This window comes from Cryptomeria japonica, chromosome 2 (assembly GCF_030272615.1).
Source record: "Cryptomeria japonica chromosome 2, Sugi_1.0, whole genome shotgun sequence".
NCBI classification, from domain to species: domain Eukaryota; kingdom Viridiplantae; phylum Streptophyta; class Pinopsida; order Cupressales; family Cupressaceae; genus Cryptomeria; species Cryptomeria japonica.
This window is the reverse complement of record NC_081406.1, coordinates 99176403-99248491: the sequence shown is the minus strand read 5'-3', so window position 1 is coordinate 99248491 and position 72089 is coordinate 99176403. Positions and strand designations below refer to the sequence as shown.

At 35.5% G+C, this 72089-nt stretch overlaps 2 protein-coding genes across 3 annotated transcripts; one reads left to right on the top strand and one right to left on the bottom strand.

Moving 5' to 3' along the window:
* Nucleotides 1-36971: 36971 nt before the first annotated feature.
* Nucleotides 36972-40296, bottom strand: LOC131035165 (probable protein phosphatase 2C member 13, mitochondrial). 2 transcript variants are annotated; one of them, XM_059216866.1, is made up of 5 exons: nucleotides 40203-40296; nucleotides 39343-39378; nucleotides 37984-38070; nucleotides 37400-37474; nucleotides 36972-37298 (listed from the first exon to the last, which is right to left on the bottom strand). In XM_059216866.1, exons 2-5 carry the CDS (start codon nucleotides 39364-39366, stop codon nucleotides 37158-37160), a joined length of 327 nt encoding a protein of 108 aa, XP_059072849.1. In that variant the 5' UTR covers nucleotides 39367-39378; nucleotides 40203-40296; the 3' UTR covers nucleotides 36972-37157. The 2 variants fall into 2 exon arrangements, with proteins under 2 accessions (XP_059072849.1, XP_059072848.1); XM_059216865.1 differs by lacking the exon at nucleotides 40203-40296 and adding an exon at nucleotides 39562-39836.
* Nucleotides 40297-56667: 16371 nt separating this feature from the next.
* On the top strand, nucleotides 56668-67363 carry LOC131035185 (large ribosomal subunit protein uL6m). The gene is made up of 2 exons (XM_057966833.2): nucleotides 56668-56890; nucleotides 66717-67363. The coding sequence occupies exon 2, from the start codon at nucleotides 66826-66828 to the stop codon at nucleotides 67135-67137; it is 312 nt and encodes a 103-aa protein (XP_057822816.1). The 5' UTR covers nucleotides 56668-56890; nucleotides 66717-66825; the 3' UTR covers nucleotides 67138-67363.
* The last annotated feature ends 4726 nt before the right edge of the window (nucleotides 67364-72089 follow it).

Below are 72089 nucleotides of genomic sequence, written 5' to 3'. Positions count from 1 at the left end.
TGTTGTACCGACAGATGAGGTAATTCAGAATGAAGGAAGCTATATGTTTGTCGGTCACTATAGTCAATGAAACTATCGCAATCCATTTAGTAAAGTATTCAGTGGTTGTGATGATGAACTTGTGTCCATTTGACAAGGAAGGATGAATCTTTCCTACTAGGTCGAGTCCCCATTGACAGAAAGGCCAAGATGTAGTGAATGGTTGCGACTCTTGCGCTGGTGCATGCATGAGTTTACCATGAATTTGGCACTTATGGCATTTCAGAGAAAACTGATAGGACTCTTTCTCCATTGTAGGCCAGTAATATCCCATCTTTAGTAGTTTCTTGGCAAGAGTAGGACCACTTGAATGCATACCACAAATACCTTCGTGAAGCTCATGTAAGGCAGAGTCAGATTCGTTACAATTGAGGCATCGAAGAAGAGTAACATCAAGACCTCGGTGATAAAGTGTATCAGCATTTAAGGTATAGCGGGTTGCTTGTCGGATAAAGATTCATTTTTGGTTACAAGATAGGTCTGGTGGGAGGGTATTGTCTTTGAGGTAGGCATAAATATTCCCGTATAGGGGTGAATCAAAACCTTTAAGGGCACAGATGAGTTGGGATTTTGCATTGTCATAGGTGGGGGAAAATAATTGCTCCACTAGGAATTCATAGCGATTCTGTTTATCTGGAATTTGTAGAAGTGAGGCGATAGTGGCCATTGTGTCGACAACTTTGTTGTTTAGCCTTAGAATCTGTTTAGATGTGATGTGTACAAAGTATTTTGTAAAATCATCCACCATGCATTTGTATAGCATCATCTTATCATCTTTCGTCTGATAGTCATCATTGATCTGATTGATAACCAATTGAGAGTCCCCATAGACTTTAAATTCTGTGATTTTCCATTCCACAACTACTTTGATACCTGTCACTATAGCTTCATACTCAACAATTTTATTGGTGCATGGGAACAATAGTCTGTAGGATCGCGGAATTGTGTGTCCTTCTAGAGTGATGAACAAGATGCCAACACCTGATCCATGTTATGTGTAAGATCCATCAAAGTATAGGGTCCATTTCTTTGGCACAACAGTGAGTACATCCGTATTTGAAAATTCCACTTGTAGTGGGTGTTTGTCTGGTAGAGGTGCTTCTGGCAATTAATCTGCAATTGCTTGTCCTTTGATAGCTCGTCATTTTGTGTATTGAATGTTGAACTCACTTAGGATCATGAGCCATTTTGCTAACCTCCCTGTGAGAGTGGCTTTGCTGAGTAGATATTTTAGTGGGTCAATCTTTGCCACTAGCTTGATAGTATGAGCTAATATATAGTGCCATAGCTTTTGGGAAGCGAACACTATAGCTAAGAAAGCCTTTTTGATGAGAGTGTAATTGAGTTCATAGCCATTCCATGTCCTGCTAAAGTAATAAATGGCTCTTTCCTTTCCTGTTGAGTCCTCATGTGCTAGTAATGCCCCCAGTGACACTTACATTGTTGATATGTAGAGGATGAGTGGCTTTCCCGCTATTGGTGGTACTAAAACAAGTAGATTCATGAGATATTGCTTCAATTGATGGAATGATTCTATACACTTGTCCTCCCATCTGAAAGGTACATTTTTACAAAGTAGATGGTTGAATAGGAGACATTTGTTTGCTAATTGAGCGATGAACCTTCTGATAGATTGTAGCCTGCCTTGAAGAGATCATAGCTAACTAATGTTCCCAGGAGGTGGCATTTCCATGATAGCTTGAACCTTTGTTGGATCCACCTCGATGCCTTTTTTTGATACAATGTAGCCCAAGAGTTTTTCGGATGTGACTCCGAAAACACACTTTTTAGGATTCAATCTGACATTGAATTACTCTAGTCTTTGAAAGATTTTATCAAGAATGTCCATGTGTTATGCTCTTGTGAATGATTTGGCTTGCAAATCATCCATATAATCCTCCATAAAAGTATGCATCATGTCATGGAATATAGCTGTCATTGCTCTCTGATAGGTTGCACCAGTATTTTTCAAGCCAAAAGGCATGATGTTCTAGCAGTATGTACCCCATAGACATGTGAATGTAGTGTTATCATGATCTTCTGGAGCTATCTTGATTTGGTTCTAGCCAAAAAAACCATCCATGAGGGATAGCATTGTGTGCCCTTCCGTTAGATCAACAATGGTATTGATGCTTGGTAAAGGAAAGTCATCCTTCGAACAAGCTTTGTTGAGATCCCTGAAGTCTGTACAAATCCTGATGCTTTTATCTGGTTTAGAGACTGGCACAATGTTAGAAATCCACTCTGCATAATCAATGGGTTAGATGAATCCTACATCAAGTAACTTCTTCAGCTCTGCTTTGACCAATATGGCGACATGTGGGTTCATCTTCCTTAATTTGTGTTTGATAGGTTTAGCTCCAAGAGCAATTGACAAGTGATGCATGATGAGATTTGGATCTATCCCTGGCATGTCTACATAATACCAAGAAAAGTTGATTTGCTTCTCCTTGAAGAATTTGACAAAGTCAGGTTTTTCTTTTTTCGTTAGTGATTCCGCCAGATGTATAGTTCTAGCTGCTGCTTCGATGTTGATATTCATTGATTGAGTTAGCTCAATCATGATTGGTGATCTCTCCTAGTAATGTTTAGGAAGAGTGTCAAGTATCCCATCTTCATGTGCCTCAAAGAGGTTTTCACCATTAGATGCATCATTTTTACTTTTTTATGATCTAATACTGCCATTAGATGGTTTTCACCATTAGATCGATTGTTGATTTTGTTCATTTTGCGACTGAGAGACTTAGCACTCCCCTGATTGCAGATATTGTTATGTGATTCACTGGTGGAGCATATTTGCGGGTTAACAAAGTAGAGGTATTGAACAATGGCCTCATCATTTTGGAATATTGGTATGTTGTTCTCATGTTCTTCCCAATCTATAAGGTTAGGATATATGAGAGGTTGGGAGTCATTTGGTGGATCAAGATCAATCGTTGTGAGGGTCATGATAGAGATATTGTCATAGTTATCCCTAGCATGGGTGATATCTATAACACTCTCAAGGTTTTCGATGGTACTCTTGTCGATATTGCCTCTTTCGTATTGAAGTTGTTCATTCTCACTAGCCTCATAGATATGTTGTAGGCCGAATTCAAACGATCTAAAGCTCGAGCCTTGTCCCTCATAAGGAATGGGTGTGTATGCATGGATGGTATCCACCTCAATATCTTTAGTAATATCAAAACAAGTGTCCCATTCATACTCATTGGAATCTGTTTCAGAATCATTGTCCAAGGTTACCCCACTGAACCAGATAGGAATGTTGTATGGTGAAAAGAGCTCACTGATAATTGATACCAGTTGGGTAGCTTGTTCTAATTTAGGATCTGTATTTTTTGGTACTCTTTGGATTTGCTCATACATGATTTCCCTTCTTTGAGTAGCAAGCTCCCCAGGTTATGGCTCGCATTCGGTTTGATCGTTTGCTTGTACATGATGTACTTTTTTATAAGAAGCCTCCTCTCTTTGGATAGTGAGTTCTTCTTATCGCTTCTCATTTTCTTCATGCTCTTGTTCTTTTCTTGACTTTTTTGCTTCTTGGTGTAGCAACCCTTGCCATGAGTCATCATTATGTGTTATCTTTTCTCTCCATTGGGTTTTTTTATGGTGATCTCGCTTTTGCACAGGTTGGACATGTTGGCCCTACCCAAGTCATGTTTTATCTTTTGCAACTTGTGAATGGGGTTGTATGGGTTCTAGGATGACCTCTTGAAGCTTCCCAATAGGTCCTTTTCCTTGGTATCCCATGTGTTGCATGATTCTAAACCCATTGCCATATTAGTATGTGGGAATGACCACTTCTAGGGAAGCAACTCTAATTTCTTCCTCATCCTTGTATAGCCAGTTGAGGATGTCTTTGTCATCTGATTCTTCAGCCAGTGTGCCCATTTGGATAAAGTTTCCATCAAACTTCTTGACGGGTTGTGCTTCCTCATGTCTTAATGTAGAAGGTTGTCCATGAGATTTTGGCAAATTTGGTAACTTAGATAGACACAGGGGTTCAAAAGAGTATTCCCCCATACCTTGGTCCTTTATCTTCATCTTTTGCTCAAAATTCATGGATAGGGACTTGAAATTTTCTTTATGGTTGGATGATGAGGAAGCTTGGGCCTCCATGTTGTGTGAAACCAGGACACTTTGAGTTGCCCCCATAGCATTGCAGTATTGAAAGGGGTTAGTATCTGTTGATATTGAAATTTCTTGTCCATTGTAAGGGAAATTGAGACATTGATGGTATGTGGTGTTGTTCTCAAAAAATGAGCAACCCAAGTTCACCTGCAATTTGTCTATGAAATAGCCAATTTCAATCTATGAAGAACTTCAAGACTTGGACAACATAACAAGGATCTAAATCCTTCTACTCTTCAGGCTCTGAAAAAACCTAGGTGGGTATACCTTTGATGCATTGAATCAGACCCATTACATACAAAACAACATCAACAAAAGCAGATAAATCTCAAAAGGCTCAACAACAAGGAGGTTACTACAGATGGACTAGATCAACACTGACATCTCAACTAAATTGGAGCATGAGATAGGTGGAACCAACTATAGAACAAAAAACAAAATATATTTTGATTTGATTTTAAAATTGGTATTCTAACAATCCTTCAACATTACAAAAGACCAGTGCCTTATCCTGGTCATAGAGTCATGCATAAAACTGGAAGAGAAATCTCAGATGCAAGCTACTTTCAACATTAAATTTTCATGTATTAATGCATTACATTAATACAATTCTCTGCTCTGTCACAAAATCATACTTATATATCCAATATACACATTCAAAATCATTAATGTTGGGTTTCAGGATTTAAATCCTTCCTAGAAGAATACCCAAAAGTCAAACATTACACTCTCAGAGAAAAACTGAAAGAGACAAATCCAAATTATCCTTGATAAGATGAAACTGTATAAATCTAAATGCCATTTTGGAGACAATTTTGTGGAAACTCACACATGCCTTGCATATGTGTAAACCTATAAACTGAAACAAAACCTACAATGGAGACAACACTGGAAACCCAAAAGAAACACACTGTCATTTGCAAAAAATGAAAAATGCCATCACTAGAACCTGCAATTTCAGATTTCTCCCTTGGAGAAAATTTCCAAAAAACTGGGAACCCTCACAAAAGATAAGGAATGAGAATATGAAGAAGATGGAAAAGATCAGATCTGCATCACAAATTGCCAAGTGTCCTATTTCCCCAACTGAAAAATATATTTGCATCATGCCAGTTGAAAATGCTCTCAAAATATATGATATTTGTTGAAATTGATTGCAAAAATGAATTCCCCATTCTAAGAGCTTTCCAACGATATATAATACTTGCATATTTGGGTAAAAAATACCCCTCTAGTGAATTAATCCCGGATGCAGACAAATCATTTAAATTTTTGAATTTTTACTATAGTCTGAAACTATACATTTACTTTTGATTTTTACCTCTGCACCCTGCCATGTGTCAGCCTCTGGTTCACTCGAAATCCACCTGGGCACCACCCAACCTCCCACCTCACTGCCACCTCAACATAGTCGGACCCACCACCAGACCTTAGCTCTTCTTTGTCGTTGAGTTGCGATGGATAATCATTGTACAACTTTACATTGCGGTATAGCGACAGATGTCAGATCATCTCCAAATTGCTTGGCCTTTAATTCGCCCTACTGTCACAAAATTTGGGTGCCTCGAGATGCATGCCCATGCGTGGGGTCCACTGGGTCGACAAGCAGCCTCTTGTCAAAAGCCTTTAAGCTTTGACACTATAGATGTGTGTGACTTTGTATTTAAATACCAAATATTCCCTCTTCACTGTCAATGTGGGACAAACACTCTATGCATGGTGATTGCATCTGCTTGAAAATTTATGGAGTCTCTCCTCTTTCTTTGGCATCCGTGGGCTGACAAAGATCGTTGGAGTTTGGTTTCACCTGCCAACATGCATATGTTGGAGTTTTTTAACCCTCACGCCATCTGCCATTACACTTGCTGGAAGTTTCAAATGGCCTTTTCATGCCACACAAAGGACATTGAGCGCTTTGCATGCCAATGCATTTGGTAAAAAGGTTTTAAACCCTTTTCACATGATCCAACATTACACATCTGTAGGGAGGAAGTTGACACTATGCCAATTGCATTGGTTTGAAGATTTTAATGTCTTTTATCTACCACGCCATAGTAGAGAGGAGGTCACGGGTTATACACCTGCCCATCATTTAACTGAAAGTTTTTAAACCTTCACCAATTTTTTCCACCTCAACACCATCTGTAGGCAACAATTGATAAAGGTTATGGAGTTTGGTTTTACACATGCCAATTTCATTTGCGTGAAGTCTTCAATGCCTTTTGAATTTGTTGCAGATCAGCAAAAAGGAATTGTAGTTATAGTTCTACCCCCGCCATAGAAAACTTCATCTCACTCCCCCTGGGAGGTAGAACAATTTGAGCAAGTAGCTCCCTTTGATGCAAGGTTTGTTCTTGCCACTCCATGTTTGCACAAAGATATATTGTAGGGATGCTTGCCTGGGAAAGATGCATGATCTGATCTTAAATGAGTGACACAAGAGGAGAAACTACAAGAGTTACATCGGGATAAAAAATAGCCGGTAGCTTATAAGTGAGGCTTTTTCCATCAGTAGTAGGAATCAAAACAAATACATCATGTCCACTCATTGTTGCGTTAATCACTTTTCTTTGATTTGGTCGAAAAGAATGATTGCCAAAAACTTTTCTATTGTTTACCTCTATCTCTCGGGTCCAAGGGAAGTCTTTTTTGATCCACTTCTTATCACCAGACCCTTCAGTGTAGTTCACTTCAGTGAACTTGGGTATGTATTGTTCTCTCCCAATATTCTATAACCAGCTTCTTTGATTATCAAAAAGCTCATGTGAAGCACCAGTCAGGTCAGGCCCCAAAAGTGGGTCCGGCTAAAAAAAAAAATCGTTTTCATGCCACGGACCCTCAAAAAGATTTCAAGCATCTTGAACATGCCATATGGAGTTAATTTGCACCATTATCCAATCATTAAGATTCAACCTGCAACTTTCAAGTGCTTGTGTTACATTTTCACATTTAAACCCAAAGATGCATTTTAAAAACTGGTCAGAACACCTTTTTGTACCTCACTCACTGGAAGACATACTGTCTGATATACTGGCATTCACTCTGCAAAACCATTTCTCATGATGAATCCCAGGTGAAGAAATATTAATTGTTGAAGTTGATTAAATGTCTCTGTCAGCAAATGAACCTGATAAAATCAATGTGCAGGGACCACAAACTGCCTTTACTAAAAATATCAAATGATCTCCGTAGATCCCCAAATATGGGGCATAGATACCTTGAAGTACAGGGAAGACCATGGGATGTTCAGTTTGACCAAGAAGTTGATAGAGTGCAAATGGTGAGCTCATGAAAATAGCCACTTTAACAGATGTAACAATGAAAGTGCAGAAAACTGAACAAAATGCCTTAAGAAATCATCTTGAAAAATTGATCAAATGGATTGGTAGGAGCTTCAAATTAGAAACATAGCTTTTCTTTCATACTATTAGTACCCTAGAAGAAGTATTTTGACATGAAACTCATCGGGGCACTTATTACACATATGGAAAGTGAGGCTCTAACTAGCTGTTGAAACAGGGACTTATGCAAACAATACAAACTACAAATGGATTGAGCTTGCCAAACTGAGCAAAAGGATTAATAGAGACTTGAAATTTGGCATGTGGACTCACCTATATGCATAAAATTCAGAGGTATACTCCTCTTAACATGACAATCAACTGGTCATGAAATGCAAAGCCTCAAAGTAGGGCACTTAATAAAATCTGAATTTGTGCGTAGAACAACTTTCAGTCCACCCCTTGAAATGGGTACTTGATAAACTGATCTAAACTGAAATCTAAAAGTTGTAGAACACTGCATAGGCTAAATGAAAGGTGTACAATAAGATTCCAAAGCCTTATCTCTTGCTAATCAACTGGCTCCATTTTACCCTTCTTCCAAATAGGCCTATCGAGTTGACTCATTAGGCGGTCCTTTAAAAGTGCAGATGCAAAATTTTGAAATGGGCCTCTCAAATTACTCAAATTTTGTGAGTCCCAACACGTGGAAGGTACCACTTGCATTTCATGGATCCAAGGATGATCCAACAGTATGTTGTATGTCAAGTCTATGTCCAAGACTTGGCACAATGTGTCTCTTTGCACAGGTCCTACCTGAATGGGTAGTACCACTGTTCCTTCGGATGATGTTTCTTCATCATCATAAGCTTTGATAGTGATCTTCTTTTTAGGATCAATAGCTTGCTTGGAGAAGCCCAATGCATGGATAAGCTTTAAGGTACATAAATTGAGACCAACTCCTCCATCTATTAGTACTCTTTTCACCCGATGTTTGTAGACTAGGACTTCAATATGGAGCGGGGTGTTGTACGGATGACTCAAAGAAACGTCATCGTGTTTTGAAAAGGATATGTTATGTGGCACAATCATATGTGTCACCATGGCTTGGAACAAATTGATATTCAGATTGTTTTGAATTGTTGTTTCTGCAAGAGATTTCTCCAAGATATCCTTATGCTTTGGCGAGAGTTTAAGCCACTCAAGTATTGATATCTGAGTGGGTGTCTGTTGCAGTTGGTCGGCCAAGTTATATTGAGTCTTGGGGATAGTTGTTTCTTTAGATGTACTCCCCTTCAAGACGTATTTATGAGCCCTCCTTGTCACATTTACTAGCGCATGTTCTTGTTTAACCTTGATCTTTATGATATTTACTTGATTGTCGCATGTCGATATGTGATTTATGACATTTTTGTGTATGTGATTGATCCAGGCTCCTTTGTTGTTGTTTGACATTGATGGTCCTCCCTTGTCGTAATTAGGAAGAGGATTTTTGAAAGCCTCATGATCACCATTGGTTTTATGATCATTGACCATTATGTCTCCCTTATCTATCATATCTTGAACTAGGTTTTTCAAACTCATGCAATTGTTTGTTCTATGCCCCTTGTTTCGATGATAATCACAATAATGCGAGTCATTCCACCATGGTGGTTTGAGTTGGGGTTCAAAATTGCTTATGACTGGCGATGTGATAATTTTGTTTGCCAATAGTTCTCGAAATGCACATTCCAGGGTTTGTCTCATTGGTGTATATGTTCTTCGATATGGGGGAGGTGGAGTGTTAGTGTTACCCCCTTGGTTGTTGTTCTTCCCCTGATTGTTGTTGTTATTCCCTTGGTATTTATTATTTCCTTGGTTGTTGTTGTTGTTGTTGTTTCCTTGGTTGGGTGTGTGTTGATAATTGTTGGTGCCTTTATTGGCACGTCTTTGATCATTGTTGGATGGTGTGTTACCTGATAAAGTTAGCATTGGTTGTTTAGACTTTACATTGTTGGCATCGACTACACCGTCATTAACAACATTTTTGTTTCTAGTCCAAAATTTGGACTTATCTGAGTTGTTGTTATTATATTGATTGTTATAGGTGTTATTGCTTGATGAACTAACACCTTCCTTAGAGAATTTTAAGGTCCCCTTCTTGATTGAGGCTTCCTCTACTTGGATACCATTCTCTATCAATTTTGTAAAAGTAGGTAGACATTGTAGTTTGAGTTGATAACTCATTTCATTGTTCAAATTGTCTATGAATATTTCTATCTTTTCCTTTTTAGGCACATCTCGTGGGTACCTTGAGACCATACATCTCCATCATTGTAAGAATAGCATGAATGTTTTGTTGTTCTCTTGCTTTTTATTGCACATGTCAAGCATGGTAACCTCATGTTGGATATTGTAGGAGTATTGTCTAATGAATTTATTCACCAACTCATCGAATGATCTAATGGGAGGTGTGAGTTTTGACAACCACTCCATTGTTTTCCCTCCCAAACTTCTTGGGAATAGATGCATCAGGTATGTATCATTATGAGACAACTATAGGTTAATAGTACAAAATTCCCTAATGTGATCACACGGATCACTCTTACCATTGTATTTGTCATACTTTGGTATATCTGAATTTGGTGGGAAAGGTATCATGTTTAGCCTCCTATCAAAAGGGTAAGGACAAGTGTCCTCCAAAGAATATCTCATTGTAGACCCTTGTTGCAGATCTTGCATTTGTCAGGGAGTGCTTGAAGTTGTTATGTAATGTTAGTTAAGGGAACATTCTCTTCATTGGACCTTTGATGATGGGCATCTCCTTGTTCACTAACATTGTCATAATTACGGGTATCATCTCAGTTGCGGGTGTTATCTTGATCATGGGTGTCCTCTCCCCTCAAATTCCCTTGATTTGGAGTATTATATGTATAAGTCCTTTCCCTTGTTCGTGAGATTCTTTCATTAATATTCCTTAAATTTCCTTTGTCAAAATCTTGAGGAATTCTGACTCCTTTACTAGTTAACATGAGGAGATATTTTTGTTTATCTACATCTATAAGCCTTTCCATGAGTTTTTGGAAAGTGACATTCTCTTGACATTGTTGGACAAGATCCTTGGCAATCTATTCTTCTTCCATGTTCGTATTAAAAGGATTGGACTCCACTTGACTCGTACTTGATTCTACTTGTGGATCATTTCCTTTCTTTTTTGAGATCAAATGACAACAGGCTTCAATAGATTTCTATAGTAGTGAATTCCTTCTCTTCTAACGGGGTTCTTGGTGGAGTTGATGGCTCAGGTTGAGCTTCGTGGTAGGTGATGCAATTTCTTGGAAACAAAGCGGGATTGATCCTTCCCCCACTATTAAGGCGTTGATTGAATGCTATTTTCTAAATGTAATCTCTACTTCTCAAAGGTTCCTTGTCAAACTCGTTAGATTTTACTTGGAGATATAATTGCATATGATGCAATAAAACATAATGTGATTTAAAGAGTTGAACATTGATGTAAAGAAATTTACTCCTCTTGATAAGTGCCTCAGGACTAGGTTGTCTCTTCTTCAACTTAGTCTTTTGACAAAGACTTCTTCTTCTCAAAATATGGGGAGTGGTCCTACAAATGATCAAAGAACGTTGATGTTGATGATTGATATGGATACTTTGTTTTAAATACTCAAGCTTACTAAGTTGAATAGATGATTTGTTCGATAGGCCCTTGTGACAAAGTGCGTCAAATGATATGGATAAAGTCTCCTAATATGGAAACTTGATTTGACTAACTTGAATACCTAGCTAAGTATTGTTGTTGAGATAGTTGGGTGATAAACTCTTGATCTCTTGGTTTTGATACTCCTCTATGTTGATTGGATGAAAATATTACCTAAAGATAGTTGAAACGTTGATGACCACCTCCAAAGGTGCTTGGTTGGATTTGAAAACTTTGTTGGCATTATTGGCAAGAAGTTGTCATTGATGTCAACTGGTTTGGCAAGGTCACTAGTAAGTAAGAAGTGGTGACCGGTATAAGAAAAGTAAGACATATGATGTCAATCCATATGTGAGTAATCTGAGAGAAGGAAGGTTACCCGTACACATGAATTGTATCATCTATCGATAAAGTAGGCTTAATGGTAAGGTATAAACCAATATGAAGGCTAGCTATTTGTTTGTGATGAAGAGGCAAAATGTAATTTGAATCACAACAACAGCCGGTGAACAGAATAGAAAGAATGGCATGAAGACATACCAGAAGGCAAGATGAATTGTCAGGAGGATGTGTTGTAGGTAAGAGTGATTGTTCAGTTTTTTGGTTATACTGATAAGGTAAATTGTACCAGTAGTCAATCTTAGTCAACGAAGAATGTCAAACCGACATAGAAAACCAAGCAGAGGTGGATGTCGACAAACATGACAGCTAGAAGCCAGGTGGTGATATTGCACAGGTCGGTGAAGTGTGCATCGACATAACAAGTCAACGAGCAGGTCAACTTTTATGAAGAACCCGCAAGTCATAAAGGATGCCAGAGGATTGCGGCTCGAGGAAGACAAGCTGGCAAGTGACTAAACTGATCCTGTAAGAAGATTTGATCTTTGTACCCATTTGCTAAAGGAAACAGTCAAGCCATTAATGGCGTATAATAGAGAAAATCATAAAAGCATGGTGCAAACCTCCAGATTTAGAAAATGCACATTGGAATGTGAGGCATTTGTGGTGTTGATTGATGACATGAAGATCATCTCCCTAGAAAAGCAGATTGAATCAAATTAGATATGGATCGAGTTGGTGAAGGCAAAACCTAACATGACACTGTTTGAATGCGATTTTTGGTGGAAACCTTAGAGGATAAATATGTGAGCTCAAGACAGAAATCAAGGATGCTTGATGTGAAGAAGGAGAGTGAAGAGAGCTTGAGAAAAGAGAAAGATCATATTTTTTAGAATTTATTCTAAGAAAGTTGCAGAGTGAGTTAGCAGGCAAACCAGTGAGAGGGTTTAACTGGCAGAGATAGAGTATCGGTAAACTATTGAAGGTCTAACAGTTAAGCTAACCGGTGAGGTGTGATTGATCAAGAAGGCATCCAAGTGTGACATAGTGTGTTGTGAGGTTGAGAGAGAAACAAGAGAGGCCAAGAATCAGAGAGTATAATGTGATAACCAACAGTGTGAGATCCAGTGAAGAAGAGAAGATTGTTAACCAACAAAAATCTATTTGATCAAATGTTGCATAACTCATTTGCAACCTGATGCTATAACTGTATCAAAATTGCATTTCATTATACATCACCAAGTTGGAGCTTGGTGCAAGGGTTGGTGCTCCTTGGGTTGGTGCCATAAATCTTTGTAATTCATTGTTTCACTTGTGAGGCTGGATTGGAGCAGTAGACTCCAACAACATTTCTCATCAAGGTTTTTTCCATATTGGGTTTTCCTCGTACATTTGGTGTTGTGGGTTGCATTTGTGTGTTTATCTCTTTTGATATCCACATTTGTCTAATTGGTTTGATTGTTTAGTTCTTAGGATAATAACCGGTATTCTAAGGTTGTTGTAAAAAGAAAAAGAATTTAGGAACCACTGATTCACCCCCTCTCAGTGGTACATTGTGTACAACAAACTTCTCTCACCTATGTCTTCTCCTTGTTTTTGAACTGATTTTTGAGTTTGATTTTGGATGTTTTTGCAAGATATTTTATCATTTATGACAAGAATATATAGCAAGCTTGAAAACAATTGCTATCCTAATGCTAAACATTTAGTGTATGTTCTTTTGAGGATGTTTTCAAATCCCCGATGTTTTCACTGGTTTGGACCACAATAAATACACATCAAATAGACTCTTTATTCAAAGGTCATTAACAATATCATAGCCCAATAGTCTCGATACTCTGTCAGCTCAAACAACATTGTCACCCCCTAGAAGGCGCCCATTTTTTTGCCTTTTTCCAGAAATTAACCCAAAGTGAATTGCTTCACAATCGGGTAGTTCCTAGTGAGTAATCTTGGGGGTGGCTTCTTCCCCACCCTTGAACTATGATATTGACAATGTTTGGCAACAGACTCGGCTCAAAGTCTCTATTGGTATGGCTTTTAGTAAAGGATTATGTTCGGAGATACCCTTTGAAGTCGCGCAAGCGCGATTCAGGCCTATAGCCCAAAAAGGTACCAAAAAAGATGTAGTCACGTAAGCATGATTGAGACCTCAAGGCCCCACAAAGTGCTCGATATGAGATAACTCAAATATGATCCATCCCCCGAGATTTAAAAGGCGATTTGATTATAGTGAGTTAGAATACTTGGCTTTAGTCATACTCACTTGGGTCCTTTTCTTCTCACTAGCCCCCTCAAGGTGTTCATGAAGACAGACCCTCTAAAGGTTGTAAAATACTTGAAGTAAAATAAAGCAATGAAAAAAAGAGTGGGTTTGGCTTTTTGATCACCCAATTAAGGGGAGAGCATATACCTACCACTTAAGACAAAGAACTCAAAAGTTTGTTTTATCATTCAAGTCAATTGTTTGCTATCCTCTAATTGGAGATGTTGCTCCAAACAAGCACAATGTGGATTGTTCTTTTTAATCTTGCAAGTAAATGTTGGTTGTGAATTTTAACCTTTGCAAGAAAGTAGAAAGTTTGTCTTGTTCTTTTTAGAACCCAAATTGAAATGTGAACTTTAACTTGCAAAAGAAATGTTTGAAGTTTGCTGTAAATTTTATCCTTGCAAGTGTGGTTCTTTTAATTTCCCAAATGAAAAGATGTGGTTCTTTTTAGAGCACCAATTGAAGATTGTGAGGTTCTTTTTACCTTGAAAAAAAAATGAGTTCAATTTTAACCAACTTTAGGAAAAAAAGCTAGAAAAACTAAAATCAAATCCTAATTTACTCCAAACTTGCATCAAATTGATAAAACCTGCAAGAAGAAAAAATTAGTGAAATGTCAAATCTCTTGGTGGGCTTGCACAAGCCTAATTTCAAATCTCAGTTACAATTTTTTTTTCACTCCTGAACCTGAAATGCTCTGAAATTTGACTGTCTGAAATTGGGAAGATCCTCCAAAAACTAGATTTTGCATTATAACTCTTTAAGGTCCGAAACCCCTCTCAAACATCCTGACAATATATATGGAATATAACTTATACTTAAATTATTATATTCCATATATATTATCCTTCCACAAGCCTAATTTCAAACTTGGGTTACAATTTTACGCCTCTATCTCAGATGCACAAAAACAAAGATCGGATGCGCTATTTCTATTCATATGTGCAAAAATATATGTCAAATGCACTAAAATAACTCTCGGATGCGCTGAAATAACTATCAGATGTGCAACATGAATGATTAGATGTGCTAAAAGAAATTTCAAATACGCAACAAGAATGATTAGATGCACTACAGGAATGATCATATGCGCTAAAAGAATGATCAGATGCGCAAGAACAAAGGTTATATGTGCTAAATTGTGGTTGAAAATTTTGGGCATGAATCCTGCGGAAAAATATTAAAAAATTTGAATTTCAGGGGTCAAGCCCCACAGTTGGTGCCAATTAATGTATGTTGGAAATGTGGTCTTCCACCTGCAAGAGGGAAAACACTTCAAACACACCAATGAATCATTGCATTAGATGTTATAAATCAAAACACATGAATAGATTAAAAACTATAAAATCACCTCATTGTCCTCTATCTCTAAAGATCTCTAAGATTCAAGGTGGTCCTCACTTGGAAGAGCACTTGATCCTTAAGATGACAACCTAGAGAATGAGTTATATGAAAAATGCTACTAGAATCAAAATAGATGCAACTAGGATTCTAGTGAGTGCTAAGAGATGAAGATAAATATGAAGGATGCAAGCTAGGTGATCAGGAGGCAAAGTATATTCCAAATTGAAAGCTAAGTATGCTATGTGAGTTAATTAAACTAAGATGAGAATGAAAAACTTATAAAAGAAGTGAAATTAAGCTAGGATGGAAGATTAAAATACAACTAAATGAAGCTAAACTATGTGCTATGGATGCTTGAGGATGATGTTGATTGTTGGTGATGACAAAGAGAGCTCCTTTACCTACAATGTGACTATAATTTTGATGCACAAAAGACTTAATGAATTGAAGAAAGAATTGGCTCTATTTATAGGGAAAATAGAGAAATGGATGGTTGAGATTGAGTAATCTCAACAAGGGCTAGGATTGAAAGTTATCAATCCATGGGATAGATTCAATCCAATCCCAAGTTGACAAATGTCACCTTGAGATGGTTTGAGAGGATGCTAAGCAAGCAATTAGGGATAACCTCAAGGAGTGACATCATTGGATAATGTCATTAACCAAGGAGGCATGCTATTACCCAAGAGGTAAACTCTTGTGCAACATGGTAAATGATTAAGGGACAACCATCATGGCTAAGGGGTGTGGGCTTGTAAGAGGCATTAAATGTCTTTTGAAGACTTTGGAGGCTAACTTGCTGAAAGAGAAAAACCATTATTGGTTTATGTAAGAGCGTTGCATGCTTGGAAGACTCGACAAGTTAACTTGTTGAGATAGATAAAGTCTTAAATGCATTTGGAAGACTTTCTTCCAAATTTGGAGAAGTGACTCCCCCAAATTTAGGGAAATGACATGATTAGGATGGGATTAGAAGGCTTCTAGAAGAATGATTAGGGGAATATAGGAGAATGTAAGTGGGTGAGGAAAATAAGTATTTTTAGTTAAATTAAATTGATCTAATTTAGCCAAAAGGGATGCAACTTGCATTTGTAGGATTTTGCAAGTGGGGGAACTATTCACAAATAAATAATGATTTATTTATTTGCAAAGGGGATTTTCAATTAAATTTGAATTTAATCAAAAGGAGGAAAATGAATTTAATCAAATAAAATAAGTGTAGTCACACAAATCTGTCCAACTTAATTAAATAAATATTCGCTATTTATTTGATTAAAAATCCACTAGTCATTAGTTAATTAAATTAACATTTAATTAATTTATTCCCAAACATTCTTCTATTAATTAAATAAATTATTCAATTTATTTTAATTCATTCATTAAATCAAATTCACAATCAATTAAATAAATAAAATCTATTTATTTAATTAAAATCCTCTTTTCCTCTTTTAAATAAATTAAATAAAAACATGTATTTAAATCATTATCCGCCCCTCCCCCCCGCCCCCCCCACTTGCATTTTCCTACAAATGCAACTTGCACACATTTATTGAAATAAATGAATTTTTATTTTAAATAAAATCCTATTTTCCCTCACCCACCAAATCCACTTGCAAAATCTAATCCCCTTCTAGATTCTTCTAGCCCCTTCCTAATTAGCCTAATCCATCCCCTAATTATTGTCACATTCCTAAGCAAAATGAAGTCACTTCTCAAAGACTTCAAAAGTCTTTGAAAAACATTTAATGCTTTGTGTGTTCAACAAATTAACCCCCAAAGTCTTCAAAAACCACTAATGGCTCTTACATGACCATTTATGGCTCTTACATAACCATTTATGGTTATTTCAAACTTGTCTCCCCAAACATTTATTGTTTTGACCATATTTATCCTTTTTACATTTGCACAAGAGTTTATCCATTGGATAAAAGCTTTATTCTTTGACTAAAAACTTTATTCATTCAACTAACCTTGACTTTAACTCCCAAGGTCATATCAAGCATTTAATGCTTATTCCCTCCCCTCTCAACCTATCTCACATTGACACTTGTCATCCTGGGATTGGGTTGAAAGCCCTCACATGGATTTGAAATCATTCAATCCTGACCCTTGTTGAGATTATTCAATATCAACCATCCATTGCTCCATTTTCCCTATAAATAGAGCCCATTTCTTCATAATCCAGATCCTGAAAACTTGTATGCATTTAACCTATAGGCATTTTAGAGAGCATTTAGCATAGCAAACTAAAATCTTGTTATTTTGGGTTAAAATCAATCATTTTAATATCATCTAGTATTTTAGCTTTTCATTTTACATTTAGAGCAAAATACTCAAATCTCAATCCTCCATAAGCATCCATAGTGCAAAAAGTTGCTGAGAGCTACACTATTTTGGAACTTGGAGAGGAGAGGAACAAAGGAGAAGAAGCTAAGAGCATGTTAGGAGGTATTTGGAGATGCCTCATCATATTTGCATCTTTAGTTAAATATACTTTCATGTTTTTAGTATCTCTTTTGATATGCCTGTTTAGATTAGTTTTTGATTGATTAACACTAACGGTTTCTTGTGTGTGTGTTATTTATCTCAGACTAACCTTGTCCATTTTGCAGAGCATCATTTAGTGAACCTGACGTGAATAGTACTTCATGCGTCTTGCATCCCACTTTTTCATAGTCATGTCTAAACTTGGGGGCAATACCTCTGAATCTAGTTGATGGAAGTGGATTCTATATTACTAGTGATTCATTGGCAAAAAAAAAAAAGCATTCAAAAAACTGTTCCACAAAAATCCAAAAACATTAAAAAAAAAACTGTTCCACAAAAGTCCAAAAACATCGAAAAACCATCAAAAATCAAACAAAAACACGGCAACACCTTGTAAATACTCATCTGCACAAATACAAAACAAACATTGACATAATACTCACATGATGACCATTTACCAATCAAACCACACAATCAACATCAACAAATCGGAAATTGTCTTTCAAACAAGGATGCATCCTTCCTTACCAAAACAAAGACAAAAGTGACGTTTTCTTTGACAAGAAAATTATGTTAAGCTATCAAATACTTGGTTGATTTGTGAGTACAATCATTCGTTTATCTGTATTGGGATCTTTTAGCATTGTTTTGTATCATTTGTGCATTATTTCCGATGAAGTTCTAGGGCATGTACTAATGGTGTCGACGTGGGAAGTTCACCAAGCTACGTGATCTTATGCCAAATGCAGTCATAGATCATTACGGCTTGCTGAATACAGCATATACCTCGACCATATGAGCATGAACCATTACCAAGGATCCTTATTCTTTATTCTTTATGTATATACTGTTTGTTTGCAGGTACAATGCTCTTCCTTTGGTTCCTCCTACCTCATCCAAACTGGATAAAGGTTTTTATCTCTTAGTATGGTATGCACTTGTCTCATGATATGATTAGCCTAAGATCAAGGATGACGATCCAAGTCATGCATGAATGGAGATAATCCTTGTCTGTTCTGCAAGCAATACTCTGGTCGACTTGACCCTTATATCAAGTCGTTGGTATTAACTTTCTATATAAAATCCATGTGTGGAATACTCGGGTCATCTTGAATCATTATGTTAAGATGCTTGTATTCTCTTCCAACATTTTAAAGCTCAATGATGAAAATAGAGCACTATGGATCATCATTTCATCTCATCTATTTATATCTTGCATTCCGTTGCATATCACCCATCCAGTCATTTATTCATATGTAGGCTTTATATACAAAAGTGACCATTAAAGCTGGTCTTGGATACAATCACGACCAAGTACTCTGATACATCATCAATGCATCATGCAAAGTCTTAAAAACCTTGCATTCCTCATGGTCATATCATCATCGCATTTAGTTTCATCTTGCATTAAGTACATTCATGTCTTTTTTAACTTTACATTGCATATAGTTCATTTTTGACATTAGTTTTCATTGCACATTTGCATCATTACATCAATCATAAATAATTAGATTCATTTGTGGGATCAAATTGTCTTTGATTGTTTTAAATCTTTTGCTAGGCATTCATTTAGTATCAATTATCCATTCTCATTTCATTATCCTTTTCTCATTTATTATTGCATACATTCATTTATAGTTAAAAGGTGCATTCATTCATTATTAAGTATCTTATTATGCTCATTTTAGGATTCATTCGCATTGCATTCATTATCCTCTTTTTTAATTGCATTAAGGTGCAGTTATTAAAAACCATAAGTTATAGTATCATCACATTATCATTTTTACTTAAAATCATATTTAAAGCATTTAGAATCATAAATCCATTTGTTTCCAAACATTGGTTCATACCATTTTATATATATCCATTTTACATATGCATTCATTTAGGCATTATCATATAAACATTTGTACTTTACATTTTGTTTATCCATATTACATTCATATAAAAACATCTAGATGCATATCCATACATAAATATCATTCATTCAACCATTGCATTAACATCATCGTATAAATCATCTCATCATTATATTGCAATAGGAAACACCAAAATCTTGTTCATAAATAATCACAAGCATACATCATTATCATGGCATCACATACATAAAGCATTACATCAAAAATCAAACAAATCATACATATATAAACCTGCATTCATATGTCAGTATCCCACATCATACATCATCATAAAAACACATGCATTTAAGAAACATCTCATCAAATGCATACATGTACACATATCCATCTAAGCAATAACTCATCATCCTGCATAAACATCCATATAAATCAGCTACATATCATCAAAATATGGGATCTCCTCATATATATCATCTCATATATCAGAGTACAATGAAGTCTACAAAATCGGCTACCAAGAGCCATCCAAGATACAGTCCAAAAAATAAACAATGATACAAATACATATATGCAAAAATGCTCTCTCAAATGCCACTCTGGCCAGATGTTGTACCACTATCGCCACCTGCTCCACCACTGGTACCCGCACCACCTGATCCATCTCTCTGTGGAGGCCTCATCGAACCACCACTCACTCCTGCATCCCCTGATCTCTCCCTCCATAAAGGACCCATCACACCCCCACTACTCTGCACCCTCTATGATCGCTCTGATCTGGCATGCCGCATCTGAGAATAGCTAAGAGCTCGCTGACTAACTAGCACCACCTGCTCATATAAACCCCGCCAGTAGTCTATCTCTGCCTGTGCTCGTCGCATCTCCCTCATCACCTCCCCCGTAGGCCCCTGTGCTCCTACTCCCATCCAGACTCTCTCCTGCAGCTCTGCCAATCTCTCCGCTGCACTATCCCTCTCCTGCAGCACCACCGCCAGCTCTGACTCCCATGCAAATAGCTGCACATCCCTAGCCGCCACCTCCGCCTCCAAATCCTCTACTCGGGTCTGCAAATGAGCTATCATGTGATCTCGAAGATCTCCAGTGGCTCCCTCCCCAGTATCCATAGCCGCCTCACATGTACCACCCTCTCCAGTAGCTCCCTCCCCTCTATCCATCGGGATCTCCCTCTCCATCCCCCTCCCACCCAGCTGAACTCCTCCTTGTATCAATGGTCCCTGTGCTATCCGTAGAGGCAGCCCACCTCTCCCTCTCCGTTGAACCCGCATCCCCAACCCACCACCTCCTCCTCCTCCACCCTCTCCTCCTCCCCCTACCCTCAGTCCTCAACCTCCTACCCTCCTTCGTCTCCGTCCCCTCTCATCCTCAAAATCTGGGATCGGCTCTGCTGGATCAGATATCTGTAAGATCGGGTGCGCTGCCTGGTATTGCGTGTACTCATCTGACACTCCTGCATCCACGACCCTCGGTCGTATATCCCACAGTCTCGCCTGCAGCGTCCGAAACTCTACCAGTGTCTGATCATACGGTAGCACTGGCCCCCATGCATACCTCTCCCGAATCACTCGAGCATACTCCCCTGATCCACTAGGCAGTCCCTGTTGCCGTCCAAACTGTCTCAACACTCTCCCAAGCACCTGTCTCTCCACATGATATGAGGTCCTCCCAATGAGGAATCGAGTCATAAAAACATAAGGCAGTGCCTCTACATCATCATCCCATGGCTCACACTCCAGGTATGGTCGCCATATGACTGCATCTAGATCGTCCAGTGCCCGCCACCACCACTCTAACTTCTCCAGGTGGGGCTGACTCATCATGCCGCTATACATGAACATATATGACTGATCTACTGCACAGAATCTTAGACTCATTGGTCGAGTCACTGGTAGGTGCTCCCAAGCCCAAATATGCAGCAGCATCACTCCCACTACTAAAGAACCCCTCCCTCGGTAAACCACCTCATGGAGCTCCCGGTATAGGTGCGTCAGCACGCACGACCCCCACGCGAATCGGGTCCCCTCGGTAATCATCATCTCAATCACCTACCCCCATCCCACGGCCAAACCATGTGATCGCCTTCCTGGACAAAGAAGTCCTCCCACGATATCTGATAAGACTGCTGGAAGAGGCTCATATAACGCCACTATCTCCTCCCAAGCAATCGAGCCATCATCAATAAACACGTCCTCATCAAAAATCCTCTGAACTACAAGGGTCCCCCAGGATCTGTCATATGTGACTAGCTCCCCCCGAATCGAAATCCGCAAGATGTGCCACACATCCTCTAGGGTCACTGCCATCTCCCCCTATGCCAGATGGAAGGTGCACATCTTGCTGTGCCATCGCTCTGCTAATGCTGTGATCAATCTATGATTCATACGAATCATGGGCATGTGCATCACCTCATATAATCCGATCGTGGCAATGCAATCAATCTTCGCCTCTATCAATCAATCCCGCAAACCCTATGTCGCAGGATGTCGCTCACGTAACTGCAACATGCCTAGCTCCTCCTGCACATGGACATTCATCAATCATCATCAGTTGTTTTGTTTTCAAACTTTCTTAAGTTTAAACCTAGACTATCAACAGATACTTTGATCAATTATCTTCGGGTCTCAACAGGTAAGCAATCATGGCAACCTAGACTTCAACAAACATTTATCCTAATGGCCTAAGTCTCATCAGGCTGCTATGGTTCAAAACAACTCCCACTTCACATCGCCATCCATCCATCATTGGCATCGGGAGATTTTTCTTCATCCAAATTGGGGCATCTCTTTATCCTAAAACAAAAGCACTATTATACCAACAAAAGCGCTAGTTTCTTCACAATAGCGCTACAACCCTAACAAAAGCGTTCAATCAACTATCTAACAGCGCTCAAACTACAAATGCGCTAAAACAACTACATAGTAGCGCTAATCAAGATCAATCGCGCTCAAACAAGCTTTCGATAGCGCTTATTAATCAATAGCACCTAAACTTGCATACAATAGCGCTAAAACATTTCAAAAATACTCAAACAATGGAGCAATAGCGCCATTGTGACACAGTAGCGCTAGTTCATGGAGCAAAAGCGCCAAAACCATAGTTCCAGCGCTCTTGCTCCGACTCAACTTAGGCTCAGTAAAAAGCCTATCAAAAATGCTTAAAAATTCAAATTTCCAATTTACGTACCGCTGGTCCATAGTCGTTTGGCCGCTGGAACCGTCGGACTCGCTCAAATCTCTACTCGATAATTGGTATCGGCATCCTGACTGCTGCTCGCTCCTCCAAAAGGTCACTATCAGAGCTCTGGTTTCACACTGGTCGCGGTCACAAATGATCCTACTTTCACCCCTTTCACCCCATTTATACCCTTCACCGTCACCATAACTTCCCCCTGCTCACCACCGTGGTCCCCGTGAACTTCCCAAGCCCCCCATTTCTCCATTTTACCCCCATGTTCTTCTATTTTTCACTCGTATGACTCACTTCTTCTCTTCTAACACCCTGCCAATTCTCATTCTTTTTCGAGAGATCGCCCGATTTTTCAAAAAAATTCGGCCCATCTCTCGAGGGGGCATACCACACATTAAATTTACATTTTATGGGGCATTTCTTCACACCAGTTTTTTCTTTCTTTGAAACAACGCGATAAACCGCACTGTTTTAAAGAGGGGCAAATGTAGTCACACAAATCTGTCCAACTTAATTAAATAAATATTCGCTATTTATTTGATTAAAAATCCACTAGTCATTAGTTAATTAAATTAACATTTAATTAATTTATTCCCAAACATTCTTCTATTAATTAAATAAATTATTCAATTTATTTTAATTAATTCATTAAATCAAATTCACAATCAATTAAATAAATAAAATCTATTTATTTAATTAAAATCCCCTTTTTCTCTTTTAAATAAATTAAATAAAAACATTTATTTAAATCATTATCCCCCCCCCCCCACTTGCATTTTCCTACAAATGCAACTTGCACACATTTATTGAAATAAATGAATTTTTATTTTAAATAAAATCCTATTTTCCCTCACCTACCAAATCCACTTGCAAAATCTAATGCCCTTCTAGATTCTTCTAACCCCTTCCTAATTAGCCTAATCCATCCCCTAATTATTGTCACATTCATAAGCAAAATGAAATCACTTCTCAAAGACTTCAAAAGTCTTTGAAAAGCATTTAATGCTTTGTGTGTTCAACAAATTAACCCCCAAAGTCTTCAAAAACCACTAATGACTCTTACATGACCATTTATGGCTCTTACATAACCATTTATGGTTATTTCAAACTTGTCTCCCCAAACATTTATTGTTTTGACCATATTTATCCTTTTTACATTTGCACAAGAGTTTATCCATTGGATAAAAGCTTTATTCTTTGAATAAAGAGTTTATTCATTCAACTAACCTTGACTTTAACTCTCAAGGTCATATCAAGCATTTAATGCTTATTCCCTTCCCTCTCAACCTATCTCACATTGACACTTGTCATCCTGGGATTGGGTTGAAAGCCCTCACATGGATTTGAAATCATTCAATCCTGACCCTTGTTGAGATTGCTCAATCTCAACCATCCATTGCTCCATTTTCCCTATAAATAGAGCCCATTTCTTCATAATCCAGATCCTGAAAACTTGTATGCATTTAACCTATAGGCATTTTAGAGAGCATTTAGCATAGCAAACTAAAATCTTGTTATTTTGGGTTAAAATCAATCATTTTAATATCATCTAGTATTTTAGCTTTTCATTTTACATTTAGAGCAAAATACTCAAATCTCAATCCTCCATAAGCATCCATAGTGCAAAAAGTTGTTGAGAGCTACACTATTTTGGAACTTGGAGAGGAGAGGAACAAAGGAGAAGAAGCTAAGAGCATGTTAGGAGGTATTTGGAGATGCCTAATCATATTTGCTTCTTTAGTTAAATATGCTTTCATGTTTTTAGTATCTCTTTTGATATGCTTGTTTAGATTAGTTTTTGATTGATTAACACTAACGGTTTCTTGTGTGTGTGTTATTTATCTCAGACTAACCTTGTCCATTTTGTAGAGCATCAATAAGATTTATTTAATCAAATGGTTAAGGGTACTTAATCAAACCTTAGTTTGATTAATAGGTTAGGCTAGAAGAAGGAGATTTAATCAAATCTTTAATTTGATTAAAAGGTCATTTAGAAGAATAGGGATATTAATTAAATCTTAATTTAATTAATTGGAAGAATTAGGGATAATTAAATGAATAAAATTCACTTAATTCATTGTGCAACTTTTAGGTGTCTACAAAATGTTTGGATGATTTTGGTGAGTGAGTAGAGCTTTCTAGGGTCCAAAGACCCATATCACTTCATTTGATATTGACTAATTAGTTCAAGTAGAACATGCAACAGGGTTGTTAATTACTTGCCATCTTAGTGAGTGGCCTTTCTCAAGGTGATTGTTAGATGGTATCTCTTAATGAACACCCTATTATTTGAGAGTTTGTTTATGTGTTTTTGAGAGAGATCCCAGACATACTACTTAAGCGAGATGTAGACTTTTGCATTGAGCTTGTTCCTAGAGCAGAGCCCATATCTTGTGTATCATATCATATGACCACTCAAGAGCTTAGTGAGCTTTATTTATAGTTGAAATTGTTGGAGAAGGGACACATCCATCCTAGTGTTTCACCTTGTGTCACACTAGTCATCTTCATGAAGAAGGAGGACGAGTCTCATTGCTTGTGCATAAATTACCAATAGTTGAATAAGGTGATGGTGAAGAACCAATATCTTTTGTTGAGAACTGATGATTTGTTCAATCAAATGGGGTGAGATAGAGAGGTCTCCAAGATTGACGTCAAGTTAGGGTACCATCAAAATTGCATGCATGAGGCGAACATTCATTAGATGACATTTCATATTCATTATGTGTGAACATTATGAGTTCATGGCAGTTCCATTTAGGTTCACAATGCACCATTTGTTTTCATGAGTTTTATGAATGGAGTGTTTTGCAACTACCTTGACCAATTTGTCCTTGTATTCCTTGATGACATATTGTTCTTGATGCCCTCCTAAATGGCACAATGTTAGTCTAAGATCAAACAACACAAAACACACAAAACGTTAGAGTTAGTCAATCAAAAACTAAAACATGAAGGCATTCCAAAGGAGACACTAAAAGAGACATGCTAAATATATCTAATAAATAGAACAAATGATCATGAGACATCTCCAACTGCCTCTTAGCATGGCCTTAGCTTCTTCTCCCTTGTTCCTCTCCTCTCCAAGTTCCAAAATAGTGTAGCTCTCAGCAGCTTTTTGCACTATGGATGCTTATGGAGGATTGAGATTGTAGAATAGCTCTAAACATGAAATGAAAAGCTATTTTAATGCTAAAATGATGTGTTTTAACCAAAAGACAATCTTTAGTTATGCTATGCTAAATGCTCTCTAAAATGGCTATAGTCTAAATGCTTACAAGTTTTCAGGATCTGGATTATGAAGGAATGGGCTCTATTTATAGGGAAAATGGAGCAATGGATGGCCAGGATTGAAAGGTTTAATCAAGGGTCAAGCTTGAAAGTTGGGGATCCATGTGCACAATTGGCACCAATAAAATAGTGACAAGTGTCAACACATGATTGGGTTGAGAGAAGAGGTTGGAGGCATTGAATGCTTTGAGAAGACTTCATGGTTATCTAAAGGCTAAGGGTCAAGCCTAAATTAGGATTACCCACTGGATTAGGAGTTAATCCAAGGATAAACCTTTGTGCAAATGATTAAGAGATAATCATGGTCAAAGTATTAAATGCTTGATGAGACCTTTGTGGTTGGATAGAGGTTGAGTCAAACAAATGTTTTAACCATGTGGGAGGGTTGAATTAACCATTAATGGTTATTGAAGACTTTGGGGGATTAAGTGGTTGAAAGTTGGAAGTCTTTAATGGTTATCCAAGACTTTGGGCCATTTGAGAAGTGACTCCATTTTGCTTAGGAATGTGACAATATTTAGGGGATGGATTAGGCTAATTAGGAAGGGGTTAGAAGAATCTAGAAGGGGATTAGATTTTACAAGTGGATTTGGTGGGTGAGGGAAAATAGGATTTTATTGAAATAAAAATTCATTTATTTCAATAAATGTGTGCAAGTTGCATTTGTAGGAAAATGCAAGTGGGGTGGGGATAATGATTTAAATAAATGTTAATTTATTTAAAAGAGGAAAAGGGGGATTTTAATTAAATAAATTGATTTATTTATTTAATTGATTGGAATTGGATTTAATGAATTAATTAAAATAAATTGAATAATTTATTTAATTAATAGAAGAATGTTTGGGGATGAATTAATTAAATATTAATTTAATTAATTGATGGCTAGTGGATTTTTAATCAAATAAATACGAAATATTCATTTAATTAAAATGGACAGATTTATGTGACTACAGTTCTATTCAAGGATAGTGGAGGAACATTGGTTTCATTTGCATTAGGTTCTTAAGGAGGATATGACTAGTGCACCTATCTTCCGGATCTAGAAGAAGATTTTGTTGTATGAATTGATGCATCATTAGAAGGATTGGGGGAAGTTCTCATGTAGGAGGGATGAGTGATTGCATATGAGTCCCATAAGATAAAGGATCATGAATTGAACTACCCCACTTATGACTTGGATTTAGCATAAATTGTCCATGTGATTGATCATTGGAGGCATCGTCTCTTGGGTCATTGGTTTGAGCTTCACAGTGATCATTGTAGCTTGCAATACATCTTTATTTAGCCAAATTTGAATGCGATAATATTGCTAGATAAAGTTTTTATGTGAGTATGAATTTGGTATTCACTACATGAAAAGCAACGAGAATATTGTCACAAATTGCCTTGAGTGGGAGGAGGCACAAGATCTTAATTCTAAGGTCTTGGTGCATATTTGTGAAGCCGTATTTTTTAGGCTCTTCCTAATGATACTTTGTATCAAGAGGTGAGAGAAGAGATTGAGTCTGGGAGAGCCATTAAGGGTAGGTTTTCAAGTTATTCTTTGGAGTTAGATGGACTTTTGCAACATCTTGATCATATTTATGTCCCAATTTTTGGTGATATTTGTTCCTTAGTTTTATTTGAGGCACATTGTGCTCCTTATTTAGCACATCCTAGCATTTAGAAGATGCATGCAAACCTCAGAAATTTGTATCATTGGGCAAGGATGTGGCACAATGTTGTCGATTTTGTGGCTAGATGTTTAGAGTGTTAGAGGGTGAAGGATAAATGCTAGCATTCAACAAGTCTCTTGTAACCACATTCCATTACTGAGTGGAAATGAGATTTGATATCTCTTGACTTTATTGTTATGCTATCTATGTCTTCTTTTCATCATGATGTTATCATGGTTATGGTTGGCACACTATCAAAGGTAGCTCACTTCTCCCCCATGAGATCTTTGTGTACTACTATGTTTATAGCATGTGTGTTTATGGAGGATATTATGCACTTGTACGAAGTACCTCATAGGATCGTTTCATATTGGGATCCAATGTTCACATCAATGTTGTGGACCTCTTTGAAACATGCTTTGGGTGCTCAGTTTAATTTCAATTTTGCCCAAGATCAACAATTAAATGGAGAGAGTTAATCAGGTTATTTAGGATATTCTTCATATGTATGCCATGGACCAATGGTCAAGGTGGGAGGACTATGTGTACTTGGTAGAGTTTGTCTATGATAATGGGTATCATAGTTTCTTTGCATGTCTTCTTTTCAAGCCTTGTGTGGTTGACTGTGTCATACACCATTGAGTTGGGATTGTATGGAGGATCAAGTTTTCTTGGGCCCTAAGATGCTCCAGGGCATAAATCAGTAGATAGTTTGAATTAGACAAAATATGGCTATAGCTTGAGATTGACATAAGAAGTATGTTGATGCTTGTAGGTTGGATTGATACATCTTGGTAGGTGATCGTGTGTTCTTGAGAGTTTTTATGCATAAAATCCCCATCTATTATGGGAAAGGCTCCACAATGGAACCATGTTTCATTAGACCTTTTGAGATCCTTGAGAGAATTAGTCATGTTGCATACCAACTTTACTTGCCACCTAGCCTATTATGCATCCACAATGCATTCTATATTTAAGTGCTTAGGCAATATATTCTTGATGTGACACATGTTCTTGATCAAGATTCTTTGTAGATTGAGGAGTATGGGAAGCTTTCTTTGGATCCTATGCACATTCTATAACATTGGAGACTAACTCTTAAGGGTTGAGACATAGAGTAGGTAAGGGTCTAATGGGACATGAATAATGATAGTTCAACTACTTGGGAGGATGCAACACAACTAAGAGATCTCTATCCCTATCTTGACTTCCAAGAGTAAGCATGTCCCTCGGGGTAGGATGTAATGCTTCTCACATTTACATTATGTCATCATTATTTTGATCCATTGTGGATATTATTTTAGACACCTAAAATTGTCCAGTCTAATTAAATAAATATTTTATTTATTTAATTATCTAAGCCTAATTCTTCTATTAATTAAATAAATCTTTATTTATTTAATTAATTCATTTATCCTCTTCTAGCCTTATTTCCCGTTTAAATAAATACCTTTATTTATTTAAATTATCCTTTTCCTAAATTAAATAAATATCTTATTTATTTAATTGATCTCACTCCCTCTATTAATTAAATAAATCTTTATTTATTTAATTAATTCATTAAACTTTTCTACCCATGACACATGTCATTCATCTCTTAATTCATACACTACCTACCCCTTTCATTATTTTATTATTTCTTATACCTATCCTCTAATCATAGCCGACCTCCTTTTACACCTCTCAATCTTATCCCTCCATTTCATATAGTGTCTTCTATATAAGGAGATGTTTCCTTTATTATCAAACCCCCCCGTTGACTACTTGACTACACTATGCTTTTGAACATAGGCGATCCTACTTGCAACCACATTCCGTTCTTTGTTGAGCTCTTGTGCACATAAAATCTGAGAGCAAATATATCAAGCAAGATCAATAGAGATAGGAAGAATGGAGATCCAAGCCCTATTGGACATGTGATGGTATAATCTTTGTGATTTCATTTGATTTGCATTGTCTTAGGTAATCTTCATATGTTATGGTGGATCTTTGTTGTTGTTAGGCTAGGGTTTTGTGGTTGAATTCATTTATCCTTTCAATATCGTTATTATTGTTATCCATTTTCACCATATACAATTATATATGATTATATTGGATTATGTGTACCACCATTCTTTTGTATAAGTCATCTATGTGGTGCACCCTACAATACATTTAGAGTATTATGATAGTGTCTCAATTATGATATTACTATTTTAGTTTATTATACATGTATGATTCAGTGACTGAGTATGCTTATGATGTTGGCCTCGATTAGGGAATTTGTATGTGCTTCAACTATGATATAGAGTAATGCAGGTATCATGCATTGACTTCACCTAGCTAACAAGTTTTAGCATACCCCAATGGTGGTTAACATGATATATCGCACTAGTCAAATTACCTATACCTTATCCATCGTACTTGATTGAGTACCATTCCCCATGTGTTTACTAGTGTATACCTCGACTGTCATAGTTGATAATGTTTGGAAAACCTTAATATCCTCTTGTGGTTGACCAATAAAGAACACATCCATGTTTGTGTTTAATTGCATTTTGTCGTCAATGTTAAATGTGGAAATAAATTTTTATGGTTCTAATTTCAATTTAATGTTTTAAAATTAGAATTTGTCTTATATATATCCATTAAAACTATATTTGCATAATTAGGGCATCTATGTGAAATTGGGGAATTAAAAATATAAATAATTTTATTATTTTCAAAAAGAAAAATGGTTAATAGGATTTTATGAGGTTATTTATCTCATTCTTACAACATTGTAGTCATTTTTTTTGGTGTGGAAGTTCTCAATGCCCTCCTATGCTTATATTTTCAAATAAAGATTGGGGAGGGAAATGTTGTAAGATTTTTGTGCGTATTGAGGTAGGAACCTCATATCTTTCTATTTTTTTTTTCAATTTTTGTTGTTTGCAAATGACTCAATGGGTTAAAAGGAACATTTTCTTTATACAAATCAATTCATTTCATTGTCTATTCAAATTGTTATGAGAAAAAATTTAAAAAAATACATTTTAAAAATGTCACCATTCCAAAATGTTGATTGCATGGAAAATTGGGGATTTTATTATGAAAATTAAGTGTTGGGTGCATGGAAATCAAAAGGGTATCTTTAGAATTTTAAGATTTAAATTTGGAGTTCTTAAAGGTATTTTCATGGTGAAAAATACTATTCCCTAGTTTTTGGAAAATTGGAAAACATGTTTAGAGATTGAATTTTTTATATTTATTGATGAATTATAATGTGTAATGATTAAATCGTATATCAATTTTGAAATCGGACCATTTTAGATCACATATCATGTTGAAATCAAATATTGACTAATTGTGCATAAAATGTGAATAGTAGTGAAATACGATATTTCATTATTATTATTGCTTTATTTCCTCATTCATGGAGAATAGGATGAGCCTAGGGTGTGGGTATTATATTAATTTATGGGAGTGGCTCTCAGTGGGGGCCAAGGTAGAAAGTGGTTGCTAGGAGAACCTATTGTAGGGTTGGAGTAATTCAATCAAAACTAAACTAAAATGCATGGGCAATAAAACAATAAAGATAGTTGGATCCCACTTGCATGCCTTGAGCACTTGTATAAGCTAAGGATGATTTGGGAATACTTGGTCGGTCATGGGGTGTTGATGTGGTATGATCGAGTGTCCTTGTTTTGATGAGAAGACCACTCAATTCTATGCCAACCGTAACTTCTTGAGCTATAGGATGGCATTCCCCTCTTTTGATCTCTACTATCCAACCCCTTGTTACGGTATTAGTAGTACCCTCAATAAATTTTGTTCTTTCTCTGTTTGGTGCCTTCACTCTATGATCATGTATGATGTGTATACTTCATGACTAACATGTGTGTCAACCTATGTCTCCCTTGTGTATTCATTGTTTGAGTATTTGGGCCATGTGATTATCTCCATGAGAATGATGGATTGGACCTAAGGGTTCCACATGGTTGGTGGTGTGTATAATTATTGTTGGGGATTTAAGATCTTCACATTAGAGTCAACATCTAGCTCATTCTTCCCTATTCTTTCTCTTATGCTTTTGAGTTCTTTTGAATTCATGCAAATGTAAACTTTGTTGGAATATGCATGAAGATTGCATTAATGATATGTTATGTTGTCATTGATGTCAATTAATCGGTAATGATATTGTTGATATTGTTGTAATGATGTTTTGTAACCGGTAGGAATAATTTGTGGAGTGAACCAGTATTGCTATGTATTGGAGAGTTGAACTGGTAAACCCTACCTGTTGATTTGATAAACCCTAACTGATTAAATTTGGTGAATTGGTTATATTGGTTTATGATTTGATGATGAGCGGTAATGATTATGACACGTATGATTATTGTATGAAGAGAGTTTCAAAGTGATTTTGGCGCATTGATGAAATGGTTTTTGTTTAGGGAATGAGCAAGTATATTGCATGTAATGGAAAGCGCGTGATGAGTTACTGAGTTCGATGAAGCAGTGATCAAGGAGTGACAGAGGTTTTCTTGATTGATGTGCAAAGATTGCTATGTAATCTAACAGTCATACTTGAATTGACTTGTTTGTAATCTCTACAAGAGAATTAGGTTTTTATTGTGTTACCGACCTAATTGATTTGTTTATAAGGTTGATGAGTTGTTTAGTTTCAGAGTTGGAAAAGTTTTAGTTGAGTGTGTGGTTGTTGAACTAGATGATGTATCTGTAGTTTGAGTAAAGGCAGATAGGAGCATGAAAAGGATCTGAACAAGAACGTGTAGTGCTATTCAAACAGATTAGGAAACTCCTATTGTTTTCTAACAATTACAGTAGATTGAATTCCCCTAACTGGGTAAGCTCTAACAAGCTTGGTGCTATTCAAATCCTCTAACCAGGTGATCCATTAGCTTGGATTTCAAATCCTCTACTGAGGTTACTCCTTATAGGGTATTGCTTCTAACAGGACATTATAGTCAATCCCTTAACCGGGTGGTCCCTAACAGGATCTGTTCTTAATAGGACTTTTGTAAAGCTTTAACAGGCTAGGCTCCTAACAGGGCGAACTTCAGAAGAGTTCAAATAGTTATCTTGTGAGTCTCATCTCACCATGGTTTTTCCCATTTGGGTTTCCACGTCAAAAATATTGTGTCAAGTGGTGAATGTTTTTGTGGTTATGTTCTTATGGTTGATTTGCTTAACTACTTAATCCACTCTGATAAATCATGATAACCGAAAGCATTGTGAAATGAAGTTTTACTTATTTCAATAAAAGCATTTGGATGTTTATGAGTTTGAAGTTGTTTATTGTTAGTTTGTTGTAACAATCAACCGGTTTATTTTGAGGGTTTTTATCTTAGCAGTGATATTGCATTGATAGTTCTAGGTTTACTTTGGGAGATTGATTTTGAGATTGGTGAAGTTAGTATCAGTTTTTCTATCCACTGATTCACCCCCCCTCTTAGTAGTTGACGAGATTCTTATTCTTTCATCATACCATCAAACTTATGGATATTTGAGGCCAACCATATAATGATGTATATTGTACATTGAACCTTCTCCAAGAAATATATTGTAATCAAATGATAATGAAATGGATTAGTGTGGTTCTGCATGTGTCGATGTTGTATTGGGAATGTGTTATTATGCATTCTTTTCTTCTCATTCATATGTGTAATATCCCCTTTGTTCTACCCTTTCATTTTACCAAGTTTTAACCCACAAGTAAATAGAAATACATTGCCAAAATACCAATAATAAATTTTTCTTTTCCACCAATCATTTAAAAAAATTCTTAAATTATTTTCCTTTTCAATTCAAGATACATAATTGAAATAAATCACTTTTGATTTTCATTCATCATGAAACATATATAATATCACATTCATAAAAATATAAATGCATTTGCAATATCCTTTTCAAACTTTCATTTGCTTTAGGAATATTTGATTACAAATAAAGTTTCAATTGAGCTTAAAGAGTACATAAGTAAAACATAGTGGTCCAGATGTCCTTCCTAGCATACATCCTCAAATATCAGCCACCGACTGCATGAGGAAGAGCATTACTCAAGTGCTTTTCCACCCAACCAAGACTTTAACAGTCCCTCGTGCCTCTTCTAATTGAAGCGACCTAACCCTTCGACGAAGAGTTTGGTTTGGTAACCTCACAATATAATATAGCCTTCTAAGCATAGTGTTGTGTCCTATATAACTAGAGCTACCATACATAGGCTACAACCTACATGTATGACGTTCCTTGCCTAGTATGTAAACCTGGATCACAGTGAATTGATAGTGTAGATAGTGGCAACCTACACTACTTAGGCCTAAGAATTCATACCCAGTACTTTGAGTGAGAGTCGTATGTCCACCCACTTCATTTCTCTATTTGGTAAACTGACCATTTAACTATCTCATATTTATCCCATGAGTTCTAATAGGAAACATTTATCTTACTCCCAACCCTAGTTAATCTAACCCTAGATTACCAACTCATTCCTTCCTATATACTATAGATACACACCTTTCTCTGAAGGTCAAATAATAGAATGAGTATCTAGGTTTATTCCCATCTATGGATTATGCTTATCCCTAGGATTAACTAAATCAATCACTCATATGAGCTATAGATACATAGAGATTATCTCTATCTTGGCTATTACATACATAATGTATATCTAATCATAAGGATTATTGAGTTTCTATCAACTCAAGAATTCGTATCCTGTAAGTATCTCAATCATTTCTTTAATAAAGAATAATTAATCACATACATGAATCTAATCAAAAGATTACAAATTTTCATCACTCAAGAACACATTTACACCAAGTAACACAATTCCTATCATAGCTTCAATTGAGCCTATGCAACAACGCAATCTATATATAGCATATCAATATAAAAAGAGGTAGAATACTCATGCCTAGTTTATAGCTACCATGCATTACCGATTCCTTCCTTCATTGATGCTAGCTCCAAAACTTATCCACTAATGCAGACATTTCCAAGCTTTCCCCAATAGCAACTAGCCCACTTCCTAACAACTCTTGAACTATCTTCTTCTCTCAATGAAGAACTTCGAAACAAAGAACGATAAGTAATGGAAAATATTATGGAGATGGATAACTGAGATGGAATGAGAGAAAAATGAAAGAGATGGTATGATCTCTAAGCAATGAGACAAATGAGATGGGATGGAATGGAATAGAATACAATTATCCACATCCTACTACAAAATATTCCTCTAATTCTCCCTCACACTAACACTTATCTTCAACAAATATGAGCTCTAAGAAATGAGACTAAATAAATACAATTGAGAATGAATGAGAATGGAAATGGAAAAATGGAAATGAGTATGAGTGAATAACCTCCAAGCTCACTCATCTATTTATACTAATAATGCGAGAAACCTAAGGCTACAATTAAGCTCACAAGGTTGCCACAATTCACATGCAAAATGACACCACTATGACTTAGCAGAAACTCACTATCCTATGATCGACACATAAGAGTTCACTAAAATGGTACTATGAATCACCTCTTTACTAAGTCATAATAATTAATTACCATTGATTAATTACCTATCAAATAGAACTCAATCTCCAAATATCATATACCTATCCACTAGGTCTTCCCTTATATTAGGAGTGCTTATTACTAACCTCCCATGAATAATATTATTTTCATATTAACTAGGTTGATGCCTAGCTGACCTATTCACATTATCATTCCCTTCTTATAGGGTGTCGATAACACTTAACATATTAATACTAGCAATTGTAGGGGGAGTGCCTGCAATAGGAGGCCGATAGGTGTGATTGTAAAGGCATGGAGAAAGAAAAAAAATAAAAGCAAATAAAGGGAAAGATGCAAGGAATGCAAAAAATAGAAAAAGATGTATATAATAAATTTCCATGAGTGTCAAACAAATTACAAGTTATGTAAGGCAGATAAAGATGAAAACAAATGTTGAAACTTTTTTTATGAAACAGAGTATGTAAGTATTTGTACCAATCCTTTTGCAATCTATTTCTAATTAAATTCCATAGATAACTAACAAGCACCTTGATTAAGTCATCGTTATACCAGTACTAAGTGAAAAGAAAGGGATGGTGAAAAAAATGTTTTAACAACTTTTCTATCCAGAATAATCATTAAGACAACATTTTCTTTCTATATTGATATTAATATAGTAATGAGAGATTTTAAAAATTGTATACAGTGGCACCTTTCTGATAAAGATTTTAGGAAACAAATGTTTTTTGATCCTACACAGTTGTTTCCATAAATATTTACCAGAATATAGAATAGATTGTGGAAAAATTGCAGTTTGTCTGTCATTGGTAACCATCATCAAGGACCTGCTAGACTATTCCCTTTTTGGAAGATACCCAAACATGACTGTATGCAGAAAATGCTTGTGAATGCAAAGTTTGCAACATTTATCATGAGAAACAAAAGAAACATCCAAGGGAAAACAAACAAATCAACCATCTCAATGTAAAAGGAAGAGCTTTACTCTTTTATCCTAATTGAAAGAAACTGAAAATTTCCTTCATTTTCTATCTACGTTGCATTGGAAAACAAACAATGCAATAGTTTCAAAAGATAAATGTGTGAATGGCCTTGCCAATAAGAGGAGGATCTTCAATAATGAGTAGCAAACATTGCATTTATAAGTAGCAGTAGGTGTTCAGGAAATTCTAAAAAGAATTGCAACTAATGCCTAGTTTCAGCCCTATACATTAAATTTTTTGTTCATCCTTATTGACAAGAAAAGGGTAAACTATAAGAATTAAAGAAAATTAAGAATAGATTGAAGAATGGAGATGTGCCTGTAGTATTCATATCATTTCATTTCCATCATGTTGTGCTCTCTAATGAAATAACTTTTGGAGTGCATTCTCATTCAATTTAAGGATTGTTCTGTGGTATAGTCCCATCTCACCCAAAAACCAAATAGATGTTGCTCCAATGAAAAAGGTAGAGTTGTGCAAATTTCAGGATTAAGCTGTGAGCAATTTTTCATCTTTAAAAAGGAAAATTTGAACCAGCTTGGTCAAGGTAGGGGTAGGTAGGGGCTTGAGTGAGAAAAGGAACCAACTTGCATAGTTATGTAAGGTTCTGATCAACTTGCATAGTTATGTAAGGTTCTCATTTGTAGTCATATAACCAAGCATATCATAACACTGCAAATCAGAACCTTATATGACTGCAAGTTAAAGATACAAAACACCGCCCGATGAAGGAGAGAAAAGATTATACATATATAATGGTTATATAAAAGCATTTCTAAAACCAATTGGTAATGCATTCAATAGTCATAGCAAGTAAAATTAGCAGAAAAGGCAACCATCCAAAATCCATATAAATGCAAAAAATTCCTCAATTGCACATTCATTATTTAGTACATACCAACAAAAACATGAAGGTGATGTTCCATTACTGGTATAAAAGTCAAATACAATAAACATATGGAGCAAATGTCCTTTAAAACATGCACAACTCTTAATCACAGAGCATCTTGTTCTGCGGCCACTTCGAATCATCATAAACTCACAATAAAATAGGACAAAAGCATTTGAAATAATATCAAGGCGAATCATCTTTGCCATGATTAAACCGCACAACATAGGTAATATTGTCAGCACTTCCCTTGTTGAAGGCGGTTTCAGTCAATTTCCTTGCAGCAGCTTCTGGGTTTTCAATTGATTTCACGAGTGAAACAGCCTCCTACCATGACGACAAGGAAAGTTGAATAATTAAGATAATTATTTTAGAAGTAAAAACAAATTAAATCATCACTTAATAAATACAGGTTAGAAGAAACCAACATCATTTGATACGACATCCCATAGCCCATCAGTGGTAATCACCAAACAGTCCACATCATCTTTAATAATTTCTTCCTGTCAATTCCAAATATGCAAATCAGTACCATGTACAGTCCATGGTATGCACTGTGTGCAATAATATATAGTAGTTTTAATTATCAAATAAAACAAATGCTACTCAAAATCCAAATTTCATTTTTGGATCCAGCTGCAAAAGCTTAATTGATAAAATTCATGCACCCTTGAGTTTAATGATTGAATAAAAAAAGCATTTTACCTGTATCTCAGGTTCTGCAACAACAAAGCGTTTAAGCAACTGATTACCAAATGCACGAGATACAACCAGCACTCCTCCCACCCTCCATGTGCGTGGAAGGAAACTAAACTATAGATATTAAGTTCCCCTGAGCATGGAAGGATCTCTATATACTTATAATGAAGAAACTATTTTCATAAGTAGAAGTTCTCTCCAAAATGAAAATATTCATTTCAGTATTATCAATGCAAATCACACATTTTAAGTAGCGTATAGAGTTAAACCCTTTCGTAAGTTATATTGGAAAGGGAAGACTTATTACTATTACCAGCCCACATAACATTGCCTCCAGCTTGCTCAATACGCTGGCATTCATCACTCCCGTTTGGTTTATAGTCTTCAGAAAGAGCAACAACTGTGATTTAATTTTCCAAGGGGGATTGTTAGCTACATAAAATTACCATTTGAACCAAGAAAATGAACCAAAAATAACCTCCTTTGCTATTCTCCTACTTGTACCTACTAATGCAAATTTAAAAAATAGATCTTTGTAACTAGAAAGAATTCAATCAAGGACTTCATTTATAGCCAAACTTCGATTTATTTGAAAATCAAAAGAGAAAAGCTAAATTACAAGGTGCAAAAAATAGCCAGAATAATTGAACTAAAAAAGATACCTTAAATACATCTATCTAAAAGACATCAAGATATCAATAACAAATATAATTTCTTTTTTGATAATTAATGAGGTTTCTATTGGGGTGATCATCCTTGAAAACACGATAGTAAAACTAATTACAAGCAAAAAGAAAAAAGTTGAAACAGCCAGAAAATTACAGGCCAAAACAAACAGCTACATAAGCACATGAAGGAGCATAAGACTCCAAACACAAACCAAACAACAAAACATTACACCAGATAGAGATCAACCAATCCATGACACGAACAACAAAGAACAAAAGGAGACCCAAAAACCCCACCTTACGACTGAGTAACATACGAACCACCAACAACATCTTGAGCACCATCCAGAAAACCTTTTCCAGGCATGATTGCCACAGATATTGTCCATAGAGATACATATTGGGCAGCAAATATATTACAGTGAGGACAAACAAAGTAAACTAAAAAATTACCTTGTACATCAACATACATCAATATATGAGGATTGTATGCAATGACAATACAAGCCCACAAAAGAAGTTTTCTTTTACATAATAGAGGAAAGAAAGTGCTTATATTCAAGGAAGAGATGCAACTTAATAGACCATATCAGCCATTTGGAGTAGTCCATAGAAGAGCAACAATCAAAAACACATCACCGAGTCAAAAGCAAGGAGTCATCGAACTTGCGATATATAAGGGTTTCGTATCAGTTTTAGGAAGAGATGAAGTTTGTTAGGCTTGAACAAAATATAGTCAAATGCAAACTAAACATCTTACCAGCCAAATATCTGAGCAGGGTTTTTTGAGTTTAAATCACTGTCGAGTGCAATTCCCTAAATTATTGATGGTTTTGAAAACCCAATTCCCTTTTAAAAATCCCCAAATTGCACTTGTCTATCAATACCTTAATCAACCCAATCAATGACATCTGATAAAACAATGCAAAGTTTAATTATAATACAGAGAAATTAATCAATGACATCTAATAAAACAATGCAAATTTGAACCAAAGAAAACTCACTTTGCCCTTGTTGTAGATATCCATGATCCTTCGATCCTGCATCAAACATAATCCAATCAAAACATGAAATGCAAATCAAGAAAACCAAGAAATGGGAAAGACCTCGACTGCTATCTGAAGCCCCATGGTTCCAAAATGCCCATGTATGCAACAGAGAAATGGCAAGTTGAAAGACTTTTCGTTTAAGTTGGGCTTCACAGTTCCTCCTTCGTGCCCTACCTTGCAATGAGTTAATTTCCCACGGCAAGCAATTTCGTTGTCCATTTTCATGCCACCGCAAACTTATTCAAGATGCGTGCAAGGGACACACCATCCAGAAAACCCATTCGTGAGGCACAGGCATTCACTATAGAGGTTGAGCACAGATGTTGGTTTAGAACATACATTTAACCATCGATTGGGAACATAGGAAGATCTAGGTAAACATCTCAATCAGAGGTAGACCTCGGCAAACATGCTCAGCACAAACGTTGTGGATAGATGTTGATCCGCTATCGGACAAGGGTTCCATGATCACAAACAGGGGCACAAGTGTTAAAGACAGAACTTGAGCTGCAACAGAGGAAAAGGGACAGAGGTTGAGCTATCCGAAATGAGGCTGAGTTCAGCAACATAGGTGAATGTATCCATATGGATAGAAGTCGACGTATTGATTGGGTGCGACCCCTACTATCTATAGGCCGACAGATCTTGAGCTCTCGATCAGGAGAAACTATAGTACGAGCACGGGCGTTCAAAATAAATGACCAACATACCCCTTAAACCAGACTTCTAGGAACCAAAGAAAAAGACATTACCCATATCCCCCATTAACACTTGTTTTGCAACCAATGCTACAGAGAGAAGGAAAATAGATTTACTTGTTTGGAAGGGTAGACCAGGAAGGAGCAGGAGCATCTTCAACATCATCCCAAACATGCAAACACTTGGTGCTATCGGGCATCAAGGGACCCGTGAAACGCCCAAGAACTGAAAGCGTCGATCTTATTTAATTCTATAGTTAGGGTTTTTCCATATTCCCTAAATCCAAGGGCCAAGATTTGTTAATATCTATGGTTGAGATTTGTTATGATTTTCTTAAATTTGCACTGACAAGTTTCCAAGCTGGCGGGTCCGGCAACGTGAATTTTGCCACCGGTCACCGAAAAGCGACATCGCTGGATTGTCTTGCACTTTCGTGGTGGGATTCTCCCACTAAAAGCCTATCGGCTTAATTAATGTTTATGTGCTTCCCCCATGGTCAATGCTGCCACATTTACTCCCACTATAATATGGGATTGACTAAGTCAAAGACAAGGTTGCATATTTACTTGGGCATACATGTTAAGGGTGGCAGTTTAATTATCACCGCCCTTCCCCTTCGGAGTAGGGTGTGCATGGCATTAATCCTCCCCCTATGTGTTGCATGGAAGGCCATTCCACCACCCATGTGGGTAAGGTGGCGGTTACCAACACACATTCACCATATTAAATGGGGCGCGCCACCTTTAGGGTGATCACCCCTATTCTTGTTGACCTCCTTTGACTAATGCACATGGGTCGATAAAATAACAAGCTGATAACAATATATAAATACATATATATTATTATATGTATATATATTATATTATATATACATATATATATATATATGTATATATATATATATATATATATTATTATATGTATATATATTATATTGTATATACATATATGTTTATATGTTTATAATAATTAAAATTCAAATAATTAAATAACTATATAAATATATATAAAAAATTCTCACACACACACACACACACATATATATAGCACAAACATATAAACTATAATCTGATAATATCAATACTATTCAGTTGATACATATATATATATATATACATTCATCGATTAATAAATATTGATAGATAGATATGAAAGAACAAAAATAAAAATCTTTCAAGAGATTCAATCCAACATTTCAAACAAGGTTGAACAAACCAAAACATTTTGACACTTCCCTAATCATAACCAAATCGACAAAAGGCATCTTATAGCTACCCAACTAATCAAACTCAATTGACCAACTAGGTGGTGAGTGTGCGATAGCTCAAAAGGAACATATATTAAGATTACTGAACCAAATTCTTCTCCTGAGTGATACTCTTCCTCCTCCTTGGAGGATCATTCTTTTCCTGCATCCAACTCAACACTTTACAACACTAGTCAACTGTTATTAAAACATCATATGTTTCAGCTTTAAATATTCAAAATATAAGAATGATTTCACATTCATTTGCCCAATTTCCAAATATATTCAAAGCATATTCATGTGCTTACAATATTTTAACCAAAATAGGTAAAAGTAAATAGTAATGTGAAAATGGGGTGTAACAATATGTTTCATTATGGGCATGAGTAGGTATCTTTCTTTTTGGTTTTTAATTGAACCTAAGTTTTCCTTGTGTCATCTTGGAGGATTTTTTAGTCCTCCCTTGAGCTTTTCATACCTGCTTGTGGTGGTGTAAGTCGCTTTGAGTCATAATGGGATTGTCTGGGGCATTCTATGACATTTTGTAAAGTTTTTTTATAGTGTATAAGTGTCATTATTGTCATTTCTTGCATTTTAGCTCAAAGTTGGAGTGTAGGATGTTGATGAGAGGGACATCTTCCTCCCAACCTCTCCTTCATTCATTTATGGTGCCTAGTGTCTAGGGGAGTTGGTTACATACATCATCTTGAGACTTTTTGGTGTGTTTATGTTCCTCAAGCTAAACCAACACCTTTAGTCTACTCTAACATGTTTTTGATGTCTGAGGGACCGGTCCCTAGCTTTGGTTCATCCACTAGTCAAGATAGATGTGTGACTAGAGGATGACAACACAAATTTTGGGTTGGGAAGGACACTAGTATATCCAAAGGAGTACAACATGGCTAGAGGAATCTAGCACAAAATGATAGTGTCCTAAAGGAATTATAGTGTCCCAACTAAGTGCTCTAGTCCATTGTGAGTGCTCTAGTCCTTTGAAGTTTGTTGATGGGATTTTTAGGGCCCCAAGGGTAGTTTTAGTGCATTGAAGTTGCTTGTCAAGGCTAGGAAAGTCTAGGGAATCTGTAAGGTGACTAAAATGTTTTTTCAATGAGGTATTAGGGTGTTGATTGTGTTGGTTTGTGAGTTGGTGTCTGTAGGAAGTTGATTGTCACACTTAGGGCCTAGGAGAAGACCTAGTTTGTTGAGTAGAGTTTTGTAACTTGTTGAGGAGTCTTGTGTGAGTTGAACACTTAGTTGACCTTTCCTAAGGTGTATTGAGTTTTCTCATACACTTGGTAGAAATATTGGATTCTAAGTATTCCACTTGTTCTTTGTTCCACTGCAACAAGATGTCGTAAGTTTGAGGTTTGGGCTAAATAGCTTCTATAAGTTGTATATGTTTACCTTAATTGTTTCATTTGTTTTCCATGTTCACTTATGTTTTTTTATCTCATATCCTCAAGAGTTCCTTGGCAGAGCATTACAATAAGCTTGTGGAGATTTTTAAGCCAAGTGGATGGGATATCCAAATGAGACTTAAAGTCCCATAGTATCTAGTTGAACTTTAAAGTCCATAAGGAGCATAAAAGGCATTATATTACTCTAAAATCAAGCTTATGGAAATTTGATTTCCAATATGGTATTTTTAATTGGATATTAGACTTCAATTTGCTTCCACATGTAGATGAAATTTCTTTAATTTTCATAATCCCATATGCAAATAAAATTGCATAAACACATAAAAAAGTGATCGAGGCTCTTTATAAATGATTCTTGTGAAGATTTGGTTCCCAAGCAAAAGTTTTTAGTCAGATAAAAGGTTTGATTTAATATCAAAATAATGATGGAATTCCTCTAAAATCCACATGTAGATGAAATCCTTACAAAAGTGTGGAATATGAAAAGCTTTACAAGTTAAAACTTGCCATGATTTGATCTCTAATTAGATATCTCCAACCAAAAATATTCAACATGATACACAATCAAATATATCCCAGAGGCTTTGTATTTGCAAGCATATGGATCTATAATAAGTATATTAAAATATTAGTTTTGCAAAGTCTTGGAGTGCATTTATATGTTTTCATAAGTTCAATCTACATGCAATTGACCTATATTTTCTTGCACATCTAGATGAGTCTATATTTAGCCACCACACTAGTATTAAATGTACATTATAATCAAATGATATAAACTCATTTTGAAGGGACATCAAAGCATTTATAAATATTTCTAAGCAAAAATGAGAATACACACTCCATAATTGTAGGAAAAAATATTTAGAAAAGGAGATCACTATTAAAGCTAAAGAGAAAGTACCATGACAACTTAAGTTTTTAGCACAAGTACATGCTCAAAGCACTATTTTATTTTTAGAGGTTCACTTTTTCACTTGTAGCAAGATAAATAAGAAAAATAGTAAATGGGATCATGATAACAAAATCCTAACTAGAAATGGTAATCAAAACATTATTGCCTAGTAAAAAGCAAATGTGTAGAAACTCTTAATGTTGGTAAGAGCTATCCAAAAAATCAAGGCAAGTGTGTAGAAATTCTCCATGTTGATAAGAGCTATCCAAAAATATCACATCATAAACATAATACTTGAGAGAATATGCATTTTTAATCTTTTTTTTTATAGTGCAGGAATCGAGTATAACACCCCCCTATAAATTATAGTGCATCAGGTAAACTTTTTAGCGTGATCGATGACGTTGGCGCGACACGTCCTCTGGTACCACGTGGGATTGGGGGGAGACTAGACCTCATGACTTCGTGCTTCACCACTAGAAGCTCTCGCCAATCGAGCTAGACCCCCAGCCCATGCATTTTTAATCTTTGATTGTCATGTATAATTTTATTTAATGGCTTCATTATATCATTTCATGCTAAGAGGTTTACCTAATCAACAAATCTTAAATAGTTTATAAGATTGTTAGTTTGAAGGAAAAAAATCATTACAACATTGAGAATTTTTAGATCATGTTTAGTTACATAATATAGAATATGTACATGCTTATAATTATAATCTCATTAATATTTTTTATTTGAGGTAATCAAACAAAGTTTTGGTTATATCTTATAGACCTAAACATTGACATCTTTACAAGTGTGCTTGAAGGTAAACTACAAATTGTAAAATATATTCCAAAATAAAAAAACATATATTACACAAAGTGTAAAGCTATATGAAAACAATAAAATTAAAGGATTTGTTACTTACTTTGCAATTTCCACCTTACATTTCAACACTTCATGTTTGTTGCTTTTAGTTTTTTTCACCTAATTTTGAATTCTGTTAATCATAAAAGGAAAATTTAGTGGTCCCAAGCTTAGAAACCTTTTCTCAAAAAGTAAATCAAAATGTTGAGTGCATTCACATATGTTAATTAGGTGTGTGTTTAAACACCAATGTTGGGTGGGTGCTTGTGTATAAAGTCAGATTCAAAAACTTTACCCACCAATTTGTGTCATTAGCCTTACCATGTTTTAAAGGTAAATTACCTAAAAAATTAGTATAGGCTCATTTTAAATTCCTTTTTACTTCCAAATGACAAAAAATAATTCACTCATTTGAGAAAACACCATTCCTCCTCCAACATATAGGTGATATCTTAGATCTCCATTATCAAATCAAGGAAACAACTTGAAGACTAAATATTTTTTAATTATGAAGCCACCTTGAGCCATTAAATCATTGATTCCTTATTAATTTCTTTTCATTCTTCTATTTCCATCACCTATCCCTTTATCCATCTAATATAGATCCATTGGAGATTACTTTCCCTCACCATAGTCAATCCTCAAATCTGAACATTTCTGCATTATTCCCCTAAATAAATTCAAACCATTTTCATCATTTTATTGCACTTTAACCCTCTTTATGGTCAATTTCAGATCTCTTTGTTTCCATCACTTGTTTATACTTGTCCTCTAGGGTTTATCATTATGAACATCCTATTCTACACACACCACCAATACTTTACCACTAGGTTTCCATATTGTTGCCATTTGCATGAAGATTGCATTAATGAAATGTTATGTTGTCATTGATGTCAATTAACCGATAATGATGTTGTTGTAATGTTGTTTTCTAACCGGTAGGAAGAGCTAGTGAAGGGAACTACAATCGGTAGGTGAATTTGTGGAGGAAACCGGTATTGCTATGAAATGGAGAGGTGAACTGGTAAACCTTACGTGTTGATATGATAAACCCTAACCGATGAAGTTTGGTGAATCGGTTGTATTGATTTATGATCTAATGATGAGCGGTAATGATTATGACATGTATGCATGTTGTATGAGAAGAGTTTCAAATGGTTTTTGGTGCATAGAGATAATGATTTTTATCTTGGGAACGAGCAAGTTCATTCCATGTAATGTAAATCGCGTGATGAGTTAAAGTGTTTGATGAAGAGATTATCAAGGAGTAGTCGAGGTTATCTTGAATGATGTGCAGTGATTGTTATGTAATCCAACGGTCATACTTGAACCAATTTGTTTGTAATCTCTATGAGAGAATTAGGTTTGTGATGTGTTATCGACCTATTGTTTTGTTTATAAGGTCGATGAATTGTTTTGTTGAAGTGTTGGCAATTTGTAGTTGAGAGTAAGAGAGTGTGGTTGCCGAACCAGAGATGTATCTATAGTATGTGTAAAGACAGATAGGAGCATGAAAAGGATCTGAACAAGCAAGTGTAGTGTTATTCAAACAAATCAACAAACCCCTATTGTTTTCTAGCAATTACAATAGTCAAATCCCTTAACCGGGTAAGCTCTAACAAGCTTAGTGTTATTCAAATCCTCTAACTAGGTGATCCATTAGCTTGGATTTCAAATCCTCTACCGAGGTTAATCCTTACAGGGTATTGCTTCTAATAGGGCATTATAGTCAATCCCTTAACAGGGTGGTCCCTAATAGGATTTGTTCTTAATGAGACTTTTTGTAAAGCTTTAACAGGCTTGGCTCCTAACAAGGCGAACTTCAGAAGAGTTCAAAATACTTGTGGGTATTCATCCCCACTGTGGTTTTTCCCATTTGGGTTTCCACGTCAAAAAATATTGTGTCAAGTGGTGAATGCTTTTGTGGCTATGTTTACTATGGTTTGAATTGCTTAACTGCTAAATCCATTTTGATATATTATGTTAACCGACAGGAATTTGAAATATGTTTTAACTACTGTCAGTAAAAGTATTTGAATGATTCAGTTAAATGGTTTGTGAGTTTCAAAGATGTTTTACTGTTAGTCTGTTATAATAGTCAACCGGTTTACTTATTGCATTTGAATTTCAGTGTTTAAACCAGTAAGTTTAGACTTTGCTTTGAGAGGTTGATTTTGAGATTGGTGAAAGTTGATGTCAGTTTTCTATGTACTGATTCACCCCCCCCCCTCTCAGTAGTTGACCGGATCTTATTCTTTCATCATACCATCAATTGGTATCAGATATTTACAGGTCATCTAAGGTCTAAGCCTAACAACTTGAGGTAAAGATCTTGTAGAACATGATGAAGAAGGAAGGTCTGAAGTTTAATAGAGAGAACTATAGGTTATGGAGTGGTAGAATGAAAATTTATATCAAGAGTCTAGGAAGTCAATACTGGGAACATGTTGGTACTCAATATGTTGCACCTAGTGGGATTATGACTAATGATTAGAAGAAAGAGCAACAAGAAAACAATCAAGCACTGGAGGCCATTATCAGTTCTTTGTTTGATGCAGAGTATGTAGATGTCCATGGTCTAGAGACTGCATATGAGGTATAAAAGAAACTTGAAGAGATCTATAGCAGTGATGAGCATGTGAAGATTGTCAAAGAAGAGAGTCTAAGAGGAAAATTTGATGACATGCAGATGGATGAAGGTGAGAATATACAACAATATAGTCAGAGGATCAAAGAGATAGTTGGTGAGATCAAGAATGTTGGTGGTAAAGTGGAAGATGCCATAGTGATTAGCAAGGTGTTGAAAACCCTTCTATTGGTCTACACTATCCGAGTTCCAGCCATTCAGGAGCTAAAGTCAACTGACAAAACTAAGGTAACCCTTGACTCCATCATTGGTAAGCTTACTGCTTTTGAATTAAATGGTTATGATGGCAGTGTTCAAAAATCTGAATCTACATTTAGAGCTTCAGTTTCTAACCCATCTATGAGGAAAAGTAGAGATGTCAGTCATAGCTATGAATCTAGATCTAGCAGAGAAGTTGATGATGAAGACAATTTGGTTGAGCTTGAAGCATTGTTGGCCAAGCGGTTGCCTAGAGGTATCGATAAGTATAGAGGTAAATTACCTTTGAAATATTTTGCATGCAACAAGATTGGACACATTGCAGCTAACTGTCTTAATGGTGACAATGAACACAAGCGTGAGAAGTTTAAGAAGTACAAGGGAAAAGGCAAAAGAGATTGTCTCATTGTAGTTGATGGTGGTATCACTGATGATGAATCTGAGGGAGATGCTAATGAAGACATTGTTTTTGTAGCTGATGCTTTGCAAAAAGGATTAGAAAATCTGTTTGATGGCAATACACACAAGAGCACAAGAAACAAACGTTAGTGTTAGCAACAAAAGATTATCCTAAATAGGCATATCAAGAGAGATATTAAGCATGAAATAGAAAGCATATAAACATAGAATAAAATAGCTAATCAAGATGCTCATAGTTGCTCCTCCCTTGTTCCTCTCCTCTCCAAGTCCCAAATGAGTGTAGCTCTCAGCTTTTAGCACTAGCCATGGATGCCATATGGAGATTCAAGATAGTTGAATATGATAAGCAAATGCTATGCAAGTGTAGATAGTGATGCTATGAGAAAGCTCTATGCTAATGCCAGTATAACAACAATACTCTAATGCTTCCTTTTTTTGCTTGAGGAGAAGGGTTCTATTTATAGAAGAAATGGGGAAATGAAGGGTTAAGATTGAATGGTTTAATCAAGGGCCAAGTTTGAAAGTTGGGGATCCATGTGCACAATTGGCACCAATAAAATGGTGACAAGTGTCAACATAGGATTGGGTTGAGAGAAGAGGTTGGAGGCATTAAAGGCCTGAGAAGACCTCATGGTTATCTAGAGGCTAAGGGTCAAGTCCAAATTAAGATTACCCACTGGATTAAGAGTTAATCCAAGGATAAACCTTTGTGCAAATGTTTAAGAGATAATCATGGTCAAAGCATTAATGGCCTGATGAGACCTTTGGGTTGGGTAGAGGTTGAGTCAAAACAAATGTTTTAACCATGTGGGAGGGTTTGAGGTAACCATTAATGGTTATTGGAGACTTTGGGGATTAAGTGGTTGAAGGTTGAAAGCCTTCAATGGTTATCAAAGACTTTGAGCCATTTAGTGGTTGAAGGTTGAAAGCCTTTAATGGTTATCAAAGACTTTGAGGGTTTGAGAAGTGACTTCCCTTTTGCTTAGGAATGTGACAAAGTTTAGAGAAGGGGTTAAGTTATTTAGAAGTGATTAGAAAATTCTAGAAGGGGTTTAGGCATGCAAGTGGATTTTGTAGGAAAATGCAAGTGGGAGAAATTTTGGTATTTTCAATTAAAATAAAATCATTTATTTCAATTAAATGGTGTAATTTGCATTTGGATAAATATTCAAATAAATATTAATTTATTTAAATGAGAAAAAGGAAGATAAAGCATTAAAATGCTTGAAGACTTTGAGGGAAACCATTAAAGGCTTGAAGACTTTAAGGGAAGCCATTAAGTTTGAAGACTTTAAAGCCATCAAGTTTGAAGACTTTAAGGGAAACCATTAAAGGCTTAAGAAGACTATAGAAGGAAGCCATCAAGTTTGAAGACTTTAAAGCCATCAAGTTTGAATACTTTAAGGGAAACCATTAAAGGTTTCAAGTGGGTGAGGATAAATAGGATTTTAAATAAATAATTTATTTAAAATAGTTGTGCAACTTGCTTTTGTAGGAAAATACAAGTGGGTAGAGGATAAAGGTGATTTAAATAAATTATTTATTTAAAATAATTGTGCAACTTGCTTTTGTAGGAAAATACAAGTGGGCAGAGGATAAAGGTGATTTAAATAAATGTTAATTTATTTAAATGTGAGAGGTGGGATTTTGGGGGATTTAAATAAATATTAATTTATTTAAATGTGAGAGAAGATTTAATTAAACAAATATGATTTATTTATTTAATTAATGGTTTGAATTTGGTTAAGTGAATTAAATCAAATAAATTGAATAATTTATTTAATTAATAGGAGAAGAGGGTTAAGATGAATTAATTAAATATTAATTTAATTAATTCATTAATTGATGGTTAAATAATCAAATAAATACTAAGTATTCATTTAATTAAGTGGACAGATTTATGTGACTACAGTAGCTATTAAAGAAGAGACATCTGATCAGAAGGTATTAGTTTCTTGCATGGATAATTCTGATGATTGGATCATTGATAGTGGTTGTTCACACCACATGACCGGTGACTAGAGCAATTTTCTTACCTTGAAGGAATTTGATGGAGGAGTTGTGAGATTTGGTAATGACTCACCTTGCATGGTAAAAGGTAAGGGAACTATTTCTCTTAATGGAAAGAGCAGTGTAGATGATGTCTACTGGGTTGAAGGATTAAAGCACAATCTTTTGAGTGTTGCACAACTCAATGACAAAGGATATCCATTGGAGTTTAAGAATGGAATGTGCAAAATATATGGGAGCAAAGGTGAACTGATTGCAACCGACAAGCAGACTAAAGGTAACTTGTTTCACCTGAATCCTGAAGTCAGCAACTATTTAATTGGTAAAATAGATGATAGTTGGCTTCGGCATAGGAGATTTTGTCAAATAAATTTTGATAACATTGTTAAAGTGAGTAAGTCCAAGACAGTGAGAGGTTTGCCTCAATTGGACAAACCAGTTAATGCTTTGTGTAAGGAATGTCAATTGGGAAAGATGACATCCTCAACTTTTAAGAGAAAATCTTTTTTAGCAGAACATCTGTTAGATTTGGTTCATATAGACCTCTGTGGACCAATAAGGACCAAAAGTATTCAAGGTGACAAAAATTTTATGATCTTCACTGATGATTGCTCAAGAATGATGTGGGTCACATTCTTGAAGGATAAAACATAAGCATTTAGTAAGTTCAAGGTATTCAGGGCCTTAGCTGAAAAGGAAAGTGGTAAGAAGATAAAGTGTCTGAGGACTGATCAAGGTGGTGAATTCACTTATGTGGAATTCACTAGATATTGTGAAGAAAATGGTATCAAACGACAACTTTTTGCACCGAGGACACCACAACAGAATGGTATTGCAGAGAGGAACAACCGGTTAGTTGTTGAAGTTGTTAGAACAATGTTGATACAAGGAGGTGTAACAAAAACTTTCCGGAGAGAAGCTGCTAGCACAACTGTCTACACTATGAACCAGATATTGGTAAAGAGAGGTAAGGATAAGACTCCTTACGAATACTAGTATGGTAGATCGCCTAATGTCAATTATTTCAATATATTTGGCAACAAATGTTTTATTAAGAGAGGTGACTATGTTAGTAAGTTTGAGGCTAAAAGTGATGAAGGCATATTTCTTGGTTACTCCACCAAGAGTAAGGCCTACAAATATTATAACAACCGGACATAGAGAATTATTGAGAGTTCTGATGTTCGAGTGGATGAGTATCCTGAAGTCTTAGGGGAAACCAGTGTGGAGAAAAAGGATGAAGATCCTTGCATTCTGATTTTGGAACCAGAACCAGTGAAACCTGAAACTGGTAAAGAGAATGTTGTTGTACCAATTCAAATGGAATAGGTAGATTCTGAAGATGATGATAATGAAGAAGAAGAACCTGAAGATAATGATCATGTTATTCCAAGGTACGTGAGATTCAATCACAATCCTGACCAGATTATTGGAGATAAGGATGCTAGAGTGTCAACTAGAAGAATAATTAGAGAGAATTCTTGCATGATCTCCACTATTGAGCCTAGAATTGCTAAGGAAGCATTTGGAGATGATCACTGGATTAAAGCTATGGGGGAGGAGCTTGATCAAATTGAGAAAAACAACACATGGACCCTAATACCCAGACCGGTGAATAAAAATGTGATAGGTACTAAGTGGGTATTTAGGAACAAACTGAATGAAGATGGTATAGTACTCCAAAACAAAGCTAGATTGGTTTGCAAAGGTTATGCACAAGAAGAAGGAGAAGACTATGGTGAGACTTTTGCACCAGTTGCTAGACTGGAAGGTGTTAGGACTTTACTTGCATTTGTAGCATATGAGGGATTCAAAGTATATTGAATGGATGTGAAGTCAACATTTTTGAATGGGATACTGTAAGAAGAAGTATACATTGAGTAGCCATATGGTTATGCTTTGACTGATGAAAAATATATGGTATGCAAATTGCACAAGGCACTATATGGGTTAAAGAAAGCACCAAGAGCATGGTATGAGAGGCTACATTCACACTTGATGAAGATAGGTTTTCAGAGAACCAATGAAGACAACAACATATATCTCAAATCTTAAGGAGATAAGATATTGGTTAGTGAAGTGTTTGTGGATGATATCATATTTGGAGGCAATGATGACATGAGCATTGACTTTTCAAATGAGATGAAAAATGATTTTGAAATGTCTCTAGTGGGAGAGATAAAAATTTTCATAGGCTTGCAAATACAGCAAATGAAGAGTGGTATTTTCATCACACATTCTAAATATGTGAAAGAGGTATTAAAGACATTTGGAATGAGTGACTATAAACTAGTTGGGACACCAATGGTTACAGGTTGTAAATTGTCTAAAGAGGATGAAGCCACATCTATTGATGAAAAGGAGTACAGGTCAATGATTGGGAAATTGTACTATGTTGTTCACATTAGACCGGATATATCTCATGCAGTTGGTCTAGTTGCCAGATTTTAGAAGAATCCAAAGGAAACACACTTGATAGCTACCAAGAGGATATTCAAATATTTGAAAGGCACTATTGACTATGGATTATGGTATCCATATGCAGGGAACTTTGATTTGAAGGTGTATACAGATGCAAACTGGGCAGGTAATGTTGATGATAGGAAAAGCACAACGGGTGGAGCATTCTCTCTTGGAGGAAGACGTGTTTCATGGAGTAGCAAGAAGCAAAGCTGTATATCATAGTCTACTGTTGAAGCTGAATATGTTACAACTTATATGAATTGCACCCAAGCTATCTGGATGAAACACATTCTGGAAGGATTCAAGATGAAGATTTCAGAACTGGTAAAGATCTTATGTGACAATACCAGTGCCATAAATATTTCAAAGAACCCTGTTTTGTATGCACGAACCAAGCATATTGAATTAAAGTATCATTTCTTGAGAGAAAAAGTGCAGAGTAAAGATGTGATATTGGAGCATGTTTCTACCAAGGAGCAGCTTGCAGATATCTTTACAAAAACCTCTGCCTAAGACTAATTTTGAGTATCTTAGAAGCCAGCTAGGGGTTGTACCCCTTCATGAGGTCAATTGAGCATGATGTAGATTACATCATTCCCAGAGCTACTTGCACAATTGTATGATTGACATGGAGAGTATAGCCCTTCATGAGGTCTATAGCCAGCTACCAACTGAAGACATGGAGACTTAGTTGAAGGAGAATACATGGTAAAATGTAAACCAAGATTCCTATTCACAATCATAGCAATCAAGGGTATTGATACTTGTATTGCCACCAATGCCAAAGGGGGAGATTGTTGGAAATTGCATGAAGATTGTATTAATGAAATGTTATGTTGTCATTGATGTCAATTAACCGGTAATGATGTTGTTGTAATGTTGTTTTCTAACCGGTAGGAAGAGCTAGTGAAGGGAACTGCAATCGATAGGTAAATTTGTGGAGGAAACTGGTATTTCTATGAAATGGAGAGGTGAACTAGTAAACCCTACCTATAGATATGATAAACCCTAACCGATGAAGTTTGGTGAATCAGTTGTATTGATTTATGATCTTATGATGAGCGGTAATGATTATGACACATATGCATGTTGTATGAGAAGAGTTTCAAATGGTTTTTGGTGCATAGAGATAACATTTTTTTTATTTTGGGAACGAGCAAGTTTATTGTATGTAATGTAAACTGCGTGATGAGTTACAGTGTTCGATGAAGCGGTGAACAAGGAGCAGTCGAAGTTATCTTGAATGATGTGCAGTGATTGTTATGTAATCCAACGGTCATACTTGAACCAATTTGTTTGTAATCTCTATGAGAGAATTAGTTTTGTGATGTGTTACCGACCTATTGTTTTGTTTATAAGGTTGATGAGTTGTTTTGTTGAAGTGTTGACAATTTGTAGTTGAGAGTAAGAGAGTGTGGTTGCTGAACTAGGAGATGTATCTGCAGTATGTGTAAAGGTAGATAGGAGCATGAAAATGATATGAACAAGCAAGTGTAGTGCTATTCAAATAGATTAGCAAACCCCTGTTGTTTTCTAACAATTACAACAATCAAATTTCCTAACTGGGTAAGCTCTAACACGCTTAGTGTTATTCAAATCCTCTAACCAGGTGATCCATTAGCTTGGATTTCAAATCCTCTACTGAGCTTACTCCTTATAGGTTATTGCTTCTAATAGGGCATTATAGTCAATCCCTTAACTGGGTAGTCCATAACAGGATTTGTTCTTAACAAGACTTTTTGTAAAGCTTTAACGGGCTTGGTTCCTAACAGGGCGAAATTCATAAGAGTTCAAAGTACTTGTGGGTGTTCATCCCCATCGTGGTTTTTCCCATTTGGGTTTCCACATCAAAAAATATTGTGTCAAGTGGTGAATGCTTTTGTGGTTATGTTTACTATGGTTGAATTGCTTAATTGCTAAATCCACTTTGATATATTATGTTAACTGACAACAATCTGAAATATGTTTTAACTACTATTAGTAAAAGTATTTGAATGATTCAGTTAAATGGTTTGTGAGTTTCAAAGATGTTTTACTGTTAGTCTGTTATAACAGTCAACCGGTTTACTTATTGCATTTGAAGTTCAGTGTTTAAACTAGTCAATTTAGAGTTTTCTTTAAGAGGTTGATTTTGAGATTGGTGAAAGTTGATGTCAGTTTTCTATCTATTGATTCACACCCCTCCTCTCAGTAGTTGACCAGATCCTTATTCTTTCATCATGCCATCACATACAATTTCATTACTTACAATAGTTCTTTGCGAAAGTTAAAATACACCTAACAAGATACTAGCTAAGGTAGTCTCCTATACAATACATGCTTTTCCTCCTACCCCAAACATTCTAGATTATCAATTACCATTAGGAGTAGGAATTCACAATCTAAAAGCAAGAAGAAGGTTAGGCAATGAAGGCTACTATTCCATGAAACTATGAAATTGTTAGAAGCAAATACACTAGCACCTCTATAAAGTATATTCACCCCCCTATAACAACTACAATTCCCTTCTAATGTAGTTGTAGCACCTAGTTACATAAAGTTCTTTGTCTAGACTCAAATTTGTAGCAAATAAAGTTCTAGCCTTTCTTTGTACATTTTCATCATCATATTCAACAATATGCCCAAGTATAAATGTTTTTCTTTTAGTTTATTTATTATATCATTTTAATTCACACTTTTCCATTTATCATCTCTTGTATTATCACCAATTTCCACTTGATTTGGGTTTGTGTGAAAAATGGGAAGTGTCAAATTGATATATCATCCAACTATGGAGAAACCAAAATACATTGACAAATGTGCTTCAAAGAGAGAAATTTGAAAAATTCAAAATCGTGCTTGGCCTCACTATAACCTTTTGTAGATTAAAGGGAGGATTTAATACTATTTATCTAATCGAATACATTAAATTGTTTTATTTATTTATAGAATCAGAATGTTTAAGATGCATTGAACAATCGCATGGAGATGAATTGAATAGTCACATTGTTGATAAATATGTACATTACATCTTATCTGATTATATTTAATTTTGGGTTTGTAATCCTATTTTACTTTATAAATTTTTGTACTCTGGTTTCCTAGCTCGATAAAAAGTAAGGTGGAGGTTGTGATAATGAAGGATTTGGTAGAGCCTAGTTTAAGGGAAGCATGTTTAGGTTTCATAATGCAAGAGGTAGTGATGAAAAGCTGATTTTCAAAAAATATGACAAGTTTGTGAGAAACAATGAGGAAGGAGAAGTATTGGTAGAGGAATTGCATATCATGAATATAAGATCCCTTCCTCCTCCCATGCATTTTTCCATGGATTGCTTAACTAGAGATATAGTTGAAGTATTTGACAATGATTGCTGGTGGAACAACACCATATTCAAAAAATTAGAATTGCATTTGAGTAGGCATGGACTCTACTCAATCTACTTTCCTAACACTTAAGATGAAGACACACCCTTGCTCACTTTTGCAACCTTCTCAACAAGGGAGGATAGAAAATTATTCTCTCTCCCATATTTTTAAATAACATACCTTTTTCAATTTAAGTTTTTATATGGGTAAAGAAAGAAAAACATATGGTTTGATCTATGTAATGTATTGAGAGTAATTTTGATGCTATTATTGATGAGGACAAAAAAAAATCTTAAATGATTTGATCTTCGTATTTTGTTTATGATAATTTTAATGTCATATTATTGTAAACTATTTTTAGAATTAGATAAGGACCTAATCACTTTATTGTTTCCATGACCTTGTTTTAGACACACCTTTTTTTTATCAGTAAATGCTTTTGAACAAGAGCTATGAATTAGTGAAGCTACAATCAAGGGACCTCATCTTCAACATGAACGTATAACAGTTCAAACTCAAAAGTATGGTAGCTTAGTAGAGGCACAAAGCTGTCGAGCACACCAGTCCAGAGAGGGTCTCACACAAACATGAACGCTTGTAGAATCATCGGCATGAATGCCGCAACAGTTCACAAACCAAGCGCATAATAGATCAAGGAATGCACATGCCTGTGATCACAATAGCCCAATATGAGATTTGAACTTTGATGATAATATCAACAATGCGACAACTTAACCAACACACTATGAAATGAACCCTAATTTTAGACACACATTTATTTTGATAGATATGCACGACAAAATTCTAATATTTCAATTTAAAAAAATAATGTTAACCAACCCTAATCAATTTTTATTTATTATTTATCTTTTTAATCTTTAATTATATTTATATCATGTACACATTTTACTTCAATTGAAAATTACATTATAACTGCATCAATTTTATATATTAAATAAATTTGTTAACAAATTTTTATAAAAATAATCTTAAGTGAAAAACACACCTTATATTTCTATTGACACATCTATTACATCCTAAACAGCTGCAAATGATAGTATGGCTTTGCCCTACCTGATGAATCAAATAATTTACTTTCTTCGTAATCAATTTCAAAAAAGATTATATTTAGTTAAATCATATTTAGGCATTGGGCTCCAATGGTGCAGAGTGGTTTTAAGAGGAGTATATAGTTAAAGAGAGGTTTTCAGCAGAAGACTTTGTTTTTGTTGAAGCTGCGCAGGATTGTGGGTATGCGAGCAAGAGAAAGAATGCTGATGGATTATTGTTCTGCAACAACTTAATAGTAACTGGTCAGTAAAATCCTTCTTGTCTGCTACAGGATCCCCTTTGAATTGCCTCTATATTGTGGGAATCTTGTGATATGGCCTGTTTGCTTTATATAATTTCTTTTTCTCCGTTCAATAGTTCTAACTGTTATTGTAGCAGTGGTAGGGCTTGGAGTCGGGTTTTATTGCAATAATAAATTATTATTGTTATTTTCTTTTAGCTGTAAGCCCTTGGTTGGGCATGATGCAAATGTCAAGTTCTGATGATCTGGGTTGGAAGCATGAATTGGGCTTAAGAAACATCTCTTTAGAACAGTTCAAATGGTCTATTGAAAAAAAAATAAAAAAATGTGGTGATCCCCCAACCCAAAATGAAATTCTGCCCTTTTGGTATTTCCACCCAACAACGGAAATATTCTTATCCATGCCTGGAATTTGAACCGCTCATTACCATTAATCACACCTCACAGAGAAAAAACAAGTGACTATTCCAATCGGTAGTTAGAATATGAAAAGAAATACATATCAGAGCACCAGGGAAACAAATAAACGAGACAAAATTTTCTCGGATCAATGCTGTATTATGAGATCATTTGTTGTAAATGAAACTCTTTCCATCACAGTAGAAGATATCTTTCTCGGGAATAAATAGGGAAACCAAAAGATAAAATAAATTTTCAATTAATTTAGATCTATCTGTAAAAGTGGGAAAAAATCAGGTCAGGGTTAGGGTAAAAAGTAGGAAAAATTGCTGCAAAAATTTAAAAAATTCCCAGAAGCTGATATTTTTTGACCAAAATAGCTATTTTTTTGGGGAAAAATGTGTCAAAAAATTGATATTGATTAAGTTAAAAAATTACCATTATTTAAACGATAAAATCTGCAGCGGAGGATGAAAGGCGATTAATTAGGATTATTGGGGATCAATCGGTGAGTTTTGTTAAGCTTTAGTTTTGACATTTATATCTTATCCTTCTAGAAGTCCCTTTTTCTGTTATTGGTGCTGCTACAACTGTAATTTTATTCTAAAATTACGTTTGAGCTGTGGCAAATCTTTAGAGGTGCATAGGCTTTCTAGAAATTATGCAGTGTTATTTTTTTCATAAATTCTAGGGATGCTATATTCATTACCGTAGACTATCTATTGACAAAATCCAAGACTGATTTGCTTGTTTTTTGTGTCGTTTCTTTCAAGTTCTGAATTTCCTGATTTTCATATTTCAACATTTTGAATTCTTACTTCAATTTCTCTCATGCATCATTAAGCTTGAGATTCTAATCTTTGATTTTACAATTGCATTCCAAGGCTTATTCCGTCAATGCATCTCTCAGATTCATCAGATTAACCCCTTGAGTTCCCATCCTTAATGACAAGCGAGAGTATCTCTGGATCTGTAGACTCATCAAATGAAGCTATTGTAAAAAATTGTTTGTGTTGCCATTTCAATTGTGGTCTTGTTGCACTTTGGCTTCCTGTTCTTCTTACTCTTTTCTTCTACGAAATCCAATTGATATATTAATGTAGCATTCTGTCTAAGTTGTTTCAAATTTTTACCCCAGGCACCAAGCTTAGCATTCTGCACATAAGTTTTTGTAGCTGTCTTCTCGTGTCTCCTGAAATAGGCATAGGGGATGCAACTTGTATGGTGAAATTTCTGGAGATTCTTATCTCTTGAATGGAATTGAATCTTGAACTTTCCATATGATCCCAAACTTCATTTGATAGTAATATGGATTTGCAACCTCTACACACTCTTTCCTATCTTCTAGGAGCTCATTTTCTTTCATCAGATCTAGTTCCAGTCCCTTTGTGTAGGCACCTTGTCATTTTCAACATCCCTCTCACAACTTCTTTGGTTTTTGTTATTCACTCTACATCTACCAACGAAGTTCTTTATCTTTATAATTTCCTGAAGCTTTTTAACCTCTTTCTTCTCTTCTCTACAATGATGATGCAGTTTTCTTGGCACTACGTGCAAAAGCTTTTGTGTTTATGGGTCCAAGATCATTTGCTTTCCTTTGCCAGCTGTTACACTTCATCTTAACCCTTCTCCTCCTAACAAGGCTTCACAGCCAAGCCTGCTTAATAGACCACACCATCTTAGGGGAGAGATGCCACAACTTTCTCAATTACAAACATCTTGAGTAATAATGGCAGTTGATGGGAAAATTTGCCTCTTAGACCACACAAAACAGGTCAAAAGCACCATCATAAGTTCTATGTATGGACGCTGCAGATTTATGTTTGCATGTCAATATATGATTTCCCACAAATCCACAGCTCTCTGTTCACTGTCTAGCCATATGTAAATACGTTTCCTTCTCCTTTGTCTGCATGAATGCTTTGTATTTTCTGGATTGAAAACATTAGTGCTCTAGCTTTGCAATCTAGTATGCTAATGTCTCCATGGACGTGGGTTTCAATCCAGTATGAATTTTTCTTGAAATTTACACCAAAATATCTTGTAAATGTTTCCATGGATGTGGGTTGCAATAAACAGTTGTACCAATGTGCTAAGTTTAAGTGCTTTGCACTCTATGAATTCTCTGCTCTTATGCTCTAACACTATGCAAATGCTTGTAACGAAGTATCTCAACCTATACATCAGACATGCACTTTTTCAAACTGGCAATGAAAGCATGGTTGAACATTTCAACATTGTTGTGTAAGATTGATTATAGGATTTAGACAGTGTCAAACAGTCATATCCAGTCAAATACTTAATCAAAACAATTTTAGGAAATAAAGTAGGAACATCACACAACTAACTCAAATATATAAAAAATAACACAACACAATGTAAAGGAAGTATATACATGACACCAATCACTATGTGTATAAATAAATGAAGAGACTAAATCAGGGCAATTTTATTGATGCTATGGTAGTGAAAGTATATCTGTATATCCTTTTTCATATTTTTTCAATTTTCTGTGTTTGATTCTTTTCAAATGCAAAATGACATGACTTCCCAGCTGTTACAAGTCAGTGTGATTCATATACCGTGTACTTCTATCTAGATTCTAAACTCTATTCTGACTCTAACCAACACATTTACGTACATTTGTCAAGAATATTCTGTGCAACACATCTCTAGCCTTTCTCAACTATTTGTCAATAATTTACAATGTGAGACTCTTTTCTTATGATTTATGAATGAAAATCCTTTCTCTGAATTGAATATTATTGAGATTGCTATTTTGTAGGAAGCTTAACAACAGAGATTTCTTATCTTTAAGAGATCCATGCAGTGACAAAAGCCGTTTATGTCTCCTTTCTGAATCCAACTAACTGAGGGGAAAGCTTTATTCCTCGCCATTAATATCACTATTACAGTTCTTCTACTTGGAAAGAAGCAGGACAGTAAACATTATTTGGCTGGCTTCATCCTCAGCCTAGATAGAGATCCATGAGATATCACTCTTTTTGTTTTATAGAGCAATATTTGATTATTGCTATGAAGTAGCTGGATCATATGTAGTGTCTATTGCATAATGCCATAAACCATGAAACCTTGAATTTATTCCACATTGAGACAGACAAGTGTCCCAACTTTCCAAGTCTTCTTCCTATAGCTTTTCTCTCCCAAATTAAGAAAATATTTAACTTTTTGACTATTATTTTGCCTTAGCAGGTTCTAAATTCTGAGGGAGTGGGCGTTCCTCTCACGTCCCTTGACAAGATTGTCATTTGCACCCACATGAAGAAAAAATCTCTTACTTGGGGTTCATATAATATAAGACAAAGGATTACCTTCAATTAATCATTGATGATAAGATGGCATTTATATGCCAAATAGTAGTGCACATGTACAATTATTCTCTAAAATATAACCAAAATTACAACAAAGGAGAATAATGAAGAAGCCCCTATACATATCTGTTTCCTGTGTGAAGGGCAAACTACACGAGTAATCCCCACAGACTGTTTCAAATAACAAGATGGAAAGGCAAGAGGGATTGAAGATTATAAAGAGCTTGAAAAGATGTGAAGATGTCTTATCATTAAGATGTGATGAAAGAACTTCTCTTAGGGAACTTTCAGAAGATGAGGTTGATTAGGCAGGTAGGAGTGATGTGAAGGACCAGGCAGAGCCATACCAAAGAAGGGTTTGGATAGGGTGGCTAGCTTAGAAGAATGGAAGAGTAGCAAGTTCTAAACTAAGCACTTGAAATGTAGATGCAAGTCTGAAACAACTAGGAAACGTGTTGCCTAATTACCAAGATAAGAAATGAAATAAATAAACAAGAAAGTTGTATGTTTAAATTAGATTAACAAATGGGTACTATGATGCTTGAAAACTAATGGACAAAGTAAACAAAGAATGAACAGTGCAAGCTATCAATCCAATATGTAGAATGATGAACAACAGCAAGCAAATGAAAGAATTTATATTTAATGACCAAATGAAGTAGTATTATTGCAAAATTTGAATGCAGTGATGGAAAAATTAGAGAGCTAATTGGATTGGGTTAAAACAATGAAGAATACAGCTAAAAATGCTAGAAAGCAAGTATGAAGAACATGCTAAAACATTGCAGAAGTTGCTGAAATTGTCATGTAAGAAAGTGTGCTTCAATAGGAGACTGAGGAGATATGATCAGTTTTGTAAAAATCTTTGTCGAAACCAAAATGTTTGAAATAAAAGCAATCAAAAGAATGAAAATTAAGTGAAAAGTGGATTATGATGGAGAAGATTCATGAACATATTGAGGAGGAAAAATATTTTGTAACAAGGAAGCAAATGATCCCAAATTTGAAGCAAGAGAGCTTGAATAATCAAGCATAAGCTGAAATCAACTAGGAAAAATGTGCGTAGCTTTTTAAGAGCAAATTTATTGATGACATGGAACAATTGTGACAAAGAGAGATGTGAATAGAGAGATAGGGAAAGCAACAAGAATAAGGAAACAGAAATGAGATTATAAGATTTGAAAGGAAGTGAAGAAGCGTTTCAATGTAAGGAAGTTAAATATTATGAATGTAAGGAAGAGTCGAGCAATATCAAAATTCAAGATTTCTTTTTGTTAAACATCAGAGGTGTTGTTTGTAATTAGGGCTGGTGGATTCCAATTGCCTTGGGCAACATTGGAATCCGCCCCCTCCCTTTATAGGGCCAGGCCCAATACCTCTCGGCCCTCAACTAAAGAAACCTCCACGCTTCACTCAACTCACACACCTCCTTGATAGGGTCGGCTCCATCAATTAAAAGGAAATTAATACTTAACTGTTTAATGGTAAGGAGGCCGACATGGTCGAGAAGTTATATGTCCCCTATAAATGCAGCGCATACTTCTCATTATCAAATCAAGTTTTTTAGCTGATGACATTATATTCTGTAAAGAGCGAATTGATACAAAGGCATTTGGGAATAGCAAACAGTAGACAGCGAACTCCACAAGAGGCAGCAGACCGAGAGGAAGAAGATCCAAATTGGAGAGCGAACTAGATCAATCAGTTGCAGATCCCAAACAGTAGACAGCGAACTAGGAAGAAGATCCAAATTGGAAAGCGAACTAGATCAAACAGTAGCAGATCCCAAACAGTAGACAGCGAACTCCACAAGAGGCAGCAATCCATCTCCAAAGCATAGAAGACTTATTTAATGAACTGTGATTAGATGAGGAGGACTGCAAGCTGATTGAAGAGTATTTCATCTCTTTCACATAGTGACTGTAACTCCAGATAAGTGTGTAATGTTCAGTTGTATTCTAAATCATAAATCAGATCTGAGGATCCTTTGGCTGGGTTTTTCCTCTTAGGAGGTTTTCCCAGGGTAACTGTGCATTGTCCTTAGCATTTCATTTCTCTTATTATGCTTAAAAGTTCAGAAAAGTATAAATCAATTAACCTAATTCTAAATTTCTGAGTTTTATTCAATCTGAAAGTACCAAAAATAACAAGAGGTGCATTCCTGACAATAGCAAATGTATGCAAACTTCTGGATAATTGATCTGTTGATGCAAATTAAAGAGATGCGAGAATGTAAGAGAAGCATGAAGCAATTGCTATGTGATAATAAGGGCCAAACATACCACGTCATTAAATGCAAATACAGGAATATGATATGTAACGAGATAAAGAGAGATGGATGCATGCCAAGGTCTCAAATAGACCTATGAATATACCTTAGAGATGAAACATGGATGGTGAACGATTTGAAGCGATTTGCAATGGATGAGCAATACTTGAACCTCTCCAATCCGCAGATGCACACACAAACAGAACAAAAAGAGTAGCTCATTGGCAAGCTAAAAATGAATTGACAAGTGTGGAAGCTATTGCTAATCTATTCTAGAACTAATCTAAAAGCAATATGGAACAAAAGAAACTAAGACTCTTGACTTGCCAAGTGTTATTATCGAAAACCAAGATGAAATGTAAGGCCTTGCAGTGCCACATCTTTAGTAGGAGATCTCTTGTTAGGAAATGTTGCATTGTGATTGTAAGGAAATCTGCTACGCAATAGACTACATTGCTATTTGTACATACTCTAATAATTGTGGCATGTAAAAGCACACTATGAAAGCACTGAAACAACAAAAATGGATTTGTGTGTTCACAATAAGGCAGAGTTCGTCAAATATGTTTCTCCATCTTTTATGGCTTAACACGTTGATAAGAGACTGGAGAGCATATAGAACTTGTTGGAAAAATTTGGAAGGCCTGAGAAGGAAAAAACAAAATACCGAAGGCAATTGGGACTCTGCACCATTCATTTTAATCCTTTATTTTGTCTTACAATTGAGGATGACAAATCAACCACACATGATAGGGTGAAATTTTCATGTTGATTTTGCAAAACTACTTTATTGCATAGATCTTTTTAAAGATGATTCAAGCACAGGGTCAAATAGAGTTCGAACAAGTAGTTTCTCCAGAAGGCAGATTGTGTACAGGGCAGTTGTAAAACAACCACAGCGGCAACAAAGCTGCCAGTTACACCAGGGCAGCACCACTAGAGCTGTTGCAAAATAGTCACGGGGCAGTAAGCCCCCTAGATTCATGAGGGTAGAATCCCTGTGGCAGTTTCACCAAGCTTTGTAATGTCTAGGACTTCAAAATACCTCTCTAATGCTTCAAGAACAGGGTCAGATAGAGCCCAGACAAGGAAGTCATGGTCTTTGAAATACAAATTATCTAATGATGCTCAAGTTGACTGTTCCAACTCTGGATGATGGGGGAAATCATAGTAGCAAAAATCTTTGTCTGCAATAACTTGGCAAACCAAATAATATTTCCCATGAAATCGAGATTTAGTTGGGAAAAAATTGCAACTCCAAATTATACAAAAAAATAGAAAATAGGTGAAAAACTGCTATTTTAAAAAATTTAAAAGTAATGTGATTGCATAGAGATAGGGAGTGAAGAGAAACGAGAGTTTACACCATAAATTTTATAATACATATTTTTTCACCAACTTTTATGCAATGCGTGGTAATATAGTATGACAGGTCATTGCTATATAGTAACATATTATAAGTGCAGAGTTCAACATTGATGTACAAAATAACAAAAGATAGGTTGAGCCAATGCCTTGGTGCTGTGCTGTGAAGTACACTACGCTAGAGACCTGCAGGTCCTGATGATGAAGCACCCGGGGTAGATCCTCTCCAAATTTGATCAATATCCACAAGATCATGATTTACTTCCCCCAAGATGTTAAAATCTTCCTCATTGAAAATTAGTTTCTCGTAATTTGTGATTCATTTAGAATCTTATCAATTTCATTTGCTGTTCTTCCTCGGTGCTACCTCATAATGTCAAATTGAATTCATACATTGATCACATTCGGACAATTTCAATGTTTAAGGTCACAGTTAGCGCTCTGATCCTAAACATTGAAAACAATAAGCATTTAGGTTTGGGGATTAGTTTTTTTTTTCTGTTGCAAAAAGGAAGGCTTTTTTAAATAAACAAAAAGGAGGAATTTTAACAGACATTGCTGAGTCTCTATCTTCTTGTTCAGTGCCCCTGCGTGGGCTGTTATTTTGTAGTTTGTGACCTTGTGTTGCTGTCCTTTAGCAGTGGTCTGTGGTCTTTGGCATTATTCTTGTTGCTGTAGCTGTCATTCAGCTTGCACTGGTATTGTACTCTTGACTCACTATTATCAATTCAAAAAAAAAAAAAACTGAACTTGTTGGACAAAATGCTCCAAAAATGGTTGAAAGCTCTGATTCAGCTCAGCAGTGGTCTGTGGTCTTTGGCATTATTCTTGTTGCTGTAGCTGTCATTCAGCTGTTCTTCAGCTTGCACTGGTATTGTACTCTTGATTCACTATTATCAATTCAAAAAATTAAAAAACTGAACTTGATGGACAAAATGCTCCAAAAATGGTTGAAAGCTCTGATTCAACTAGAAATCCCCATCCAAAATGCTCTGAATCCTGTCAAAAATGTTAGAAAATGCTTTGGTTCATCTTAAAATCCTTTTGAAAATACACGGAAATTGTTCTGGTTCAGCTCAAAAACCCATTGAAATGAGAAAGTAAATGAAGAAAAATGTTCAAATGCCAAATAAATTGCTTGAATTGTGAAAAAAACGCCTGAGATAAATAACAATTAATTGGAAAAAATCTGTTTAATTTGTTCAAAAAATTGGTGAAAAGGGAAAACCATCAGAAAGAATCATGCTCTAGGATGAGTGCTGATTTTTTATTAGTAATTGCAATTTTTAAAAGATTTTTGCTACTAGGGGGAAATGACATTTGTGAATGCACAAAAGAGTATCCAACATCTAGAAAAAGTATAAGATGTGTAAGGAATTATCACGTAGAGATGACACTGTAGCATGTAAATTGACTGGAATGTGATGGTACATTGGTATGTGTTTATGAGATAATGGTTTAAGATCATACATGGGGAACAGTATAACACTGCAATCCGCCATGCTTTTATCTGTCCGAAGGAATTAAAGCTCACAAACATGGTAAACTATATTGACACCTGTCACCAATATTGTCAAGCTCAAACAATTGCCAATTATTTGTCGTTATCTTAAAAATCTCATTTCTAGGTTATATTAATCCCAAGTAATTAACTATTAATTGCACAAAACAAATAATTTCCTATACTAAGTTGATTTAAATTTTCTTTGCATATGATTAAGTTTAATAACACCCCATTTTGAAGAACTAGCAAGTTCAGTTGAGGATGATTGCGTATGGTTGAAAACGAGAAATCATGACTGCATCCATTGGTGTATGGTTGATAGATTTTCATTTTATTCATCATAAATAAGATTGAAGAAAATATGAAGGTATATAATTTATAACAAGCAAGGTCTAGCTTGTATGGTGATGCCTTGACAAAATAGATTTGGGTTAATGATTAATACTGCCATTTAGATTTAGGAATATAAATACACAGTATAAGAATGGCACAGTGAAGTCCATGACACTAAATATTTTATTCATAGTAAAGTCTTATAATTTAGAACATTTCTTTATCACATCCCGCTCATTCCTCCACTAAATCTACGTGGGTGTTAAAACTAATAATCCAACAACCTTAACAACAATATATTAATCATATAATTAACTTAGCAGCCCAATTAACTACTGATGATGGGTACAATTTAAGATAAATGAGACGTTGGTTTTGTGCTCTCAAAGGAATTAACAGTTTTCACCATTAGATAAGCCTGATGCTGTTTTTATGGTATAACCTTTGGGTAATAATGATGTGGAGCAGAATTATATACTAGTATGAACTTGAATCATTTTTTTATTCCATCACATGCATTTACATACCTTGTAAGTTTTTAATATAAATATAGTAAGTCCAAAGTGAATCAGGCAAGGGAAATTTTTCTAATTAGTTATTTTTACTCTGTTTTTGGTTACTGCAGGTAACACAAGAATATTGAGCATGCTATTTTCAGTGGATACCTTGGATTATTGAGCGTGCTATTTTGAGGTAGATGGTGAATTATAATTTATTGAGTTCATTTTATATCAATGGAAGCCAAATTCTTTCGTTTTTTGAAAATTGTTGGAGTTGGCTACAAAGCCAGGACTGAGGAGGAAGGCCGTAAGCTATTTCTAAGGTTAGGATATAGTCATGAGGTTGAACTCGATGTTCCACCTAGTGTTCGTGCCTTTTGCTTCAAGCCCAACATAATCTGTTGCACAGGATTAGATCTGCAAAGGGTTAGTCAGTTTGCTGCTACTGTTAGAGCTTGTAAGCCTCCAGAAGTTTACAAAGGAAAAGGTATACTCTACATGGATGAAACTATTAAGAAAAAGGAAGGGAAGAAGAAGGCAAAGTAATTTGTTCAGTGGCATATCAAAATTTGGAATTGGAACATTTTGGGGGAGTTCAGAATAGATGGTTGTCTATTCTTGAGAATATTGTTTGGATGTGAAGGCGGAGTTATATTGAAAGATTTCATTTGGATCTCACATATCCAATGAGTTATTTTGAGGATTAATAAAAGACATAAATTCACACTAATGCCATTTTAGTTTAAATAAAAATGTTGTCTGATTAAGAATACATGATTAGGATCCTTATTAAGTTTCTAAATATTGTTTTGAATTCTCAAGTTCACTTGGCAGCACTAGATATTATCATCATTTTTACATCATCAGATAGCTTAATTATTTTAATATTACGATAGTGTCGGTGAAAAGTTGATTGTAATGGACTGATGGATACATTAATGACATGTGTAAACATCTTTAGGGTTAACGTCTGCATGAGACTCATTTTGTGGAAAGCATTTTTTTTTTCAATTCATTATATTTATTGATTTTGATATATATTTTTGTCATTTATTTTTTATTTTGTGGTTAATTTATTAATTTTTAATATTAATTTTTATTGGCAATATGAAATTTTATAGTTTGGTCCAAGTCAAGTGACGTTACAAATGAGAGACTTAATCTGTAGCATGAACATATTGCACAAATGTGAGTGGTTCAAATCTGCAAGTTTAGTAGTCTAGCTTAGAGCATGAAGTCACCATCATGAATGCCAACAACTTCAATGCAAGGTTCAAATTTGCATGTACAATGGATTGATGATGACACAATACTTGTGATCACAATGACCTAATGAAAATTTGAACCTTGCCATTACAACAACAATGCTCTGATTTAACTATCGCACTAATCATGAATGGCAAAAAAAGTCTTTTATTCAAACAATTAAATTTTTGCAATGTCCCCTTTTTGTGATTGCCCTGAATCTTGCCCTATAATCACAATTCAATTAAAATAAGGAATGCATATCAATAGAATGTTGTCAAAGTAAACCATGGTGTAGATTTTGCAATCATATTAAACAATATTGGATATATGTAATTCATAAAACCAATTATTTCTACAAGGGTTAGGAATCAAATATACGAGTACAAGTGTGTATATTAATAATCATTATAATCTTTTAGATAATTCTCGATAAGGTGAACAAGAGTTAAGTATTTGCAAGGTTCGTGACTCAATATTAGTTTTCGTTTATTTGGTAGTGGCATAGGGATGATCAATCGAAATTTCAATTGCTACATCTATCAAGAATTTTCTTTGATTTATTTCCTTGAGGCAAGGTAAGAAGAGGAAATTTTCGTATATTAAGATGAGGATTAGAAGTATGACACACATCTATGTAATGTTCTGTGAAGAGATTTTCCTGTCATTTGTCATAGGAACCTTATGGGTCCTATGAAGATATTTCAATTTGACATATCACTTATGAGATCAATTTTTATTGGTTGGATAATTTGTTTTTATACCTTGAGAATATAAGGATGGAGCAACTACTAAATATTCTCCTTAACATCGAAAGCTCCTTGTTAATTTCAAAGTTCTTCTACATCATGCCTTCTTCTTTTGCTTGGATTTTCCTTACCTTCTTCCCATTATTTCTTGTTGGATATTGCCTTTATATTACGTGCTTGGGTTCCCTTTACACACACGTGTCCTAGCCCCTATTTTTCCTTACATGTGAAGGATAGATTTTCCTTATTAAGGTCTTTTTTTTGGCCTTTTAAGGTCTCTTCATTGCCTTTTAAGGTCTCCTTGTTTACAAACATGCCCATACTCTCGTTTTTCCTTGTAATGGAAACATATTTTTTCTTTTTGAAGTTCTTTGTGGTCATTTCTTGGAGGAAATTCCCTTTTATGCCAATTTTCCTTATAGGGGGGTTTTGAGGTTGGACTTTTTGTGTAGGGGTTGTCTTTCTCATGGAAGGGTTCATCTTTTGATGTCATATTTTAAGAGTAGCTTTTATCCCTTGTCTTAGTGGCATCAAGTCGTAGGGCTTTCAAGATTGCATCTTGGAGAGTGGTAGGATCAAAGGCACTTACTAGGCCTCAAATAGATTATGATAATCCCTCTATAAATAGGTAGGAGCCTTTTTTCTAGTTATTCTGGGAACCATTACAAAAATCTTTTGGAATTTTGCCACAGTCCTTAGCGGTCTTTTCTTGCCTTAATTGAGTTAATTTTTTGAAATCTCTCTTTGGGTGCTCTTGGTTGGATCTTTTAATGAGCTTACCGGTGAAGTCATCATAAGATGTTATGTTTTGACGGCCTTGCGTAATCAATCCATGGTGCCACTAGTTGTGTGCAACCCCTTCTAAATGTAAGATGACGATTTTGATGACATCTTCTTCCATCATGGGGTTAAGTGATAGGTATGTATCCAATTTTTGGACCCATGAATGAGTGATGATCTTCACTAACCCATCAAAATTAAGAAGAGTTATTTTTCCTATTTTATGATGCAAGATTTTATTGGGTTGACCTCCTTCCCTTTTAGGGTTAATTCTTGATTTGGCCTCACAAAATTCTCTAAATGAAATGTTTCTCCTAGTTTTGGGGTCAAGCTTTGAATATGATTCAACGAGTTACTTAAAGTTATGATGTGGTGAATTAATTTTTTCTTCTTCTCTAGTTGGCCCTGGTATAAAGGAGGGTCTAGTTATTCTTGGAGTTGTCCTTAGTGGAGTTCTATTATTTTTAGAATGATTTGAGTTGGCATCCCTTCCATTGGTTTGGTTGGGTTGAGGATTATTGTTGTTCATATTTTGGATGACTTGAAGTAGTTGTGTCATTCTCTCATTTTACTACATGAGAGCTTGAGTTGTTTGTTTGTTGCACTCCATGAAGATCCTTAATTGGTCCATTTGTTTGCTCAGTGTATTGTTTTGAGTCAAGTTATGGGTAGACATGAGTTTCTTCTTTTTCCCTCCAAGGCGTTTTGAGTTCGTTGCATCAACTATTTTTTGTCCCTCAAGATGGCAGGAATGATGCTCTGATACCAATTGCAATGTCCCCTTTTTGGGATTGCCTGAATCTTGCCTTAGAATCACACTTCAATTAAAATAAGGGATGTAAAATCAATAGAATGTCGTTGTCAAAGTAAAGCTGGGTGTAGATTCTACAATCATATTAAACAATATTGGATATATGTCATTCATAAAACCAATAATTTTTACAAGGATTGGGAATCAAACATATGTGTATTTAAGCAAATTGCTACCATAGGGGTAGCACCCTTTCCATTAAAACAAAGAAAAAATATATACAAACATATCAACAGAGAGAGAAGACCGGAACTCTTATGGCATTCAATGACCTCTTGAGATCTCTTCAACTACTTAGGAGAGAACAAATTCTCACTTTCACTGCTCATGTATTGTCCCCATATTGTTTTTTCTTAGATAGACCCTCATCACTGCAATGGTGTTTGTCATGTCCCCATTCTTAATGATTGTTTCAATGCTGATGGCATTTGCCACCCATCCCATGAAGGATTTGGTTTTCAACTTCTCCAAAACCTTCACAACTAGCTCCCACAAACTCGGTGTTACTAGTTGACGGGCGACCTTCTTAGTCATATCATGGTCCCTAGTAGTCCTTCCGTCTGTGTACACACACACACACACATAGGAAATTTTGATCTTATTCCATCTACTATTTTTGCTTTTAGTTGATCTGCTCTACTTTTGCAATAGATGGGGATGGATATCCATTGATTCACCCACACAATTTGTATATATAGCTTTCAAAACACCCCTTCACCCAAAGGAGGTGACATTTCCAAAAGGGTCAACTTTTTTTATTAATAGATTTAAATTAATTTAATTTTATTCTATTCTTTCCAAAGGTGGCACTCTACATATGTAGGTTGGCTAGCATCAAGAGTGTTGTCTCTTCTTCCAAGAGACACTTAAATGTGGTCAACCCATTTAGAATTAAATGCAAATTTATTTATTTTGAGTTGGCCTTTTTGGGAATTCATTGCTTAGGAATTATTAGTATTTATCCTAGTTAGCCCTTTATGCTATTATTCCCCCAGTTTGTTGTTAACAATCGTTGCGATCTAGTTTAGGGGCATGACAATTTTTTACTAATTATAATATAATTATATCCTACCATTAGATAATATTTATATCTAACTCATTTAAGATAAGATGAATAAGTGAATTATTATGTTTGTGAAAGATTTTGAAAGTTATTATCGTGCAAATTGAACAAAATGGAACTGTTTTGTAAAATAGAAAATCATTGTATATCTTAACAAGTGATTCAAGGGGTTCTCTTCTTAGCATCAAACCTAAGACACTTATAATGACCAAGAAACAACAAATTGTGGACCTCTCAATGTTGACATATATACATTTATATTTATATTTTTCTCAAATAACATTTAAATTTAGGTTGTTTATATATGCATTAATACATCCAATATATGTCATATCCATAGACTATTAAATAAAGAAAAAAAAGAGGTAGTGAGGATTCAAGATTATATAATATAGGTGTACTTAAATCTATAAATACTAAATAGATTCTTCTATTTTAAAAGAAGAATTAGTTTTGATGGTGTGCTATAATGGTAACATGTGAATGGTCCATGTCGATTTTATTCTTAGAATTACCATAGAGATTTGATAACAAAGGTCAAGCATTTAGGAATTAAGGCAAATAATGAAGTGGAATGGGAAGCTCTTGTGCTTGGATTGAAGTTGACTTTAATTTATGGCTTTAGGTAGATAGAAGTGGAAGGAGACTCTAAGCTTGTGATCCAAAAATTAATAAAAAACACTTCTCTAGTTGGAAGATGTGGGTGTATTATAAGAAAGTCTACTTCCTCATGTCCAAATTTGTTTAGATTTCCTTTGTTCATATTTATAGAGTAAAATGAGGTGACCTACTTCTAAGCAAATCATGTAATTTGTCTTGATCAATATGACATCTTTGAAAGTAATGATAT

What these genes read in the sequence shown, in the direction of transcription:
- LOC131035165 (XM_059216865.1), bottom strand. Translation starts at nt 39,612, where the DNA reads ATGAAAATGGACAACGAAATTGCTTGCCGTGGGAAATTAACTCATTGC. An exon ending in ATATCTACAACAAGGGCAAA is followed by an intron (nt 38,071 to 39,342) that starts GTGAGTTTTCTT and finishes ATTAAATCACAG; the next exon opens with TTGTTGCTCTTTCTGAAGAC. An exon ending in AGGCAATGTTATGTGGGCTG is followed by an intron (nt 37,475 to 37,983) that starts GTAATAGTAATA and finishes TGGAATTGACAG; the next exon opens with GAAGAAATTATTAAAGATGA.
- LOC131035185 (XM_057966833.2), top strand. Translation starts at nt 66,826, where the DNA reads ATGGAAGCCAAATTCTTTCGTTTTTTGAAAATTGTTGGAGTTGGCTAC.